The sequence below is a fragment of the Globicephala melas genome, chromosome 15, assembly GCF_963455315.2.
Source record: "Globicephala melas chromosome 15, mGloMel1.2, whole genome shotgun sequence".
In the NCBI taxonomy this organism is placed as follows: Eukaryota; Metazoa; Chordata; class Mammalia; order Artiodactyla; family Delphinidae; genus Globicephala; species Globicephala melas.
Window position 1 is genome coordinate 9,269,154 of NC_083328.1, and position 66,263 is coordinate 9,335,416.

At 54.9% G+C, this 66,263-nt stretch overlaps 6 protein-coding genes and 1 non-coding gene across 13 annotated transcripts; 4 read left to right on the forward strand and 3 right to left on the reverse strand.

The window, feature by feature from the left end:
- The first annotated feature begins 2,399 nt into the window (after nt 1–2,399).
- On the forward strand, nt 2,400–8,611 carry VPS37D (VPS37D subunit of ESCRT-I). Of its 2 annotated transcripts, XM_060284096.2 has the most exons (5): nt 2,400–2,589; nt 3,916–4,087; nt 4,561–4,643; nt 5,249–6,833; nt 8,309–8,611. In XM_060284096.2, the coding sequence occupies exons 1-4, from the start codon at nt 2,452–2,454 to the stop codon at nt 5,609–5,611; spliced, it is 756 nt and encodes a 251-aa protein (XP_060140079.1). In that variant the 5' UTR covers nt 2,400–2,451; the 3' UTR covers nt 5,612–6,833; nt 8,309–8,611. The 2 variants fall into 2 exon arrangements, with proteins under 2 accessions (XP_060140079.1, XP_030727873.1); XM_030872013.2 differs by lacking the exon at nt 8,309–8,611 and having other exon boundaries at nt 2,415–2,589; nt 5,249–8,271.
- On the reverse strand, nt 6,152–14,044 carry DNAJC30 (DnaJ heat shock protein family (Hsp40) member C30). Its single transcript, XM_060284097.1, has 2 exons — nt 12,855–14,044; nt 6,152–10,260 (listed from the first exon to the last, which is right to left on the reverse strand). The coding sequence occupies exon 1, from the start codon at nt 14,036–14,038 to the stop codon at nt 13,358–13,360; it is 681 nt and encodes a 226-aa protein (XP_060140080.1). The 5' UTR covers nt 14,039–14,044; the 3' UTR covers nt 6,152–10,260; nt 12,855–13,357.
- Nucleotides 14,045–14,175: 131 nt separating this feature from the next.
- BUD23 (BUD23 rRNA methyltransferase and ribosome maturation factor) lies at nt 14,176–25,493 on the forward strand. Of its 4 annotated transcripts, none has more exons than XR_009558875.1 (13): nt 14,176–14,295; nt 14,397–14,434; nt 15,778–15,873; nt 15,969–16,051; nt 16,147–16,243; nt 18,205–18,301; nt 19,534–19,584; nt 20,335–20,420; nt 20,653–20,698; nt 20,865–20,923; nt 21,027–23,792; nt 23,871–24,388; nt 24,972–25,061. XR_009558875.1 is itself a non-coding variant. In XM_030872010.2 (12 exons), the coding sequence occupies exons 1-12, from the start codon at nt 14,248–14,250 to the stop codon at nt 25,248–25,250; spliced, it is 846 nt and encodes a 281-aa protein (XP_030727870.1). In that variant the 5' UTR covers nt 14,176–14,247; the 3' UTR covers nt 25,251–25,493. The 4 variants fall into 4 exon arrangements, 1 of the variants encoding a protein (XP_030727870.1); XR_009558876.1 differs by having other exon boundaries at nt 21,027–22,938; nt 23,324–24,388; XR_009558874.1 differs by having other exon boundaries at nt 21,027–24,388.
- Nucleotides 24,430–24,561, forward strand: LOC115861394 (small Cajal body-specific RNA 20). The gene has a single exon (XR_004042778.1). It is a non-coding gene; the product is annotated as a small Cajal body-specific RNA 20 (non-coding RNA).
- Nucleotides 25,494–26,225: 732 nt separating the features above from the next.
- Nucleotides 26,226–43,163, reverse strand: STX1A (syntaxin 1A). The gene is made up of 10 exons (XM_060284094.1): nt 43,055–43,163; nt 35,228–35,305; nt 34,771–34,870; nt 31,874–31,948; nt 31,039–31,112; nt 30,833–30,941; nt 30,669–30,742; nt 29,717–29,854; nt 27,950–28,060; nt 26,226–27,662 (listed from the first exon to the last, which is right to left on the reverse strand). Exons 1-10 carry the CDS (start codon nt 43,082–43,084, stop codon nt 27,585–27,587), a joined length of 867 nt encoding a protein of 288 aa, XP_060140077.1. The 5' UTR covers nt 43,085–43,163; the 3' UTR covers nt 26,226–27,584.
- On the forward strand, nt 43,132–54,950 carry LOC138842329 (uncharacterized). Its single transcript, XM_070043597.1, has 6 exons — nt 43,132–43,326; nt 44,134–44,221; nt 53,761–53,822; nt 54,104–54,198; nt 54,424–54,544; nt 54,629–54,950. Exons 1-6 carry the CDS (start codon nt 43,132–43,134, stop codon nt 54,773–54,775), a joined length of 708 nt encoding a protein of 235 aa, XP_069899698.1. The 3' UTR covers nt 54,776–54,950.
- ABHD11 (abhydrolase domain containing 11) lies at nt 54,800–57,263 on the reverse strand. Of its 3 annotated transcripts, none has more exons than XM_070043619.1 (6): nt 57,075–57,262; nt 56,786–56,921; nt 55,932–56,105; nt 55,593–55,763; nt 55,308–55,489; nt 54,800–55,001 (listed from the first exon to the last, which is right to left on the reverse strand). In XM_070043619.1, the coding sequence occupies exons 1-6, from the start codon at nt 57,188–57,190 to the stop codon at nt 54,953–54,955; spliced, it is 828 nt and encodes a 275-aa protein (XP_069899720.1). In that variant the 5' UTR covers nt 57,191–57,262; the 3' UTR covers nt 54,800–54,952. The 3 variants fall into 3 exon arrangements, with proteins under 3 accessions (XP_069899720.1, XP_030727862.1, XP_060140685.1); XM_030872002.3 differs by having other exon boundaries at nt 54,800–55,085; nt 57,075–57,261; XM_060284702.2 differs by lacking the exon at nt 55,932–56,105 and having other exon boundaries at nt 54,800–55,085; nt 57,075–57,263.
- Between the last annotated feature and the right edge of the window lie 9,000 nt (nt 57,264–66,263).

Below are 66,263 nucleotides of genomic sequence, written 5' to 3' on the forward strand. Positions count from 1 at the left end.
GGACTGCCATAACAAAATACCACACACTGGGTGGCTGAAACAAAAGATACCTATTTCTCATAATTCTGGAGGCTGGAAAGCCCAAGATCAAGGTGCCAGCAGATTTGGCTTCTCGTGAGAGCTCTCTTCCTGGTTTGCAGACAGTGGCCTTCTAGCTGTGACCTCACACTGGTGGAGAGAAAAAGAACTTTGGTCTCTTTTCCTCTTCTTATAAGGGCACTAATCCCATCATCAGGCCCCATCCTCATGACCTCATCTAAACCTAATTACCTCTCAAAGGCCCCACGTCCAAATATCATTACATTGGGGTTAGGGCTTCGACATACCAGTTTTGGGGGGAACTACTCAATTCATAACAGGGTACTTTCAAAATATTGGGTGGGGGTGGTGAAAGGGAGGTATCAGTCTAAAGGCAGAAATTAAAGGTGAAAGAGACAGACAAAGAAAGAGACATAACTACCACAGTGGGGGAGGCATCCTGGAGGGGCAGGTGAAGGTGAGACCCATAGCAAGGGTACCTGGGCTGGCTTTGGAATGAGGGGAGGTTCCTCCTCCTGGAGGAAGGAGAGAAGAAAGGGCACTGGGGCAGGTGCAGAGAAGATCCAAAGAGGTGGAGCAGGAAGTGGCAGAAGCTCTCCCATGTGATGGGCAGTGGAGTCACCTACTGAGGGGGCAGGAGTGGGTGTAGGAGGTCTGAGGAGTGTGGGGAAGTTTCACAGGGGCCGTTGTTGTGGGATTCCACAGGGGGCCCACTGGGCTGAACAAAGGGGGATTGGTGATGAAGAGGGGACAAGCCAAGGCAGGAGCTCCCATCAGATCTCACCAGGGCCTCTTAGAGTGAAGACTGCCTCTTGCCCGGCCAAAGGAGGGCCGGACAGGGGGAGTGTCTAGGAGACCCCTGGAAGCTTAGTGGAAACAGTGGGTCTGGAGGACGCAGACCAGAACCAGGGAGATCATAGCCAGGAAACTGTGAAGTGTGGAAGAGCTCTTGATAATACCCAGGACCGTGGTGGAGGGACATCAGGGACTGTGGGGCACACAATGCTGCCTGGGGAGGTAGAGCGGGCTTCCTGGAGGTGGTGATGTTCCAGCTGAATCTTGAAAAGGAAAACCAAATTTCACTTGCCATAAAAATGTGGAAGAAGTGTTGCCTTCACAGTCTATCAGCAAGTCTGTCCTGCCCCACTCCATCAGTTTTGTCTCTTTCTCAGACATCTCCACCACGCCCCCTGTGCTCTGGCTGGATTGGGAGAGTCCTTGTTGGGCACTTTCAGCTTCTATGCCTTGGCTTATGGACTTCTCTTTGGTTTCACTATTTTCGCCTTCAACTTCAGAACTCCTATTCATCCCTCAAAACCCAGCTCAAATGTCACCTCTGCTGGTGAGCCTTTCTGTGCCCTGGTGCCATCTTGGTCCTTTCTTAGTAGTGTGGTGAAGTGGAAAAAGCTCACTCACTACTGTTTGATTTTAGACAGGTGACAATCTCTGAGTGTCTGTTTCCTGACAATGGCACTGGCCAAGCCTAGTTGTGAAGATAAGGTACATGACATCCTCAGGCATCACATGGGACTCACAAAGGAAGACATCGAGCCATGACACCCACCATTCTGTCTTGTACTAAAGTAAGCTGAGTGAGAATGTGACTCTGCCTTAATCCATGAGCTCTTAGAGAGTAGAGACAATGCCCTGACAGGGCCCAGCCCAGTGCCCAGCATGGAGGTATCGTGTGCTCCGTGGACACTGCACATACAGGAAGAACTGAGATTGTCTGTCATTTACTTGTAATGTGACTTTGGGGAGGTGACATCATCTCTGAGAATCTGTTCCTTCATCTTTAAAATAACAATAACTCGTATTAGGTATTCATCTAACTACAGGTAAGGGACTCAACAATTCACTACCTCTAATCCTCACATTGTGTTATCATCATCCTATTTTATGGAAAGGAAAACTGAGGCTGGGGGAAGTGAATGACTTGTCCAAGTTAGCAGCGGGCAGGAGCTCCTGGCACCCGGCCAAATTCAGAAAATTGTGCGAATTCACGGGGTAAATGTGAAATAGCCTTGCAAACTGTAAAGGCCTGGGGTGGGAGAGTCCGTGCCTGGGGGTGTGGTGAATGATGGCCGGGAGGAGAGGAAAGGAGAGGCGCCTTAGATATCCGGACGCCGTGAGGAGGATGGGTTGCCAGGCGATCTGCGGATGCGGGAGGCGCGGCAAGGCGCGGCTCGGCCGGGGTGGGAAGAGGAGCGGCCTGCCCCCTCCCCATCCCACCCCCAGCCTCCACGCCGCGGCCCCTTTAAGAGCGGGCGGGGCGCCCTCTGGCGGCGGAGCGGCGCGCGCTGCCGGAGCCAGAGCCCCAGCCGGATCCCGGAGCCGGAGCGGAGCGGAGCCGGGGCGGAGCGGGCCGAGCGGGCCGAGCCAGCAGCCGAGCTGGGGGCGCGGGCGGGCGGCATGTACCGGGCCCGGGCGGCGCGGGCGGGGCCGGAGCCCGGCAGCCCGGGGCGCTTTGGGATCCTCAGCACCGGGCAGCTCCGGGACCTGCTTCAGGATGAGCCCAAGCTGGACCGGATCGTGCGGCTCAGCAGGAAGGTAGCGCGGGGGGCGCGGGCGGGGGGCTCGGGGGACGGGCCGCGGCCTGCCGGACCTGCCGACCGACCGAAGGGCCGCACCGGCCGGGCCGAGGGGCCTCCGGAGCCTGGCACGTACGAGTGGGCCCGGTGGAGCCGCCCCCGGGGGAGGGGGCTTCCTGAGCTGGCCTGGGGCGGGTGGGGCGCCGGAGACCCAGGGAGGCGCCCGTGCACCCCCGGGATGGCCGCGAGGCGTGTCCTACAGCGGCTGCTCCAGGGAGGTGTGTTCCGGGGGGCGGGGGGCGGCTGTTTGTGGGGGCCCTGGCTCGCACACCCACGTCTGTAGGGCCAGAAAGGGGAGGCGCCTTCCATGGGGAGAACTAGGGGCCTGTGTGACACCTGGGGGGGCCGTTGGGAGGGCTTCCGTGGTCTGGGAGTGTAAGAGGGGGCTTTGTGTCTTCCGGTGGGGAGGGGTACTGAAAGCTGAGGCGTGTATTCCATAGGCCACCATAAGAGAAAGTTGTATATTTCACAGGAGATAGGCCCGGGCTGGTTGTCTGCGGGGGGGCAGAAAGGGAAAGTGTACATTGGAGGGAGGCAGGCAGGAGGGGCGTGTGCATCCTATAGGGGACAGATGGAGGGTAGTGCGTTCTCCAGGGGCAGGGAGTGGAGGCTCGGCCCGCCTAGTAACAGAAGGAAATAGCGTTCTCCAGGGCCAGGAAAGAAAGGGGTCTGCTTTCTGCAAGAGAAGGAAAGCTGGGAGCAGGTGCTAGGGGATCAGGGAGGAAAAGGGGGTGTGTATTCCTTGGGGTGTGGGGATTCCACTGGAGGGCAGAGGAGGGGGTGCGAGGGAAGAGAGGGGGGTTTGAGGGGGTGCTGTGCAGGGACAGGGTGAAGACATCACTGGAGAGTAAGAGCAGGGGGTGGGAGTGTTTTCGGCACAAACACCTGAGGAGGAAACAGACAAAGGCCTGGAATGAGAGGGAAGCTGCCCATGCATGGAAAATGGGACAGAGGAGGGAGGGGGACTCCTCGGGGACCTGAGCAGACATATTAATTGAAAATTAAAAATTAACTAACATTTGTAGAGGCCTTCGTAGTTTTCCTCACTTAAGTCTCACAACAACCCTATAAGGTAGATGTTTTTAGCTCACTTTGTGGAAGAGGAAACTGAGGCAAAGTGGGGTCTGGGCTCTTATCGTTCCTCCACCTGTTGGCTCGCCATCCTGAGATTGGGGCAGGAAAGCCAAGCTTTCGGCTTGGCCCGTGGGCACTGTCGCCCACAGTGGCAGTAGGTGGCCATGGGCAGACTCCCTGAATGGGCCTCTGGGCTCTTCCCTGCCGGCAGTTCCAGGGCCTGCAGCTGGAGCGCGAGGCATGCCTGGCCTCCAACTACGCTCTAGCCAAGGAGAACCTGGCACTGCGGCCCCGCCTGGAGATGGGCCGCGCTGCCCTGGCCATCAAGTACCAGGAGCTTCGGGAGGTGGCCGAGAGCTGTGCAGACAAGCTGCAGCGACTGGGTGAGGGACGGCCGGGAGAACTGCCTGGGGTGGGGGGCAGCTGGCCATCTGGCTGGGTGGCCTTGGGAAGTGCCAGGCTCTGAAGGTCGGGACTTGGGCAGACCTATTCCCCAGGCAAGTTTGAGGGGTGCTACTGCTGGAAAATTACCGAGTTGGGAAAGTGAGCAGTCGATGGGTAGAGCTGGGTTCGAGAGGCCAAAATGGGGCCCCAAACCCAAGGGCCTGGGGTGCTTTAGGAGACAAAGCCCCTGCTCCCTCTTTCGCACTAGGACTGGGGGGAGGAGCATAGATGGATCCGGCAGGCGCGTTGTGCAGATGAGGAAACTGAGGCTCCAGAGAGGGGAGGGGAAGTGTAGAATCACACACAGGGTCAGTGAGAGTCAGGTCTGGGCCCTGGGGCTCTGCTCTGTCTGCCCTGAGTGACAGGCCCTAAGGGCAGGGGCTAGTTCACTATGTCCCTCTGTGGCCCTCAGAGGAGAGCATGCACCGCTGGAGCCCCCACTGCGCGCTGGGCTGGCTGCAGGCTGAGCTGGAGGAAGCTGAGCAGGAGGCTGAGGTGAGAGAAGGGGCAGCTGGGCCTGGGGACCGGGAGGGGGGCCCCATCCTATCATCATCCCCCTCCCCTCAATTCTTACATTGCAGGCTTGAGAGCCCCCCTTCCAGGAAGCCTGCCCTGAGTGCCTGGCTCCCAGGAGTGCCCGCTGCATTGCTGTCCGCACTGGACACAAGGCCCACCGTCCCCACCTGTAACTTTTCCCCCAACTTCCTGTGAACATCTCAGGGCAGCTTAGGCTGGGTCTACAGAGGAGCTGGGACAGATGTCTCAGAGCTGGGTTGGGAGCACAGTGCTCAGTGAGTTGAAGAGGTGGAGGAGGAGGGCCCTGGCCCTGATGAGAGACACCTGTCTACTTCAAGTGTGTCTCCATCTCTGATCCCGCCTCATCCCTGGCCCAGCAGGTCTGGTGATAGTAAGGAAATCAAGGCTTGAGAGTAGAGGACGTTCATCCTCAGCACTGTGGCAGGCCCAGGCTGGAACTCAGGTGCCCCATGCCCGAGCTGTGGGTGGTCGCCATCGGGAAGGGTTCAGGGTGGGAGGAGAGAGGACCAGCCCTCAGTCTTTGGTCATGTTCTTCCCAAACTGTCCTTTCCCTCCTGTCCCAGGAGCACATGGAGCAGCTGCTGCTGGGGGAGCAGAGCCTGGAGGCTTTCCTGCCCGCTTTCCAACGAGGCCGTGCCCTGGCCCACCTGAGGCGGACCCAGGCGGAGAAGCTGCAGGAGCTGCTGCGGCGCCGGGAGCGATCTGGCCAGCCAGCCCCCACTGCTGCTGCGGATCCCCCCAAATCCTTCCCCGCTGCCGCTGTCCTGCCCACTGGGGCCGCCCGGGGGCCACCAGCAGTGCCCCGGAGCCTGCCCCCCTTGGACTCCCGCCCAGTGCCCCCGCTGAAGGGCTCCCCCGGGTGCCCTCTAGGCCCAGCCCCTCTGCTGAGCCCTCGGCCCTCGCAGCCAGAGCCCCCCCACCGGTAGGATCCAGGGTATGGCTCCCCACTGGGGGGCCCAGACAAACTTGATGCGTGGCTCCTCCTCCTCCCCCACCGCCGGGGTGGGGGAGGGGCAGGCCCCTCCCCCTGGCCCTAGGCAGGCCCTGGCCCTGGAGGCTGAACTGGGGAGGAGGGTCACCTGGAAGATGCCCAGAGAGAGGGCCGGGAGTGGGGTGGGCAGGGTATTATGCCTCTGCCGCTGAGGAAACTCTGCCTTTTTCTCCCCGGCTGGGGCCTCCCGGGTGATGGGCCAGCCCCAGTGAAAGAACTTTACTCATGGGGGCCTGGGAAGATGCCCACTTCCTTCAAGGGCCCTGCCTAGGGGGCCTATCGCCCCCTGCCACTCCACTAGGCTTGCACAATGCCAAGGCTGACAGGAGTGTTTTCCATCATGTCCTGAGCCTACCTTTCCCCCAGTTCTGGGGTCCACCACCTAGGAGCCAGGTGGTCAGGCCCCGCTCATGCTCCAGACCCTGGGGCAAGGTAGGCCAGGGGCTTCTGACCTGCACCAGGTAAGAGTGGGCCCTCCCCCGGAAAGACCATTCTGTATTTTTCTGTCCCCGTCTCCTTAGAATGGAAACTTTTTGAGGGCAGGTCCTTGTCTTTGTATGTTCTGTCCCCAGCCCCGCCTCCCAGGGGCCGTCAATAAATGTGATGATGAGGATGACGATGCTGCCTGACTTCTCTCTGCTCCCTCATCCAGCCACTCTGCTGTTGCAGCCTCCACATCTCAGCTCCTGTGCTTCCTACTCTTGAGATGCCCTCCTTTCCTCTCTGCCCATCCAAAGCCTGGCTGTCCAGGTCCAGCACTGCTTCTGCCTCTTCCATGAAGCCTTTTCTGATTACCAACCCATGGGAGTCTTCCCTAACTCTTAAACTTCCCAGCACTTCTGGCCAGAAGCACACTCTGCTCCATCACTGTTCTCCAACTGCCTCACCTGTATGCACCTTCTTTTCCTGGATGGCCTGTAAGCCCAGTCAGGATGGTACCTGCTCCTTCTCTGGCCTGCCAAATGACCACCCCACTGAGTGATGGAGAGGGTTCCACAGGGCTGGAGCTAGCTGTCTTCAGCTTGGGTAAACATTAGGTGACCAGCTTGGCCGATGACTGTGGACAAGAAGATGAGAGAGTGGGAATACGTCTTGGATCAGCTTAGGTCAAGTCTAATGAGATGAAGTTTGGCAGGAAGTCACAGAAGGTCCTGCAGGTAAGAGGGGACAGTCAGAGTGCTGTAGAAGCTAACGTGATCTTGGTCCATGTTAGTGGGGCTATAACCATCTAGAATGAGGCAAGTGCTGGTTTGGCTTTACTTTTTACTGAAGTTTTAAACTCTAAGAGAACCCCAAAACAGCACCTTTGGAGTATAATGAGAAAGAGGATTGGGGCTAAGTCCCCTACGGAACAGTTGAGGGATCTGTTTTACACACAAGTATGCGATGGCTAGCCTCTGAGTCTCTAAAGGACTGCTTCACATAGAGCAAGACGTTAGAGTCAAGACCAACGGGTGGGAACCACTGGGAGCCAGATTTTGGCTCAGTATGAGGCTCTTGATCCACAGGTGCTGCGGCTGGTAGGCTGGTCCCCATCCCTAAAGATGAGTGAGCAGCACCTGAGTGACTGCTTGATGAGCTCTTAAGAAATACAGGCAATAGTTAGAGGGACTGGCCCATCCGAGCTTTTGGAAGCCCAAGTCCAGTCGGATTCACCCCCAGCAGGGGCAAAGCACTGACAGTGCCCACTTGAGAAGCTTCATCCCACAGTGGCCGTGGTTCTCCTGCTCTCACTGCTAGCACTTGACGTGCTGGAGACAAGGGACGCTGGGGAGGACACCAGGTGCCTGCCTGAGATGACAGAAGACTGAACAGCCCCAGAAGACCTCCCACATTCTCCACACAGCCTGGGGCAAGCTGGGCCCCTCTCGGCCTGGCCTCCCACTCTGGTCCATGCTTCTAGGGAGTTTTTCGTTTGTAACCAAAAGGAAGAAGGGCTAATGGTGGTCATGCCTAAGCCTCCCTCCACTATTGTGAATTGGGGAGCAGCCTCTACAAGGCAGAGGCTAATGTCCACAGTCTGGTTCAGCCTCCCCTCCCCAGGGCAGATAAGAAGAAGAGGAAGGAATGACCCAGGCAAGGGAGGGACTGGGAAGGGAGAAAAGTTTTACCATGAGAACCAGATGGGGTCTTTCAGAAGGCCTTCCACACCCCTCACCTTCCTCAAGAGCTCAGACTCAGTTTTAGAGCGCACAGGGAGTGAGGCCCTCTGTATTCAGCTCCAGCATGAAAAACACCAAAGACCTGAGGCAGGTGGGTATAGATACCACCAGAGTGGAATGGGCCTAGTTCTGGGCCATGGGAAAGACTTAGAGTTGGATGGTTAATAAACTCGATTAACCCCTCTGCTTGAAGGTACATGGAATATTCTGGAAAGTTCCAGGCAGTCTGGGCTCTCCTGCCAGATCACTTCTGGAACTTTCTATTTCCAGGTCTGGGGTCGCAGGGAATGCTCCTGGCTGTAATCCTCTGTGAGAGAGAATAAACTTGAGGTAGACCCTCAAGGGGCCCATGAGAAAGGTCCTACCTATTGTAGGCCACCAGTGCTTTTACAAACCAAAACCAAAACCAAAAAATTGCCCAAAGGGCTTCTCTCGTGGCTCAGTGGTTAAGAATCCACCTGCCAATGCAGGGGAGCCCTGGTCCAGGAAGATCCCACATGTGGTGGAGCAACGAAGCCCGTGCACCACAACTGCTGAGCCTGTGCTCTAGAGCCCGCGAACCACGACTCTGAAGCCCCCGTGCCTAAAACCTGTGTTCTGCAACAAGAGAAGCCACTGCACTGACAAGCCTGCGCACTGCAATGAAGAGTAGCCCCCACTCGCCGCAACTAGAGAAAGCCCACACACAGCAACGAAGACCCAACACAGCCAAAAATAAAAAAAAAAATTGCTCAAATAACAAAACTCTCACTCCTTTTTGATAAAAACAAGGTGTTCCTCCCCCTCAAGAAAGTCTATGTGTACCTCCTTGTTTGGAAATCACTAGCTTCTGCATATTTTCCTAAGCCTCCCACCTTGTTTTCCAAATTTGAAACATAATAACATTAAATGTACTTTTGTGTGTGCCTGCTAATCAAGGCTTACTGAGCTCAACCTTTACCACTGAATCATGTGGTCACTGCAAAGCCATGGCTAAGAACTTGCCCCTGACCTCCCAGGCTAGAGAGAATCTGACGGTTTCCAAGAGACCAAGTTGGACTAGCTGAGGGTTTATCCCAATTTATACAAGGATTTTACACAAAAGATTGAGTGCAGGAATTGGTGCTATTGTACCAAGGGACCTCTGGCTTTGTTTGGGACCTTGCCACTGCTGTAGAACTCTCAAAAGATTCTTCTTGTCCCACAATGAAAATAAGACTTACACTCTGCCTCCCTGCATAAAGTGTGAGCTCTTTTAATAACATAGGAGGTAACCTAGGGATCTGCAAATTCAAATGCCTGTAGGGGCCAGAAGGTTACAGTGCAAAGCAGCTCTGTTTCCACAAAGTACACCCTTCCCCATTTTCCTGGAAATGCATGATCCCCCCCACCTTTTTTGTTTTTCCTCTTAATAGACATGGGATACAGAGAGAGATTTCTCTAAGAGTAAAATGGTGCAAGTGTGTGCATCACGGCCTCTGACACATCCCCTCTGCTGGTGAGAGTGCAGGGGACCAGGTAGCAAGGTCCCATCTGAAACGCAGACCTTACAGCTTCTCCCAGACTGTCACGAAAGTATGGGAGGAAGCTCAATGGTGGCACATTTTCTCACTTTTTTGAGAGGAGTCAGAAATCTAGATTTTTATGCAAAGTCTTCCAAGTTTTGAATATTGCCTAAAGTTAAGACACTGTGCTAGCCGCAGCCAAATGCTGTGTGCAGGTCAGCTGTGGCCTGTGAACCACGAATCTCGGTCAGTTCTTCGTCCTCTGGAAACAGGCCTTCTTTTGTCTAGCAGCAGTCCCCTCCCAGGACCGAGGATGTGAACACTGACAGGGCAGAGGCAGGATGGGAGGGCCAACCCACCTCAAGACTAGCGACGGAGCCCCAGGTTTGTATAGCCTTAAGAGACAGTGGCGAGATGGCTAGATCCATAGTGACGCTATGACCTTACAACAGATGGTGAAGGTGAGCTCTCTGCTTCTGGGGGATGAGAGCACCTAGCAATCCCCAGCATATGCAAGTTCATGAGGTCCAGACTCAGGTCTTGCTACCACCCTAAAACACTAACAGAGGGACCCCAGCTGCTTTGCACAAACCCGATGGCCCCCAGGGCTCCAAGCCTGGCCTGAGAGCCAAGCCGCTGAGGGCAGGCAAGGCACGCCTTCTACAGTCCTGCTCAGAGGCAGGAGACAGTGTGTGACCTCATCACAGGGCTGAGGAACTGAGAGGGCAAAGGCCAGGAGAGCGCACTGAATTCCAGGGAGTGAAGTAACACCGCTACTTACCAGCTGTCCCTTCTCTCAGCCTCCCTTCATGGGATCTGGTGACATTCCTGGAAGCCCAAAGGCCCGAGACAAGACCCCTACTCCGCCATTTTCCATAAGCAGGTGTGGTGGCCACTCACTTGGGCTCCACCCTTGGTGTCTCAGCTTCAGGCTGTGGCTATAAGGGATGGAGATATATATACATGGTCAGTAATGACCACCGGACAACTCACTGGCCTAAGGTAGGCTATTCTTATTCATCTTGGCTCATGCTGGGACCATTACAGAGGGCAAGGCGCACTCAGCGAATGAGATGCCAGAACCGCAGAAGGAAGCAAGAAATCTTACTCCTTCAGTACTGGGATGTGTAAAGGATCTTTTCACCCTGCAATAAATAAAGGACAATGGAGGGGAAAACAGTTAGGCTCAGGAGGAATAAAATGAAGTCCTGATCAAGCCCAAAGACACTACCACAATTGCCTAGACATGTACACCTTGACTCCTATGCTCTTGTCCGCGTCGCCCCATTAGGATCTGTGTGTGCCGCTCACTCAGCCTGGCACTCTTCTTCACGCCTTACCCAATGAGCACAGCATGGAGCATGCTGGGCCCCTCTTGTCCAAAGTCTCTCTTCCTAGGTCCAAACTTATAGTTTTGTTTCAGTTTGTGACCAAAGGGAGAAAAGGGACTGAAGCTGACCATGTCTCAGCCTTCCTCCTCTATCAGGAACTGGGGAGCAGCCCCTAGAAGGCAGGGGCTAATGTCCATGGCCTGGTTTAGCCTCTCCTCCCCAGGGCAGCTAAGAAGCTGAGAAAGGACAACTGCAGGGGGACCAGAAAGGGAGAAATGATGTAACAGGAACCAGGTGGGGAGGGCCCTTCAAAAAGCCTCCCACACATCTCCCCTCCCATGAAGAGCCCAGATTGAGTTTCAGGGATGGTAGGGAGTGGGGCCTCTCAGAGTTTAGCTCTGGCCTAAAAAAAACAGAGGCAGGCAGAATGGCACTATAGAATAGAGTGGGCCTAGTTCTAGGCCTAAGGAGAGGCTTAGAGTTGGATGATTAATAAATTTTATTGACTACCCTGGTTGGAGTTGCATGGAAAGTTCCAGAAGTTTCACAGAGTCTGGACCCCACTACTCCAAACCTTCTGGGTCTACCTCCATGTTCTGGGGCCCAAGGGGATGTTCTTCACTGTGATTTTCACTGAGAGAAAACGAACTTGAGAGATCTATGTCAAAGAGCCCATGAGAAAGATCCCAGATTATCACAGACCACTAGTGCTTTCACAAACAAGACCCAAAAGAACCCCAACTCCATTTGATCGAAACTTTGATAGAATCTTGTCCCAAGGACACTGTTATGCCCCAACTCCTTGGCTGAAAATCACCAGCCTCTGTACTTTTTACTAAGCTTCACTTCCTGTAGTTTGTGTTTTGAAAAGACTTTCCCTCTTGTTTTCCAGATATGAAACATAGTAACATTAAATGTTCTTTTTTAAAGTACATATGCCCTTTCCCCCAAACCAAGGCTTCATGAGCCCAGCATGTCTGAACCAGAGTAGGCTTAAATCTTTACTACTGAATCATATGGTCACTGCAAAGCCACGACTAAGAGTTTGCCCCCAACCTCCAAGGCTAGAGAAAACAGAATGGTTCCCAAGAGACCAAGTTGCACTAGCTATGGGTTTCTCCCAATTTATCCAAGGACTGCCACAAAAGATTGAGTGCAGGCACTGGTGTTAATATAGCAAAGCACCTCTGGCTTTGTTTAGAACCTACTTAGGCCCTTACCTTTGCAGAAGATCTCCTGCAAAGGTTTTCCTACCCCACAGCTTTACGCTCCACAGTACATACCTGAGTACCTACCATCTCACAGCTAAGCCACACCCCACGTGCAGTGATGCACGGTTAAGAGAACTGGATTACCACAGCTCTAGCCAAGTGACAACCCACTGCACCAATTAGGAAAAGAGGAAACAAAGAACAACCAAAAAACCCTCAGCCAGCTCTGAATAAGGAAGTGCGCTTCCATCCTGTGCCTCCTGTCACTCAACAGTCCGGTCTACTCAAACTCCCCCAATTCCCACAGCTTCAAGTAGCCATGTTTCAAGGACTTGGCTTGTAGGACCTGCGATAAGCACTGCCAGCGAAACAGGAGGCTGGGCCACACTCAGGTGACTCAAAACTCCCAGTTCGTTGCTCTATTTTGGGGAAGGGAGGAGCTGCACAGTTAGCAATGGGGCTGGCTGGTCAAGGGATGACCAGGCGCCAGGCACAGTGTCCCAAGGACAAACCTGACTCTACTGGCACTATATATATATATATATATATATATGTATGTATGCATGTATATATATATATATATTTTTTTCTTTTTCCCCCCTGCTGCTGCACCATGTGGGATCTTAGTTCTTCGACCAGGGATTGAACCTGTGCCCCCTGCAGTGGAAGCACGGAGTCTTAGCCACTGGACCGCCAGGGAAGACCCTGGCATCATACTTTAATCACTGAGCCTATTAGAACATGGATAATCAAGTGTGACAGACCGAAAGAGAGCAAACGATTTGCTCCTCTGCCATCACGCCCACAGAGTAACCTCTCCGAGGTCATACATTAGATAAGCATGGGAACAGGAAGGCTCATTCCTTACTCTCATGACCTTGCTTTCTTTCCCACTCACACTCACCACCAACAGAAGGCGGAGTGGGGTCTGACCACCAAAGAATGGCCAGGTTCCCACAGATCACATCCTTACCCTACACTGGGTCTCACCTGTGGCTTGGGGAACTCACAGAAAGACAAGTTTCTTATCACCCCAGAATTTTTCTTTTGGCAGTCACAATTGGTCACATTGCACGTTTCAAGGTTACAGAGGAGCCCCACGCTACACACGTGGGGCAGGAGCAGACGAGTCTTGCTCGGAGCTTTACAGGAAAGCCACAGCAAGTGTTCCAGAAATTGACAACATCTGGAAGCAGGCACCCCAGGGCCTCCAGGAAACCCCTCACTCTCGGGCTTTCGGGACTCCTCATTGGGAGCCTTTTTCTTGGGCATCAAAAAGCCTCCTTTTCTGGACCAGAGGGGTAGGGATATGCAGGTCAATGGCTAAGCTGGCCGGGTGGGGAAGGGAAAGGGGAGAGCAGTTCCTTCGGACCCCAGGAGAGGTAGACAACAGCAGACAATGGAGGCAACGGGTTCAAGAAGACAGGAAAGGCCGTTTTCTTGGGGGTTGGGGGGGCGGTGGCGCGGCTGCTCCCCTTCCCTCCGCTCTCCGATTAAAAACGAAAACCCATGATGATGAAAACAGTGAGCAGAACCACGAATAAAGCCGTGTCTCGGGTCTCGTCCCAGCGTAAGCCTTTCTTGGCCCGGTCCTCCCGCTGCTTGCGAAGGGCCTCCCGCCGGGCCCTCAGGCGCCGCTCGCGCTCCAGCTGCTCGCCGTAGTGCGCCTGGTAGAAGGCGTCAAAGTCGAACATGGTGCGGTTGGCTCCCGACGAGGCCTGACCGCGGCCCTGGGTCCGAGAAGCAGGCGGCTGGGTGCGGGGCGAGTCGGGGTCGGTGGCGGGCGTCTTGGAGGGCCGGACCCCGGGGCCGCGCAGGTCCTCGTCGCTGAGCAGGCCGCGGTCATACTTGCGACGCAGGGTGGTACTGCCCAGCACCACGTAGGCCTGGGAGATGCGCGTGAACCGCTCGGCAGCCTCGGCGCTCCCGGCGTTGCGGTCCGGGTGGTAAAGGAAGCTCTGCCGGTAGTAAGCCGCCTTGATCTGCGCCTGCGTGGCCGTGGAGGGGACGCCGAGCAGCTCATAGAGCGCCGTGCGCGAGTACGGGCCGTCGCTCCGGGAATAAGTTCTCGCTTTTAGGCCCAGGCCCAATCCCAAGTTTTGTGGAACCCCCCTGGCCTGCCACAACCTCCACAGAAATAGCCGTGACCATCTCACATCGCGCTGGGCGGCCATCTTGAATGAGTCAGGCGGGCGGTGCAAGATGAACTGGCCAATGGGAGGCGTGCGTTTTTCGCATCCAGTCGGCCCTTGTAGCCAATCGAGTAAAAGAGAAGGCGGGGAGATGGGTGGAGCATGCGTATTACGAGGCGGGCGCCAGGCCGAGGACATAAAAGCCGGACACCCGAAAGAAATCGCGCGAGTGTTGTTGCAGAGGCGCGGGGATGGCGGCACGTGGGCAGAGACCCGAGCACAGCGGGCCTCCGGAGCTGGTGAGGCCTGTCTTCCGCGGACACCCCTCTCCTCTTCTGGGGCCTCCGCGTCTTGATTTCTTCCTCGACTCCCCACCCTTTTTCTTTTCTCGTCCCTGCAGTTTTACGACAAGAATGAAGCCCGGAAATACGTGCGCAAGTAAGTGGAGCTTGGATGTTGCGAGGCGTCAGGGGTCGGGAACCGGCAAGTTGCTCTGGTTGCGGAGGTTGCTTGGAAAGCACGCAGAATTTGGGGGTGGGGGAAGGAAGAGACCTGAGTTGATCCCACTTTTGACACTGGAAGGGTCAATTTTAAACTTTCGAATGGGTCTCAGTAACCTTAGCATCAGAATGGGAGGGATCACGCCTACTTTCTCTCGTACGACAGCTTATTTTAAGCATGTGATAAAACAGGACGCAGTGGAGATGTGTAAGGGATCAGTGCTGTTGGGGGGAAGGAAATAATATTCATGGAATGCTTACTGTACGCCGCAGTTTACATTATCTCAGTAAATCCTTAGGGCAGCTGTTGGTAGAGTATCTGAATTTCGTAGAGGAGAGTTTTTTGTACAATTATGAAGTTAGTTAACAGATGACGGCTAGAGCAAGGACTTCCAAACCTTTTTTTCCGATACAGTATTCTGTAAGAAAGTTCTGCAGATACCTCTTTTCTCTTTTTTGTTCAAATTGGACTATCAGAGTCAGCAAAAACCCTTTGGTCAGTTGTCATTATGTAGCAAATAGAAACTTTTTTCCAGTTGCAGAGCCCTGTGTTAGGCATTTTGAAAACTGGTACATGTGACTCTCCCTGGATCTTGGGAAAGCCAGATACACTCTAGACCTCTTCTGTTCAATATGGTAACCAGTAGTCATCAGCCATCTATTGAAACGTATTTAATATGATACACTTCATGTGAAGAAAAGGTAGAATGCTTTATTGTTTTTTATGTTATGTATTGAAATGATGTTTTGAGTATACTGGATTAAATAAAGTGTAATATTGAATATGTTGGGTTAACTATTACTACAGTTAACTTTACATATTTAATTTCTTTTTAAACGTAGCTTCTAGAATGTCCCAAGTGGCTTGCGTTATGTTTCTCATGGACAGCACTGCTATAATTCTTATTGTGTCTTCTTCACCCTTCTATATGGGAGTAGCTACAGTGGATAATTCTTCTAGAAGACATGTATTTAAGTAATACAATGTCAGAGCCTGGTAGAGTTGAAAATACCCAATGGTTGGTCATTAGATAAATGATTTGTTAACTTCACATTAGCTCTGCAGCTACTGCAGTTTTAATTTGTGTCAGAACAAAATAACACGTTGTATTACATGGACTTCTGGGGTCACTTTTAAATAGTTTTAGTCCAGTTTGTTGACCGGGAAAGGGTACCTCAGGATGATTGTTCCTTTTTCTCTTTCTTTGGCTTTTCTTGGTCTGGGTGAGGTTTTAGCCCAGAGCTCCTTTACCACTTGCTTGTGTTTCTGCCTTTTTATAGCTCACGGATGATTGATGTCCAAACCAAGATGGCTGGGCGAGCGTTGGAGCTCCTCTGTCTGCCTGAGGGTCAACCTTGTTATCTGTTGGATATTGGGTGAGATCCTGGGGCTCACTTCAGATAGTCCAGGTGGGTGGTGGGATGTCTTTGCTACTCACAGTGTTGAGTCCCCATTTGATTGTGTCTTCCAGCTGTGGTTCTGGGCTGAGTGGAGATTACCTCTCAGATGAGGGGCACTACTGGGTGGGCATTGACATCAGCCCTGCCATGCTGGGTAAGTATGTCCTGTTTGGCACTGGAGTGGACTCCCCTGCATGAGTATGGAACAGTGATGCAGATTGATTCCTCACCTGCTCTTCTCCAATGTAGATGTGGCCCTGGACCGAGACACGGAGGGAGACCTGCTTCTGGGGGACATGGGTCAGGGCATCCCCTTCAAACCGGGCTCCTTTGATGGTTGTATCAGGTGAGAGTCTTCAGGTCCTGCTTTTAGTCCTGCAGGCCAGTGCTTCCCAAACCTGGCTGTGCAGCAGAATCACACAGAATACTTAAAAATACACATCCCCCAGGATTTTCAGATGTATAAGGTCAGAGCAACGCCCCCAAATATGTATTTTTTTGTATTTCAAAACTACTCCTGTGATTATCTTGCACTGCCAGGTTCAGGCACCACGGTATAAGTTTCTCTGCTTTGTGTGGGGGGGGGGTGTGTGGGGGAGTGGTCTTCTGAGCCTCTAGGAGCCATTTTGTGGGTCCCAGCAGCCATCTTGTTGACTTCTTTTCAAAGGACTTTGTAGTGGAGAGTGACCCCAATTGCTCCAGTCTCTTTGGTGGCTTAGGAGTCGTTTCTGTGGCGTCAGGTCCAAGTTTTGAATGTGTACGTAGTGCTTTGATAACAGATCTTAGAACACTGAAATTACAGTTAGAAACGTGAAGTTGTTCTTTGTCTTCTGTGGTAAGTTCTGTTTAGTATTTGGTTTAGTGTTTTGTTGGTGGGGTGGAGGTAGGGGCTAGGGTAGGAAGTCATAGTTTAATCATTACCTGGGGGAAGACCTCCTGTGATAATAGATTGAGCTGTAGCGATACACAGTAGGAATCTGGGTGAGGAGTACAAATCTGGATTTGAAGGGTTTTTTTAGGGTATGGGATTAGCTTACATGTGGGAACAAAACAGGAGGGGAGAAAAAACATTTCAAAGATAGCAATTACTTTTTAGTAATGATCAGGTGAGATGTTCTAAGCTGCAGAAAACCAAAGGCCAGCAATTTGGTCTTGTATGTTTCAGGAGTAAATAGTCATTTTTAGTTTGTTTTTAAGAGGAGGGGTGGTATGGCAGGCTTTTTCTTTTCAACATTTGTTACCTGCAAGAAATTGTCCAAGGTGCTATGCTGTTTGTGGAAATAAAGGTCCCTGTTTTTAAGACTCCATGGTTTTTTAGGTGCTATAAGATGTGGACCAAGTTACTAAACGTGAGCCCCAGTGTGGGGTGTGTACTAGGGAATCATGGGACCCACCAGAGTTATGAAGAGAAGTAAGAGCACAGGAAAGCAGGAGGGGCCGGGGCTGGGCCCTGAGGTTGGGAGGAATTTGGATAGTCAAGGAGAGGGTTTCAGAGTGAAGGAACAGTGTGAGCAAAAGCACATAAGTGGGTGGGGAAAGGAGTCTAATAGGTGTAGGGAGGAATGAGAAATTCTACGGAAGATGAGATTGTGTGGGGTCGGTTCCTAGAGGCTTTTAACTCCATCCTGAGAAGTTTGGGTTTTACTCAGTAGTTGATGGGGAGCTGGGGAGTGACGAGATCGGGTCTGTGTTGTAGGAGGATTATTTAAAAGAAGAGAGAAGACGCGAGAGGAGAGATAAGTTAGGTTGTCGAAGCGATGGAGGCGGTAATGAGTGCTGACCAAGGAGAGTAGTGGAGGAACGTAAAAGCTGGGAGAGGCGGTCGGACACACCAGCAGGGTTTGGGGTTCTGTAGATGTATGTGCACAGCAGTGAGGAGCGGAATGTCGGAAAGGAGGACATACTAGCTGCTTGAGGCTTTAAATCTGGGGATGGTGGAGACAGTTAGCAGGTACAGTTGAAAGAAGTGATTTAGGAGGAGAGCGAATGGCTTTGTGTAAGTCCAAAGCATATTTCCCTTGATTGGAGGAAGGGAATGAAGGGGTAGGTGGCAGGGAGAGCCTTGACCTGCTGAGTAATGCTAAACTTGAGATGTGTGCAGAAGCAAGGTTGAGGAAATGTTTCCTTGGACTGGCCACGAGAAGTTCACATTCACCTTCTGTAGACCCTATTTGGTCCAGCGTTGTAGAATAGTGACCTGGAGTGGACCTGCACGTGCCAACAAAGAGTCGTGGGCAGGAGGGTTTCGCCTGGAGATTGAACCTTGCGTATCGCTCCCTTTCCTGACTAGGTCCCTTCCTCTTTCAGCATTTCTGCGGTGCAGTGGCTGTGTAGTGCTAACAAGAAGTCCGACATTCCTGCCAAGCGCCTGTACTGCTTCTTTTCTGCTCTTTACTCTGTTCTGGTGAGTATAAGATCTCCTTCCCACCTGGGCTGGCTGCCTGTCCCTCCCTTGCCCTGCAGATAGCATGATGAAGTGGAGGTGCCCCGTGGGAATGCCATTTAGATGGGACCACACAGGATGGCAGGACCTCATTGTTGGCTACTTTGGTCCAAGTCTTCAGCCCCCAAAAAAGGAAAGCTTAGGGGGCTGACGCTCTAGTGAAATGCGAAGACACTGATGTCAGAATCTGAGACTGATCACAACTCCTGTGTCCAGTCTGCTGAATACCAGTCAGAAGTTGGCTTGGGGGCCTGGACGCCACAGAGGGAGGACAGGGACAGCATTTCGAGGCCACACAGAGGACACCTTCTAGAGTGCTCACATCCTTCAACTCCCACCTTGCCTTCCACCTACTGCCAGTGCTCAGATGGGGAGCAGGGTGGTTATTTACCACTGAGAGCGCCTTTATTAGCTTTTTCTTGTCTTTTATTTATTTGTTTGTTTGTTTATTTATTTATTTGGGCCACACCGCTCGGCTTCAGGCCCCTGCAATGAAAGCGCTCGGTCCTAAGCACTGGACTGCTGGGGAATTCCCTTTCTTGTCTTTAGAAGTGATGGTGTTGATTTCCACTGTTTACTAGGATTAGATGATAGTCTGCGATTCTAAGTCCTAAAAGTGAGTTCTTTCACTTTTTTTTTTTTTGGATCCGGGTGTTTCTTGGTCCCCTCAGTCCCCTCACCTCACCCCTGGCTTTCTTAGAGTGGGTGGTTCTGGCAGATAGCTGCGTCTTGTGCGTTACATGGTTTCTCTTCCTCTCAGGTCCTGGGGTTAACCCTGAAGTTCTGAGGGCCTTTGTGTTTGGTTTTCTCTCTGCTGAAATGCTCTTCCCTCAGACATTTAAATAGCCCAGCCGTCTACTACATTCCGGTCTCTGCTCCAGCGTCCCTCAGAGAGAGGCCTATCTTGAGCCAGAAGTAAACTTGATAGTTGCTGTCATGCACCATCCCTTGTCCTAAGTTATTTTTCTTTTTGGCACTTAATCACTACTGTAAATTAGCTACCTCACCCACTAAAATGTGAGCTGCAGAAGTTCGGAGGCTGTCTCTTTTGTCCCTGGCTGTTTCCCAGCCTTGAAAACAGTATACCTTGCACATAATGGGAACTCAATAAATATCTCGTGAATAAGGAAAGGAGGAATGTCTGGGTCCTGACCCCATGGGATATTTGAAAGATAACCATGTTTCTGTTGCAGGTCCATGGAGCTCGGGCTGTCCTGCAGCTGTACCCTGAGAACTCAGAGCAGGTGAACCCCTTGGCTAGTGGAGGTGCAGGGAAGGGGGAGGGACCCAGAACAGGTAAACATCATCCTGCTCCTCACCCACCTGCCCTCCTGCTGTTGGGAGGTGATGGAACAAGCAACCTTAGGCTGCTTGGTGGGAAGGGAGGGGCTGAGCTCCTGGGAGTGGTCCCCGTGGCCCCTGCTGGCACATTTTGTGACCTAATGTCCTAAGGAAGAGGGAGGGGTACCTGGGGCGAGGGGCGGGGTAGGGGGGTCTGTCTTCTCTTGACAGATAAACCATCTGATATTACTGATTTCCATAACAGAAGAAATAACTGGGGGTGGGGGAGAGGACATCAACAGTTGTCTGTTCTGTGGAGTGTGACGCATGAGCAGTGAGGGGTAGGAGGTACCGACTCTGACAGACAAGTGGCGAGCTGTCCCTGACTAATAACATGAATGAGTCTGCCTCGCAGTTGGTGGCCATTCATCCCCTGAGATTTGAGTCGGGAGGTGGGTCCCTGGGCTAGAAAGTGAGAATCAGGGGGACTTGGTTGGTCTGTAATCCCCCGAGGGAGGTATCTGCCGTGGCTGGTTCTAGGCTGCACCTTCTCTGCGTGGCTTTCGGGGACTCAGAACTGGGAATAGTCTGATAAAGACCCTCACTTCTCCCAGACAAGGTCCATTCTGGGACCAGAGCGGGGCCAGGGGAGGGGGCGGGAAGCTGCTGCTCCCCCAGCCGCCCTGCCTGACTGCGCGCTCTTCTCTCCCCAGTTGGAGCTGATCACGACCCAGGCCACCAGGGCCGGCTTCACTGGTGGTGTGTTGGTGGACTATCCCAACAGCGCCAGAGCCAAGAAGTGAGTGCCGGGAGCCAGGGTGCTGCCCGTGCTGCAGGAGAGAGGGTGGCGGTGTGGCCCTCACAGGCCGCTGATGCGAGCACCAGGGCAGTGCTGAGTTGGGTCACTGGGGCCCCGGGCAGGCAAGAGGCCTGGCTGTGTCTGTATGTGTTTGTGGCAGGGAGGGGGAGGACTTGTCTTGCTCTCTGAGCCTTTCTGAGCCCAGCCCTCACTCTGCACTTTCTTGTTTCAGGTTCTACCTCTGTTTGTTTTCTGGACCTTCGACCTTTATACCAATGGTGAGGGACCTTGAGTTTGTAGGCCCATCTCTTCTGGCTTCCCTTCTTCTGGGGCCGGGCCGTCTACCTGTCAGAAGGGCTCAGGCCTGGGTGCCAGGCCTTCTGGGGCGGGGCAGGTGGGTTGAGAGATCTCCAGGGTGATCTGAGAGCACTTTGGTTCCTGCAGGCCCAGAACGAAGATAATGAGGAAGAGGAGGCCAGGGAGTCCACGTTCACGGTTGAGAGGTAAGGCTGTCGTTCAGCCCTGCCTAAGGCGCAGGCAGTTGCTGCCACCAGGTTCATTAGACACAGCAGCAAGACTCCTCCGTTTCTCTCTGCTTTCACCAAGCCTGTCAGGGTCCGGTGTGGCAGAGACACCAAGGCGGAAATAGGACCTGGGAACCCTTCAGACCTGTGCCTGCACCTGCCTCCGGCTGAGCTAGTGGAGCCCTTCCGGATGTCTGTGGGCAGCCTTCCTCTCTGCCTGCCCTCTTGCCATACCCAGCAGGCTGTCCCCTCCTCCCAAGGCTGCCTCCTTCACCTACATCCCGGACCCCATCCCCACTTGGCCCCTGTGGCTCTCGTTCCTCTCCCGCATCCTCATGTTTACCCTCCTGAGTCATCCCCATCAGCACACAAACATCCTGCGCGATTTCTCCTGTCTTCAAAAAGGGTCCTTCCTTAACCCCGTAACAGCTCCTGGCGGCCACCCTGTTCATCGGCTTCCCTTTATGACCGAACTCCTCACACTGTCTCCTCTGCCATTCTCACTCCTCTCCTCTGGCTCATGCTTGTCTCATCACAAATTGCTCTCTTTTTTTTCAGTACGCGGGCCTCTCACTGTTGTGGCCTCTCCCGTTGCGGAGCACAGGCTCCGGACGTGCAGGCTCAGTGGCCATGGCTCACGGGCCCAGCCACTCCGCGGCATGTGAGATCTTCCCGCACTGGGGCACGAACCCGTGTCCCCTGCATAGGCAGGCGGACTCTCAACCACTGCGCCACCAGGGAAGCCCCACAGTTTGCTCTCTTGATCAAGGCCACCGCCAGGCTGTCTTCGCCAAACCCATGGTCACTTCCCAGTCCTTTTTCCTTCTCCATGTTCATTGTAACTTGCCTGCTCATTAGGAGCTGATGCAGCCGATCGCTCCCCTAACGCTTTCCTCACTTGGCCTCCCACCCAATGTCCCGGTTTTCTGTTAACCTCACTGGCTGTTCCTTCTTGGTCCACTCTGGGGCCCACCCTGGACCCCTTTTCTCTCTGTGCTGCTGCCTTAGACACCAGCTACAGGTTCAGAACCTCCAGGTTTCTATGCTTGGTCTCAATCCCACCTCTGCTTTCCAAACCACCTCCCCTCCTAAATATCCATACCTGGACTTCCACGGGTCTCTGGAACAAAACAGAGCTCTTGGTCTCCATCCCCGAACTTCCTCCCTCCATTCTTTCCATTCTCAGCCCTTCCTGGTTTCCTTACATTTTACATCTAGTCACTCCATCCCTTTTCCCCACTCCTACCTGGTCTCTGTCTTTGCTGCCTAGATTACTGAAAGCTACCTCACTTGTCTCCTTACTTCTGACTTTGCCTCTTTGAATTCATTTGCTGTGCAGCAAGACGGAGACTTCCCTTTTTCTTTTACGTTTTTGAAATGTAAATCATATCTTGCCATTTCTCAGTTCAGTATCTTCAGTTGAGTTCTTGTTACCTTTATTTTCCCTACCACCTTTCACTGCTCTAAATCATAAGCATTCGTTTACTTGGTATTACTTCTGTCCCCAACTAGAATGAAAACTTGGTGGGGACTTGCACTGTATCCCTGAAACCGGAATAGTGTCTTGTTAGCAAAAGGTGTTCAATATTTGTTGAAGGAACAATTGATTATAAGGTAGTGAAGAATGAGGTGTTTCTTAGTTCTGATTAGTAGGGGTGAAAGGTTTTCAGACTCTTACGACGTTTAAGAGGAAAAATGAGCCGAGAATGGATGAGTTAGGAAGGCCCACCTGTGGTGAAAATCATGAGTGCGGTCCTCCTGTTCACCATGGATTGATGCCCTCTGACCCATTGGCCCTCCGCGGTCATCTCCCTTAGCTTCCTCACCCATTCCCCGTGGGGACTTGGGGGCTCTCCTAGCCGTTTCTGCTCTAGGGTGCCCATTGCTTGCTCTCAGGGAGTGGTCCCGTCTCCTGCTTCCCCTCCGTCTATCTTAGGCTCCCTCTTGTCCTCACGCCGGTGTCTACAGACGACGTGTCCTAACTGTAAACTTAGGTAAGTTGTGGGACCTGATCATCCATTTCTCGTGTTTAAAATTGGGGGGGATGTGCCACCCTCTTGGGCAGTGAGTTGAGTCGAGGGCATGTCTGTACAGGACTCAGCACAGTGCCTGGCGCGGACCTCATTTCCCTACAGGCTCTTCCTTTTGAAGTCCTCGGATTTGAGGAGGGTGGGAGGAGGCCTTTGTCTACTGTAAGGCTGATGGGGCTTCTCCCGGTGCTGTCACTTCTGTCTGATCACATTCAGGCCACTTACTGTAAATAAATAGGTAAATCAAGGAAAAGTATTTTAAACTTTTACCTGACTTATCTCTAATTTCTTCCCCCCGCCCCCCAACAACTTTGCTTGACCTATGTATTCCTTAATCCTCGTCACTCAGCCTCTACCGTACCACTCGTCAGCTGCTCTCTCCAAAGGCTCCGTCCCCTCTGGCATTTGCACTGTGGACTCCGCTCTCCTCTTGGCACCTGTGGTTGGGGTCGCTTACCGTCTTCACTGCTCCCTTTGTCTCCCCTGATGACTCTTTCCCATCGTCCCTCCCGCAGCTCACATCTTGCCCCCTGTTCACTGTGCTACCCCAGAGCTCGTCCTTCCTTAGAGACTCCTGGGGATTAGTCCTGCATCTGTTTAGTCCTGCATCTCCAGCAGCCTGCTTTGCACCTGGCACATCAGACTCCTGCCCCCTCACTGTAGGCCCTCTTAACTTTCTTTCGTGAACTGCTATCTGCACACCCCAGAGTCTAGGACATGTTGTGTTCCTCCTGTGGTAGAAAGCCTCGCTGCTTCCTGGAGGGAGAGCACGCTCCTTGCTGGTTGGTGTTCACACCTCCATGAACTGGACCAGCCAGGTGGGATTCTGAGTTGGTGGGTTTTTTTTTTGTTTTTTTTTTTTTGGTGTTTTTTTTTAATCTGACTTTTACTATTAGGTTAGAACAGATGAGAAGTAGGAGCCGGAAGGGTGTGTCATGCAGTCCGGCTTCCACTGGTCCTCAGGCGAGGAGGACACTTACGAGGACGACTCAATCTTCAGCTGACCCTCAGTCTCACTTGGACCCTTCCCCTCCTTACACTCAATGACTCCAGGCAACAGGGCTCTTCTGCTCCCTAACCTTCCTCTTCAGTCCTTTCCCTGTGCCTCATTTTCATGTATTGCTTCTTGTCTGGAATGCTGGCCCGCCTTCTGCATGAAGCAGCTTATCTCTGTGGCCCTCTCCTTTTCCCCATCACTGCCTTAGCAGCTCCTGGCCTCCCTGCTCTTGCTTTGCCTCATGCGGACGGTCGCTACCACAGCCCAGCCGTGGACTCTTCAGGGGCAGGGCTGGTTCACAGCCACTGTAGAACGTCCACGGGCCGTGCACGCAGGTACTCAGGGAATGGTTACTCAGAGGGCAAGCAGCCTCCGTGGTGTGTTCGACGCTGAAAACAGTTGGATTCCAACTGCCAGGTGGGGATGTGGTTTGAGGGCCCAGGCTCCCCTGTTCTCAGGGCCTCTCTCCCATAGAGCTGTGGGAGGTCCCTTTTCTCCTCAGCCAAGACTGGAGGCCAAGATCACCCCTTGAGGATCATTGTCAGGGCTGCCACGAGTGGGGCAGCCTTGTTTTCCTACCTCAGACACCTGTAGTTGCTGGGAGCCCCAACCTGGTCTGTACCAAGCGTGCTGGCCTCACAGCCAGACTAGGGCCTGCTTTCCTTGGATCGGCTCTTGTGAGCCCCAAAAGTAGCTTGGCCCCTGCCTGCCCCACAGCAGGTATGTACGTATGCCTAACCACGTGGTCAACCGCGTGGATGCCTGCGAGCGAGGGGGGGACCCCACGTCTCCTGCCTCCTCCTAAACAACCGCTCTGGCCCCAGCAGATGTCACCAGGAAGGGGGTGTCCAGAATGGGGGCTTCTGTTGTGGAAGGGGCATCTGAGGCCACCTGGCTCCGGGGAAGCTCACCACACTTACTTGCTGGGATTAACCTGGGTGCCAGCCAGGCCACTCTGTCCTGCTCACAGGACCTGCTCACAGTCGTGTCTCCTGCACAGGGTCCCGTACAGGATGGCGAGGCGGGGAGTGGTGAGGAAGAGCCGAGAGTGGGTGCTGGAGAAGAAGGAGCGCCGGCGGCGGCAGGGCAAGTGAGTGCAGGTGGGGGTGGGAGGTTCTGGCCACCCAGGGCCCGGGGGCTCACCTGCCTCAGGGGTCCCAGGGGGTCTTGTTGTTTTTCCTGAGATGGTTCTGTTCTTCCCGCCCCTGTTACTTCTTCACACAGGGAGGTCCGACCTGACACTCAGTACACCGGCCGCAAGCGCAAGCCCCGCTTCTGAGCAGGCGGCCGCGTCCAGCGGGACAGCTCGGGAACCACACAGTTGTGAGCTGAGCCATCCAGCCCAGGCACTTGCTTCTGGAGGGTTTTCTGCGTATTAAAATGCCTACTTTATCAGCTGACAAGAATAGTGCTCTAGGAAAGTTCTAAAAAGGTTTAAAGTTCTAAAAGTATTTTCTTCACTAAAAAAAGTTCTGAGAGCATCCTATTTTGTTCTAAAAGCAGTAAACCACTTTCTGTGGAACTCCGGCTCTGGCATTTTCCAGCTCTGTGATCCTAAACAGATTTCTGAAGTTCCTCTATTGGTGGGGGCTTGATTCCCAGGTTATCAGTTAGGGTTTAAAGAACTTAATGTATGAAAGCATTCTTTTAACCTGCAAGGAACAAGGTAGATTAATTTAGGGCTGCTTATATGTGACTTAGATGAAACTATATTATGTATAACAACACCAGGCAAAGTTGGGAAGCATGGGCGGGATGAAATGAAAGGTATCCGTGGTACCCATTGGCCTGAGGCCTCTGCCCAGTCTGGTTTCCCTTTGGTCTGAAGGCACTATCCAGCCCAGCGGCCTGGGCTGACTTTAACCCCGAGCCGCCGCATCAGCTGACCAGTCCAGCACTTGGTTGCCTCTGTGGCCTGTCTTCTCTCCAATCACTAGTGGTCAGAAGGACAGGTTTGGCCCCGGGTGGGGGGACTGTCTAGCAGGGTGATGAGAGGGGATCCAGTGGTGGCTTGTGACTCCGGGAAAAGTGGGAAGAGGGGGTCAATCTGGGCCCACAGTACAGAATAGGCGTCAGGTGTTAAGCAGGAGTGGAGAGATGTTCAGGCTGGGGTGGAGGGGCCAGAGGGTCTGGAAGGTGAAGACCAAGGGAGGCGGCTGGGATCCTTGGTCTCTGAGCCCCGTGGTGCCACGTAGGATCAGCCCCAGTCCTAAGGCCATGACACTAAGAAGTCTAGAGCAGAGGCATGGTACAGGTACAAATGTTTATTCTACATAAAAATTTCACAAAATGGGCAGCTGGTTGTACCAAGACCTTTGGTGAAGGGGTGGAGGAGGGGGAGGGGAGTCGCTGTTCAAGAAGGCAACACGGACAGCGGTCACAGTCACTGGGCAGGAGCAAAGCCGAGGGAAGGCGGGGCTCAGACCTGGCCCCGGCCCCTGCTGCATGCGCTCGCATGCATGCTCCTTGCCTGTCAACGGGCGACAGGGGTTTTGGGTGGGGGCACATCTCAGACTTGAGAAGTCCCGAGACAGTGGGGAGGAGGGAGGTGCCCCTCCCTGGCTGGCTGCTGAATACTGCATCCCAGACACCTGACACCCACGTGGCACGTCAGTGGGGGGCAGCAAGGGCAGGACGAGATTGCGGGCGCCTGAAGGGATGCTGACTTCCCGAGCACAAGAGAGCAGGGACCACTGTCCCAAACATGCAACACACAATGGCTTGAGGACCCGACTAGGGCCTGCCAGGGAGAGTGGCTGGCCCGGGCCGTGGGCTTTACCAGTGCAGAGGCCTGACCGGGGCCCGCGCTGCCTCCCTAGCTCCGAGGGTGGCTGGAGACCAGGCACCAGTCAGCCTCTTCCAGAATATTACCTGGGGTCAGGCGTAGCCCAAAGGGGTTGCTCCTGGGGCTATAGGAATGTGGGAAGGGAGGCTGAGGCAGCTGAAGACCTGTTGGACTCTGCCCCGAGGCAGGGGAGGAAGCCTGGTCTTGACACGGCCAGAAGCCAGAAGCCTTACCCGGCCACGGCACCCTGAGCCTCCCTGGCAGTGAATTGGCTGTTAGAGGCTTAGAGCTGGGCTGTCTCTCAGGGCCACCCTTCCCCGAACCTGAAAAGCAGCACCATGTGGCCAGCTGGTCCCCAGCCCTCAGGGGGCTTGGCTTATGGGGACAGCTGGAGAGGACACAGGATGGGGCAGATGGGCTGGTCAGTAGGAGGCAAGGTTGGGGTCCAGAGAGTCTCGATCCCAGGAGAGGGCAGACCCCAGGCTGGAGTGGAATTACTGAAGGCTGGGGGAGGGGAGCATAGCTGACTACCCCAGGCAGCCCTGTCTATAAGGGGAGCGGCCTGGGCTAGGGCCTGAGTCTGTCCCTTGCCGGCCCATCCCCACCGGGCTGGCTGTTGCCCAACCTGGCTCCCCTCTGCCTCCTCTGTACAGACGCACACTGTCACAAGGGTCATGCACACGATGGCTCAGGGCAGGGTGGGAACGGGGGCCCTGTGCAGAGAAAGCAGTATGGGGTGGGGAGGAGAGGGCCCGAGCCAGAAGGTGGCAGCAGCCAGGAGGCCTCCCGGGGTGGGCCATCCGGAGCGCAGTGGTGGTGGGGTGGTCTCTACCCGAAGATGCCTCCGAAGGTGGAGGCGATGACGATGCCCAGGACCACACAGCAGATGATGATCATGATCTTCTTCTGCACAGGGAGGCGAGGAGAGACCTCAGCGCGGAACTGGGGCCAGGAGGGAGGCTGTGGGGCAGCTGGGGAGGGGCTCTGGGGAGGGATGAGGGTTGGAGAGTCTGGGGGATTGAATGAGGGAGAAAGTGAGGGCCTGGAACATGTCTGGGTGGGGTTTTAACTGGGCACCAGAGGCTCTGGTCAGAGCTGAGGGAGGGTGCAGGCAGAGCGCGGAGGGGGTTGTGATGGTCCGGGGGCTCTGTGTGCGTGAGGACGTGGGCTCGGGCAGGGTTGGGGCTACTGACCCGGCGAGCCTTGCTCTGGTACTTGACGGCCTTCTTGGTGTCAGACACAGCCCTCTCCACGTAGTCCACCGAATGTTCCACGTTGTACTCAATCCTGTCAATCATCTCTCCCTGCAGGGCCAGGGGCACCCGAGCTCCAGAGGGCCCCCCTCAGGGTTACGAGGGGGCCCAGGGCAGGATTTCGGGAAAGCAGCCTGAGGTTAGAGAAAAGGAGAGTGTGAGGGGGATGGGGCAGAGCTTCTCACCGGTGCCCTTCGCCTCTGCCAGGCACCCCGGCACCCTGCGCAGCTCCCTGAAATGCAGCCTCAGCCAGGGGGGCGGGGACCATGCAGAGGACGCTCAGAAGGGGCCCTGACCCCGGGGCTGGGCAGAGGACAGCACAGGGCAGAGGAAGGCAGGGGCGGGAGTGGGTGGGCTGGAGTCTGGCCAGAGTGACGACAGTGAGCCCCCCACTCCATCCTCCCCAAGCACGATGGTTCCGTCCAGCCCGGACAGGCTTTGGTCTTCAACCTTTAAGATCCCCCTGCCCAGTCCCACAGGCCTCGTGGGCCCTGCAGTCTGGTCCCAGGAAGCCCCCGGAGGCCACTCGACCATGACAATGCCCAGGACTCCCAGCAGCAGCGTGTTGAGGGCTGGCCGCTCTCTCCAAGCCCACTGCTCCCACTGGTGTCCACAGCACCATGGTCTCCCGCCCCAGTGGAAGCAGCAGCCTCCTCAAGGCCTCCCTGCTTCCTAACTCGGGCCATGCCACTCCCACACTTAAGACCCTTCAGTCTAGAAGAGACTCCAGCAGCCCAGCACCGCCTGCCAAGACTCCACCTCTGTCATCTCCAGCTCTCCCCGTGCTCTAGCCGCCCAGATCTCCTTTCTGCTCCTCACATAATAAGTCAGGCTCTTGCTGGTCTCAGGACTGTGGTGCTGCTGGTCCCTCTGCCTGGGCCAACTGCTTCACTCTTCCCCTGGGAAGTCTTCGGAGCTCAAATGCCGCCTCCTCAGAGAGGCCTTCTCTGACCACCCCGTCCAAAGTGGCCACTGCGGTGACTGTGTCACTCCAAGTGTGGCCCTTGGACTAGTAGCGTCGGCATCACCCTTGAGCTTGTGAGACATGCAAATTTATGAACCCCCACCCCACCTACCGATGTCTGGGAACGGGGACCAGAATAGGGGAACGTATAACAAGCCCTCCTGGTGGCCCTGGAGCACTTTAAAGTTTGAGAACCGCTGCTCTGTCACGTCGCCTCCTAACGTCTGGCACAACTGGAGAATATGCCATTCATCGTTTACTTATGCTGCCCTTTTGCCCAACAGACATTAGCTCTCAGGGAGCAGGCCCTCAGCTGTCCTGGTCACGGCTATGCCTCCGGCTCCTAGAAAAGTGCCCATCCACAGTGCCCACATGACACACAGCTGGTGAACAAGACAGGACAAGGCTGGGTGAAGGTGGGTAGGGCCATGCAGGGCCTGGGGTCTTGGAAGGCCAAGCAGAGCCATGCAGAGAGGATCCTTCAGGTGGGCAGGACCCTGAGGGCAGTTTCAACAGCACGTGGTTAGTTACCTGAAGACTTGGTCCCTCCCGGGCAGGGCAGCATGGCGGGCAGAGAGGGTAGGGTTAGTGCCGCCCTGGGTGCTGCTGGGGGCTGGGGGGGGACGGTGGGGCCCCGGGCGCTCACCTGGCTCTCCACGAGCAGGGCCATGTCCGTGAACGTGTCGTGCAGCCCTGGGTGCTGCTGGGGGCTGGGGGGGGACGGTGGGGCCCCGGGCGCTCACCTGGCTCTCCACGAGCAGGGCCATGTCCGTGAACATGTCGTGCAGCTCCCGGATGCTGCTCTCCAGCTTGATGATCTCACTGTGGCGCGTCTCGATCTCGCTCAGGGCCTGCTTGGAGATGCTGGAGTCCATGATGATCTAGAGGGTGGGAGCAGTGGGCTGGGACCCAGGGACCGGCTAAAGGGAGCGGGGGTGGGGACTGGGACAGCAAGAGGCCGAGGGTGGAAGCAGGCCACCAGGATGGGCCGTGGCCTGAGCAACACGTTCTGACAGCAGAGCCTGAGGCTTCTTCCTCAGCCGCAGCTCTCCCCCCACTTTCTGCTCGGCGCTTACTAGCTGTTACCTAACTTCTCTGAGACCTGATTTCCTACCTGTAGATTTCCTACCTGTAACATGGGGCTAACCCTCCCCACCTGTGCCCGTGCATAGTAACAGCTGAGTGGTAGTTGCCCCGAGGGGCCCAGGCCTTGAACAGCCTTTCGGCCTCTCTCCCATCCCCTCTCCTCCTGTTCTTCCTCCCACACTGAATGTAGCCGACACCCCCTCCTAGAACCACATGCCCAAGCTGCCTCCCCTACCTGTGTGCCACCTCCTTCAGGAAGCCCCCCTGCCGGGTAGAACATGGAACTTCACGTGCATGTAGAGAGGCCAAGGGCACCGTGTCCTCCAAGAGGGGTAAAAGGTCCTGAGGCTGGTGGAAGGAGCCCCTAGCCGGTGGCAAATGAGCAGGGGTAGCTAAGGAGCGGACCCGACTGGGAGGAACCGGGAGACGGGTCTTAATTCCCCCTTTGCCCCTAACATTTGTGTGACCTCTGCCTGGTCCCTAAGCCTCTCTGGGACTCGGCCTTCTCTTCTCTAAAACCTGCCGCACAGGTGGCTGTGTCCAAAGACTGCCCAGATCCAGCGCTCTGCACGCACACCAGGGTCCCCAGGGGGAGGGGTCCACACTCACCCCGGAGGCAAAGATGGCGGGGTTCCCACTCTCCAGCATGTCCTCCAGCTCCTCGCTGGTCGTGGTCCGGCCGGCTGTGAGCAGGGGTCACGCTGAGCCCGGCCTTCCCCAGGGTGGTCAGCGGCAGCCCGGCCCCGCCCCTTGGCCCCACCCCCTCAGCTTACTGATCTCCAGCTGCCTCTGGATGCGGCCCTTGCAGCGCTCGCGGTAGTCAGTCTGCGTGGTGTTGTACTCTGACATCACCTCCACAAACTTCCGGGACAGTGTGGAGTGCTGGGGGCCCGAGATGGGGGTACAGGTGTTAGGCCCACCCCACCGGGCCCCAGAGCCTCAGGTGCCTGGCTGCCCACCCCAGAGGTCCCGCCCACACCTGTGTCTTTCGGATCCTCAGGTCAGCGGATGAGCGGCTCAGGCCTTCCTCCTGCTCGATGCTCTGCTCGATGCCTGGGGAACAGCCAGCTGCTGATAACCTGCCCCATTCACCGCTGCCTCGCCACCCACTCACCCAGGATCTGGCTCAGGACCCTCCCCTGGGGGGACGTGTCTTGTCTGTTGAGTGGGGTCACACAGGAAGCAGAGCAAGAGAGAGCTCCAGGCACTGATGGAGGCGGGGCCAACAAGGGCTCTTCCAGGCATGATGTGTGTGGGGGTGCGTGCATATACACAGACACACCTGTGAGGCCTCAGGCACACACCAAGCTGTGTATCTGTGTGTGTACACCTACTATGTGCTAGGCCTGGTGGCTCAGGCCCACCCTGTCTCTCTCCCGCTCAGGAAGGCTGTGCATGGAGCGAGGAGTGGGGCATGCCGTGGAGGGGGTCGGGGGGTGGGCAGGGCTAGGTGGCCACAACCAAAGGGCACGGGACCCCTAGGCCTGTGCTTTCCGGGGCATGCATGCCTGTGCTCACGTGAGCGTGTGGGGGCTCCTGTGTGGGACCACGCACTGCTGGCCACTCCTTTAACTCTCTAGCTGACAGTGTCCAGAGTGGAACACTCCCTGGACGGAGCCTCAGGCATGTGTCCCAAGGCCCAGCCCAGAGCCTGGCACAAACAGGCCTTGCCAGGTAGCTGCTAAGTAAACGGCGCGTGAGGAAAGAAAGACCCAAAGTACCCCTCAGAGCCAGTGAAATTCCATGGGCTGTGTGGGGGAAGCAGGCCTGGAGTGCCCCCCACATCCCAGACAAGGCCTGGAGCCCAGACTCACTCTTCAGTTTGGAGCGAACTTTGTTTGCTGTCTTCTTTATGTCAGACATGAGTTCCTCCAGCTCTTCCTTGGTTTCTGGGGAGGTAGAAGGGGTGGCGGGTAGACACCCTGGGCTCCCCCATGCCTGATCTTCAGGCTCAGGCCCGAGGGGGCTCTGGGCAGACCCTGGGTCTCCCCTTGTCCCCTGGCTAAGAGTCCGCCTGCCCCTCCAATCCCGGGCCGGGGCCACACCAGCTGCAGCCTCACCCCTTCTCGTGTGTCTTCCAAGGAGCCTCCCTTCTGCCTTCGCCGGCTCCCCCCAACCCCCTGCCGATAACAGATGGGGCTAAATTTAAGGCAGAAGTAATTGTGGAGCAGCTGGTGATGCTGAAGGTGGCACTGGGGAACGTTTACTTGATAACTTGCCTGAGTCGAAGGTGGAGGTGCGGGCTCACCTAGCGCTACCTGGTGGCTCTGGGGGTGGACATCCAGCTGATGGGCTGATGCGGGCCAGGGGCCAAGGAGGCAGAAGCCAGCCCCCATCAAGCACCCTGGGCGGGGCAGACCCTGTTCTCTTCACAAAGTCCCCCTCCCCAGGTGCTGAGCTCAGTGAAGGCCAACTGCTGAGTGCCTGGTAGGTGGATGGGGGCTGGAGGCACCCGGCCGGGTGGGGGCTGTGAGAAGAGCTTCAAAGAGGTGGGCCCCTGGGGTACAGTCAGCTCTAGAGGTAGTATGGAGCGGGGCTATGAGGGGGTGAAGCTGGGGGAGGGCTGTGGCGTAGTTTCTGGCCCTTGTTCCAACTGGAACCATCTCTGGAAAGCTGGCAGAGGCCATGGAGGTGCCCAGCTAGCCCTGCTCCCTGCGAGGGGTTGGCTGGCAAAGTGGGGCAAGATGGCTGCTTCCCTCTGGGGTGCTGGGTGGAGCCCAGCCTCAGGGCAGCCCCCCATGGCTCCACCCCCTGGAGAAACCAGGACTGAGCTCCTGGCTGGAGCCTTTCTCATCCACCCTGTGCTTGCTTCTGGGGTTGGGGCTTCTCCCATAGGGGACTCGGGAGGGGCATTTACAGTGGCTGATCAAGTGGGAGGGCCACTTCCCAAGTGGAATGTGAACGAGGTGGAGTGGGGGGCTTCCAGGAGCGGGGGAAGAGGCCTTGTTCGTAGGAACAAAGGCAAACTCGGTTACCAGCTGCTCTGACGTCACAGCCTCTTTTGCTCAGACCCAGAATAGCCCAGCCTGGATGGCAGCCCCCAGAGGAGGCAGAGCAAGCCTTGGCCCAGGAAAGCCCCCCACTCACTGCCAACTTTCTTTGTGATGCCCCCTCAGCTCTGCTCTGCCTCTGCCCTAGAACCCTTAATGGGGAGCCCCCTCCCCTTGGGGAGTGCCTGTTAGCCCATGTCAGTGACCGTCAGCCGGGTCCTGACTGCCCAGCTCATGGGTGGCAATTCTAAACTGGTCACTAGTGCTGTCTGATGAAGGTGGCACAAGGCAGCCAAGGCTGGGGGAGTTGGGCAGTTCTGTCCCCTGCCTGCCCCACCTTCCAGCAGGTGAGAGGCCAACTCCCAGCTCTTTATAGTCTCGCCCCACAGTCAGCCCCCTCCTGCACCTCACCAGGAGTGACCCACCAGGGACACGCGCTGACCCGGATACACACGGGCCCACAGACAAACCACATCACATACTGCCGTCCCAGACAAACCTCTAGGAAAAGGGGCAAAGCACGACGACACAGCAGCTGCACTGGATGTACGCCCTGCTCTGGGGTGTCCCTCTTTCCTTCCCACTTCTTCCTGGGCTAGTCTCCCCGGCTCCCAGCTGACTCACTCTGCCTTCAAAGGGCCTGGCACTGGCCTCAAGTTCAAGCACACTTTGGGGCCGTGGAGAGATTTATTCTGGGTGCTTGAGGATGCCTGTGGGCCTGGGGCTGAGAGGCCATGGATAGGGAGGCAGTGCTGGAGTTGAGAACAAAATCAAGCTTTGGGTGCCTGGGTGGTGGGCTATGGGCCGTAGGTCCTTTCCCATGAACACCTGGGCAGCAGCCGGACCCTCCCCCGTGCTTTGTCCTGGGGCCCCATAGGCTGGCGCCTTCCAAAGGAGCTGGAGAAGGGAGAGAGGAGGTGAGCAAGCCGCAAGAACAGGCAGGCAGTGCACACACCCAATCTGATGAGTCCAGGTGGCTGACCTGGGCCCCAGCCCGTCACTGCCTCCCCAGGGCTGAGGGTGAGCCCCCTCTATGGGAGGGGGTCACGGGCCTGCATGCCGTCAGCCTGGCCCATGTTAGTGTAGTAGTAATCAACACCTCCACGGGAATCGTGACAGCCAGGTCAGTGGGACCCGTCTGGAGACAGTGAAACGCAGACACACACAGCCTCCCTGTGCAGAGGGAGAGAGGTCACTTCCTGGAGCCCTGAGAATGCCCGGCTCCGGGGTACCAATGGCCAAGTGCCAGGGCTGCCAGCTTTTTCCGGAAACTCTGCCTGCTTGGCCGGCTTGCCCTCCCACAGCGCTGATGCCTGAGAGCTGCCATCTGCTCCCCTGGGGAGGCGAGGGAAAGGGAGAGGCTGGGCTGAGAGGCCCTCTATTGATCAGAGGCCGCTGCCTCCCTCCTTGCTCCCTCCCAGAATCCCAGGGCTACAGCCGGCTGGCCAGCCGCGCCGCCTTAGAAAACAGCCAGCTCACCTGGGGAGGGCGGGTCCGGCGCCTGACCCCGCCCTTCTCACCAGGCATCCGGTAGGTGGTACTGGGCACTGACCCCACCCCCACCCCGGGCCTGGGACAGCTGTTTCCTGAGGCTTCCCATGGAGCCCTCCCCAGCCTGGCCAGGCGCAGGCAGCCCTCAGCCGACCAGCAATGAAGGGCGTCCCTCCCCGCAGCAGTGCCCTCCTGGAGGCCTGTGGGGCTCCTCACACCTACACACTCACTCTCATCAGGGTTGGGGGAGGCCAGGATGGCGCTGTGCTTCCGCTTCACCTCCTCCACGTTCTCTGAGATCTTGTCAATGAAGCCACGGATCTCCTCCACCTGTGGACCAAGGCCAGGTAGTCTGGGGGCAAAATCCAGCGAGGGGGCTTCTTGGGCCCAGGGCTTGCCCAGAGTAGGGCTGGAGGTCAGGGCTCAGGGCCAGACTGGGCCAGGCTTCAGGGGGTAGGTGAGGGGGGGTGGGGCTGCTCCAAGGATCCTTCTAGACTGGGGTAGGAGTAGGGAGGAATGGGCCATCCCAAACTTTGCTCCCCTCTGAGCCTCAGTGGGCTCATTAACTGGCGCCTGTGGGCTGCTGAGACAGGCGCAGGTGTGTAAGAGCCCTGGCTGCCTCAGAGTTGAGACGTGGCCACCCTGGGTCTGCCAGTGTTTGGGGAGAGGCAGGTGTGCTGCTCCCACCTGTTCGAAGAACTCATCCATGAAGCGGTCTCGGTCCACGGTGACAGTGACATCGTCATCATCATCGCTGTCCTTGGCCTGCACAGGGGTGTGCACACATGAGCAGACCTGTGCTAGGACCACTGGGCCCCACTGGACCTGGGACACCCAAACTGCCCAGCATCTACATACAGCAGGCCCGCAGGCTGCAGCTCCAGGGCCCTTGGCAGGGACAAGGCCTGGCTGCGCCCTCAGCTCCCAGCCGCAGTGAGGAGGATCCCTGGGGACCCAGCATGATCATGGAGAGAGGCCTTGCCTATCAAGTTGGTGACAGGGCCAAGTATCCACCTCCGTGCCAGGCACTCCTTCCCCTGCTCAGCTGCCTCCCCTCCCCTACAGGACTGGGGTCCTCCGAGCACACCCCTCACCCTAGGGTGCTGCTGGGGAGGCCCTGCCACAGGCTAGGCAAGAAAACCTCAGGGCTTAGTCCCCCGGCCACTGGCCCCAGCTCACACCATGCCTGAGACAGGTTGCCTGGCGTTCCCAAGCTGGCCCTGAGTTCCAAGCTCCCCCTCAGGGGAGGGCCATGCAGAGGGAGGCCTGGGCACCACGAACACGTCCCTGCCAAAAGGTGGGATGGCTCCGATATGGGCCATCCCCACAGCACCCAGGCCGGCTTGAGAGCTCCTGCCTGTGAGGGGCCTCTGATCCGCCAGGCTTGCTCCCTCAGACCTCGGGGAACTCTCCCTCCTTGTTAGTCTTGACATTGATCCTCTTTCCTTCCAGGTCCAGAGTTGGGTCCGGCAGGCACAAGAGGCCAGTCACATTGCCACTTGGCCCGGGGCCTGCCTCAGCTGCAGGTGCAGGCCTCACCCCGCGGCCCCAGGGGCAGCCGTACGAAAGCCAGCCCATCAGGATGTGGGGGTGATTACACCTCTGACTTCCCAGCATGCTGGCCACTCTCATTACTGTCCCCCACACCTGGAATCAGCCATGGTCAGCCCACTCTGCTGGCAAGGCCAAGGTCCCTCTCCACAGCAAGGCCCAGATGCTCAGGGCAGGATGGTCACCTGGGTTCTCGGGCTGGGTCATGCCTCCTCATTTCTCAGCGCCCCACAGGAGGAGGCACTAGCCCTCACCCTGATGCTCTCTTGCGAGGATGGAGGCAGGCAGAGGCTGAGGGGCCGGGGAGGCTGAGGGACCGGGGAGGCTGGGCCCCCGCCGGCTGGGGAAGGGGCTGAGTTCTGGGCCCAGCACAGACACTGACTGGCTGAGGGACTTCCCCTCCGGGTCTGTTTGCTCCTCTATGTAATGGGGACAGTGATGCCATGCTGGGGGACGCGGGCTGAGAATGGATGGGGAAGCCCAGCATGTTCTGTAAAGGGCTGTGGCCCTGGGGCTCTCGGGGTCCCACTACCCCACCAAAGTGGGACCAACCAAGAGAGGGGGTTGGTTGGGAGCTTTATGGAGGCGGCCCCCCTCCTCAAGAGATCACACCTCCTCCCCCAGCAGCTAAAATAAATCCTCGCTCCCACAAGTGCCTGTGGCTGCCGCCAGGTGGCCCCCATCCCCCACCAAGCCCACCCTTAGCCACAGAGAATCTAGGAGCCATTTCCATACTTTGAGGCCCAGGAACCAAGCCAAGCAGGAGGAGCACTCCCTAGGGACACCGAGGCAGGGTGCAGCCTGGAGAACCCCAGGGCCCCCTCCCCGGCAGCCTGCCAGCTTGGGAAGTGGCCCCAGGAGTTCCTGCCATTCAGCAGCCTGGCTTCTCTGTCCTTCTGGTGCCCAGAGAAGGATAGGGATGGATGGGAAGAGGCAGAAGGAGAATTTTCCAGCTCCCTTCCCTTCCGGAGTGATGACCCGCTAGAGCCAAAGACAAGGGCGCCGGAGTCACTGGAGATGAGAGTCACTGCCAGGGACCCCGGGGCTGATGCCTCCCTTTGGGCCTCAGCTTGCCCATCTGTGAAATGGACTTATCTTTTCCAGGCATCCAGCCAGTTCTGACCTGCTACCCGCACAGCCTCCCTGCACAGAGGCTGGACTTGAGTAGCTTCTCCAACAGACGGGTGGTGGCGGGAGAGATGCCACACCCTCCTCCATGCTCTCTATCAATTGGAGGGTTTAGGGCCTGACCTCACAGCCTGGGTCAAACAGCTGTGGCTCTGAGGGGATGCTCCAAGGGCACCCTTCCTTACCAAGTGCTACTTCTTCTTCCTCCTCAGGACCTTTTCACTCTCACGCCCCTCTTCATCTCACTGCCCCAGCCGGAAATCTGATCTCACCACACTGCGCCTATAACCTATAACCATCTCCCTGCCCCTATAATCTACCCACTGTCCTCCCTGCTGTCCCCATGTGGCTCCCTCTGCCGGCAGTGCCAATTCCATGGAGCTGACATTCCCCTCGTGTGTGCTTTGCCACCCCCTTCGGAAGCCTTCCCCAGCTCCCTGGGGTGGGTATCTTGCTCCTCTGGTTCCCCACACCCTATTCACATCCCTACTGGAGCCACAGGCACACACTCTCAAGCCCTAAGGGACCTGAAAAGGCACCTTGGCCGCAGCATCTAGCCGCAGCTTTCACACCTCCGGGGATGGAGAGCACACCAGCTCTCTCGGGCACTTCTGCCTATCTGGAGCAGCCCCAATTGTTAGAAAGTCCTTCCCTTTCCTGTGGTTTGGCCCCAGGCCGTAAAGAACCTGTTGGTGCCCTCTCCCTGGGCTGGCCCTGCCAGAGATCTGAAGGTAGCATCCACATCGTTCCTGGGTTTTTCTTCTCAAGTTGACCATTCCCTCCCCTTCAGATCCTTTCCAGAGGCCTTAAGTTGCAGCCCCTGCCCCAGACTTGTTCCACTCAGCCTCTGTCTTCTCCCGCAGTAGAAGATATAAACTGAACCTGCTGCTGATTGTGGCCTGAGCAGTGCCAAAGAGCTGACCCATCACCTCCCTCTTTCTACATAGTCTACCTCTGTTAATGCAGCCAGGGAATCACAGAAGTGATGTTATAGTTCTTCCTGCCAAGGAAAGCCCCCAAGCCCTTCCCCACCCTGTTTACTTGGTTGGATTTTGGGCTCAAGGGAAGGATCTTCATTTGTTCTGATCCTTGCTTCAGTTTGTGAGAATCTGACGGTTTATGCCTTTGTTGCCCCCTGCAACTTCAACCACATCTAGGCCAAAGCCCTGAATGGTTAGGGCCCCAGCTCCCTTGGGGATCCGCCAACCCTCTCTAAGTGGCAGTCACAGCTCCGGAAAGAGGGCTGGACTAGAGCTGGGGACTTGAGAGGCTGCAGCGTGGAGGCGGCAGCTGGAGTCGTGAGGCAGTTATAAACTCAAGGGTACAAACATCTTCTGGACAAACCCACCCAGACATCATATGGGCACCCTGTCTGCCACCTGGCCCAAACTAAGTTCCACCTCTTTCTCCTGAGCCCCCTTCTCTGAACCCCCCTGCTCAGAACCCCCGTTCTCAAGAGTCCCCCAAATCAGAAACTGGGGGGAGCATCCGCACTCTTCCTCCTCCTCTCACATCCAACCTACATCCAATTTGTCATGGTGTTTGTTTTTTGGTTCTAGTGTTCACGGGTTCTCAACCCTGGCTCAGGATCTGAGTCCCTCGGTGGGGGATTAAAAAAACAAAACAAAACAGCTTCCAGACCAAATGAGAATCTATGGGGATGGGGCTGGTGAGGTTAAGTTTTTTTTTTAAGCCCCCCCAGGATGGAGAACCACTGGTCTGGTCTCACTCCTCTCTGGCCGGCTGGCCATCTCGGCTCTAGCATCATCACCTCCGGCCTGAGCAATCAGAAAAGAAAATCGGTGCGGGAGTGAGAAAGCACTGCCCCACCACAGGGACCTGCTGCAACAGGGGAGAGAATATCCCACTAGAACCACCACGCGTGCAGCCCTGGTGGTCTCTCCAAGCAGAGGCTCCAGGATTCCAGGATACCCTCCTGGAAGTAAGAGTGTGAATCCTCCAAGGGGTGTGGAGGCCAGGCAGCCTCCGGGGCGTCCTGAGGGATGGTGGCAGGCTGGCAGGCAGGCTTGATTCATTCCTGCTGGAGCAGGAGTTGCTGTTGTCTGTCTCGAGGGCTATTTTTTTTTCCCCTTGTTCTTTTTAATGACTAATCAAAGCCGGTATTACTAAAGCAGAGAGGCCCAGAGCTGAGTCAGGGGTGTGCGAGAGGCCGAGCTGGGTCTCCAGAAAGAGAGGGCTCTCCTTTCTGACCCCTTCCTCCTTTCCCCATCCTGCAAACCTCCCCCTCCCCCAGATCCCTGCCCTCAGCCGGGTCTACCCCTTAGCAGGGCCCCAGAGCAGCTCAGGGAGGCAGCTTCGGGCTGTGGGGAGGGGCTGAGCTCTGCCTCCCTCCAGGTGCTGTGTGACCTTGGATAAACTCCTGGCCCTTTCTGACCTCAGTTTTCCATTTGTAAAATAGCAGGTTGGACTAGATAGTTCCTGGAGGCCATCTGTACCTCAGATGAACACGTACCCAAATCCACTGGGTTTTTTTTTTTGTGGGGAAACTCCAAGGAGGTGATGAGAGGGAACGAAGGAAGGAGAGGGCCCCTAGCCTGGGTCTATTCTTACACTCCCATTTCTTCTGCTCTGCAGGGCAAAGCCGGTTGGCTCCACTGTACAGACAAATGAGCATGGAGAGGTTAAGGCACCAACCTGCCTGCTGTTGCCCCGGGAACCCCCAGTCTCTTCCCAGCAGTGAGAGAGAAAAAGGGAACCGGTCAGCAGAGTGCTGCCCCGGTGAGCTGGGCCCTGCTCTAGACCAGATGTCAGGCCCACCCACCATTCTCTGGGTTGGGCATCCTAGCCCCTCTGCCTTTACTCACACTGGTCCCTTCTTTTGGACCACACTCTCTCCTCCCATTCAAATCCAACTCCTCCTTCTGGGCCATCCCAAGTCCTCTCCTTCCAGGAAGGTTCTTCCTGGGTCTGGCTACCCCATTCTCCCTCCTCTTTACTGTCGCAGGCCCCCCTGTGTCTCACATGGCCCAGAATGTAGATAAACACCATTCTGGGCCCAGGGAGGGGTGGGTCGGCTCCAAGGAGTTCTCGGAAAGAAAACCAGGGAGGCCTCTGAACTGGGGGAAGGAGGCAGCTGCAGGCCAGGCGGGGCTGCCTGGGGACACCTTGTCCCCAAAGTCTCCCCAGTATACTCTGGTGACCCAGGTCTTCACCCGTCCTAGGCCTCCAGGCTGCCCTTCTGCTCTCTGAGGGCTGTGGAGAGCATTCAGGTCCCCACACCGGCCCACGAGGACCCCTTCATTCTCCCTCTGCATGAGAGGATCAGCTCCTCGAGAGATGAGGGCTGGAGAAGGCTGGAGGGCTGGGCCTGGCTTGCAGCGCTGAGGAAACGTGCTAGCTCCTTCCCCAAGTGTGACTTTTATAAATAAGCTCCCTTCGCCTTCCTTCCAAATGTGGTGGGGAAGGAGGAGGAGGGGGGGGGAGGAGGGAGGGAGGCTGGCTGTGGTGCAAGTGGCTGTCCCAAGCGCCACCCTCTGTCCAGCCCAGCTAGCACTGGAGTCTCAGTTCCTGGGGGTTCTGGCTCCTGGGGTTCAAGGTCTCCCCCAAATATGGAGTCAGAGTCAGGAGACCTGTGACCACCCCTCTTGCCCTGAGAAACTGGGTTCTAGGTTTTCCTACCTCTGCTTCATAGATAGGAATCTATGCAGCCCAGAGGGAGACCTGGGGGAATGGCAGTGCCCCATACTAATGGTTCCACCCCACCCAGTGTGGGCTCCTGCCAGCGGACCCTCAAGGCTGCTAGAAACCCCCAAGGGGCAGAGCCACCCAGCCATGAGTACAGCAGCCTTCATGGGCGCTGAATGCCTGGACTGGGGGCCTGTCTGGAGAGGAAGACTCAGTTTACTTTCAGAGAAGCCAGGCCTCACCACCTAAAGACCACTCTGGCTAGTGTGTGTGCGTGTATGTGTGCTGGCTGGGGGGAAGGGGGGAATCACAGACACACCAGAGCAAAGAGCTGGCTTCAAGCTTCCTACAGCCCAAGATCTCTTAGGCCTTAGGTCTCAGCCAGGTCTGAATGTGACCATTTTTAGGACTAGGTGAAGCGCCTTTCTACCATCCCACTTCATCTTCCAGGCCAGCCACATCTCTTTTGTGCCTCAGTTTTCCCTTCAGCAGAGGGAATGAAGCTGATGTGTCAGAGGATGTCAGATGGAAAGGACTGTGCTCTCCCTGATCACCTGGTTCCCACATACACCCTCCCCTGACCCACCAGGCACCCAAACACCAGCAAATGCACCACACAGCCATTCATCACCGAGATAACCACACTCCTTCTGACTCAACCAAGCACAGGAAACTTGAGGGCAACCACAAGGGCTGGCGGGGGAAGAGTTTAGATACCATACACGACATGAGGGACCATCTTCTTCCTTTGAAACCTCGTGGGGTTTACTCCTGGGTCTGGGCACTCAGCCAGGAATAACACAGGTCTGACGGGAGAGTGGGGGCTGGCAGCCAGAGCAAGGGGGACACGGAGGCAGGAGAGCACAGGTTCCAGCCCCATGCTGCCCAGGAGACAAGACTGGTACAACGGGTGGGAGACCCAGGCACAAATGCAGGGAACCTATGGGCAGAGAGGACAAGCCATGGGATCAAAAGTCCAAAGGACCCTTGGAACTTTCCATATAAGGGGACCCAGGTCTCTGGCTCTAAGGTGGGTAGCACGGGAAGTGTTCTGGGGAGACACTGAGCTAGCCCCGCCCCCGCCACAGAGATCAGCAGGTGGGGGCCTGCCAGTACGGGGGTGGGGGGGGTCAGCCGGGGCATCAGAGGAGCCTCAACTGGGTCTAGAGCCCTGATGCCCCTCTCCCCACAGGCAGGCTTCCCTTCCTTCTCTGTCCCCCCCAGCCCCCCCACCCCAAGATTGCCATCTTTAAAGGGAGAGGTGCGAACACCCTGGTTAATAGCAGAGGCCAGGGGAGGGGGGCCGTGACGAGGAGGAGCAGGCGGCAGGGGTCTCTGTCAGGGCTGGGAGAGGGCGGGCTCCGACTCAGAACCTTTGCGCATCCTTCTACTTCCCCCACCGGAACGCCGCCCCAGAAGCCACACCCCAGGGGCCCCCGAAACACAGGTGGAAAAATAGGTTCAGGTAGGAATCCGACCAGGGAACCCCGGAAGGGTCTGGAAACGCCGGCCCGGGCTGCCCGGAAGCCAGGAATGTGGACCGGGAGCGGGTCTGACCCCTCCCGGACCAGGGCGGGCAGCAGATGCCGATCGCCACCGGGTGGGGAGCCACAGGTGACGGGAGCTACAGGTGATGGAAGGTGATGGGGGCGGCGGTCGCCCCGCGAGACAGCGCCCAACGGAGGAGCCCGGCCACACCCGACCGCCCCGTTTCCGCAGCGCGCCCTGCAGCGGGGCTCTGGACAGCAGACCGCCCGCGGCCCCTTCCCACCGGTCCCGCCATCTGTCTAAACCAGAGGAAGGGCAGAAGGGTCAGTGATGAGGCACCGTGGGGAGAGAGAGTCGGAACCTGCTCCGCGGGGCGAGCGAGAGGTCAGGCTTCGGTCCCGCCACCGATATTCCAGAATACCCCTTCGACCCCCGAAAAGAAGGGGGCGCCGAAAAGTTTATCCAGGACTCCGGGCTCCAGTCGTCAGTCCGCGAACCATCGGAGCCGAGCTCACGCGAGCCCGTGACCCCAGTGGGTCCAAGGGGCGGGACCCGGATGGGGGTCCCCGGCTCGGCACTGCTCCCTCCTACCCTGGCCAGGGACGCAGGGACTACCGCCCCAGAGGTCGCCAGAGGTGGTCGGGGAGCTGCCCGGCCGCTGGGCACGGGCGGCGAGGGGCGCCGCGCAGGGGCTGGACTCACCGTGCGGAGCTCCTGTGTTCGGTCCTTCATGCTCCCGGGAGTGGCAGCGGCACCGGCTGCAGCCCTGTGAGCCCCGCATGCGCGGCGGCCGCCCCGCGGCTGCGCAGCGCCAGCCCGGCCCCGCCCCGGCCCCCGGGACCCCGGCCCAGCCCCCAGCCCCTAGCCCGGCCCCGCCCCTCTCACGCCCCGCCCTGGCGGGTCCCAACCTAGAGCCCAATTCTGGGACTCTGGCTCCCCGCTCCCACTGCCCACCGTCTCCCACACCCAATCAGGTCCTCCGAAGGGTCACAGCCCAGGGACCTCATCCCCCTGCGTTCTCGACGCCCGCCTGATCCCTGCCTGGGGTCGGTTCCCAGAGTCTCTGCTCCCTCCCGTCCCAACTCCGTCCTCCCTCCTCCCATCCCTCGACTCAGCCGCTCAGCATCCCTCCTTCTGGACCCTGGCTCTTCACCCCCAGGGCCCCTCATATCCCCCGGGGATTTGCTAGAGGTTAGACCCCACCTCCCTCCTTAATTTTATTGCCTTGGGACCTCCAGCATCCCCCTCCAAAAGCCTCCTCGAGCCAAAACCCTCTAGACTTCCTGCCTTTGAGCCCCTACCCTTCCTGCCTTCTCCCAGCGTCTCATCCAGACTCAGGCTCTGGCCCCTTCTTTCCCCAGGATTCCTCAGTTCACAGTCTGATGCTGAGTGACCACCACTTTTCCTTTAGTTTCCACTCCCAGCAAGATGCAGGCACCCCTCTATTTTGGGGGAAGGTGATCTAAGTTATAGGCCCATCTCTTTCCCCTTTCCCTGTATTCCCAGTCCTGCATCCCAGCCCCGGGCCTGAGATCCTACTTCCTAGCTAGAAGCTGGGAGTAGCTAAGCAGGGGCCGAGCTCCTCTGGACTAATGGGAAGGTCTTCTCAATACTGTGGAGGGGTGGTGGCTGGGGGCTAGTCAGTAGCAGATGCTTCTTTTCTGGTCCCTGCCAGCATCTTGTTGAGCAGCAGCCACACACACACACCCCCAGCTGCCCCCTCTGTGCCCTGGCCCAGATGCTCTGACCTCAAGCCAAGCACTCCCCCTTCCCTTCCCCAGGGCTGCCAAGGTGTTGCTCTGGAGCTGGGCCAGCCCCCTGCTGACCAGTATGTCCAGGCGCAGCAGTTCTCCGAGACGGTGGGCACAGGTTAGCTGGCTGGCAGACAGGCTGGAGACACTGTTCCAGCCATCCCTCCTTCCCAGGAAAGTCTGGTCCAAGACTAGCTCAGACGTAGCCTAGCACGAGAGGCAGCCACATCCCTTCCACTTGTCCAGACCTCAACCTTGAGTGTCCCACAGAGCAAGTGTTGGTGGTGCCCCATTTGACAGATGCGAGACCAGAACTCACCTGCTAGAGGGACTTGCCCAGGGTTACAGGGAACAGGTGGCAGGGAAGCTGCTGATTCCTGGTTCAGAGTACTTTCCTCTGTGCAGGGTGACTCAGTGGGGTGAGTCATGGGTGCAGCCCCAGAGCCCAGTGTCTGGCCCTGTGGGGAGAGGGCAGGAAGGGGAGACACAGCTGCTGCCCTTAGAGAATCCTGGTGTCATGCCAAGCATCACTTATTGAGATGAATATTAAATGGTAGCGTGAAAAATGAATAGAGAATGAATGTGTGCCCTTCAACTTAAACTGCCTTTCTGATACAGGTCTTACTCTCATTCATTCATTCATTCATCAAACATTACCTGGGAATGCACGTTCTGGGGATACTGTTCTGCACTTAAGGTGCTCCTAGAGTGGTGGGAGAGACAGACATGGTTTCAATATGTGAAGGATTCAGGGTGGCTTCCCAGAGCCGGTGACATTCAAGCTGGATATTGAAGGAGTGGCATTGCAGCAGGCAGTGGTGCAGGCATTCTAGACAGAAGGAGTGTGCCCAGACGCTGGGGTGAGGGTGGAGAGCAACTGGAGAACCTCAGGAGCCTGCTGCAGTGCTCAGGTATGGGGATGAGCGTGGGTGGGAGATGAGTCCAGTGAGGGAGACCTTGAACGTTAAACTTCATTGTGAAGACAAGGGGGGAGGCAATCAAGGGTCCGACTTTCATTCCCTTAATCAAAAAGCATCTACTATGTGCTGACTATTCTAGACGTTAGGGACATGGCAGAAAACCAAATTCCTTGCCCTCCATGGGTTCTAGTAGAGGAGAGAGATGACAAACAAGAAAATAACATACATGACGGTGATAATATATTATGAAGAAGATAAAGCAGGACAGAAGGAGTAGGGTGCCAGGTTTGAGGCAGGATTCCAGCTTTAAATCAGGTGGTCAAGGAGGGCCTTGCTGAGAAGGTGCCACTTGAGTACATATTTAAAGGAGGTGAGGGGGTAGGGCTGCCCTGGTGGCGCAGTGGTTGAGAGTCCGCCTGCCGGTGCAGGGGACGTGGGTTTGTGCCCCGGTCCGGGAGGATTCTGCATGCCGCGGAGCGGCTGGGCCCGTGAGCCATGGCCGCTGAGCCTGCGCGTCTGGAGCCTGTGCTCCGCAACGGGAGAGACCACAGCAGTGACAGGCCCGCGTACCGCAAAAAATAATAATAATAATAATAAAGGAGGTGAGGGGGGCTTCCCTGGTGGTGCAGTGGTTAAGAATCCACCTGCCAATGCAGGGGACATGGGTTCGAGCCCTGGTCCAGGAAGATCCCACATGCCACGGAGCAACTAAGCCCGTGCACCACAACTACTGAGCCTGCGCTCTAGAGCCCGCATGCCACAACTACTGAAGCCCGCGCGCCTGGAGCCTGTGCTCCGCAACAAGAGAAGCCACCGCAATGAGAAGCCCGCGCATGGCAGTGAAGAGTAACCGCCACTCGCCGCAACTAGAGAAAGCCCGCGCACAGCAATGAAGACACAACGCAGCCCAAAATAAAATAAATTAAAAAAACCTTTTTTTTCTAAATAAATAAATAAAGGAGGTGAGGGAGTGAGGCATGTAGGTCTCTGGGGGAGGAGCATTCTGGGCAGAGGAAACATCAAGTGCAATGACCAGGAGCAGGGAGTGTGCCTAGCATATCGGAGAGACAGCAAGGAGGTGAGGATGCCTGGAGTGTGGTGGGTGAAGAAGAGCTCCAAGGAGGTGAAGTCAGAGGACTCGAGGGAGGGGCGTTGGAATTGACTGTGTGTCCCTTGGCTTTGATTCTGAGGGTGATGGGAGCCCCCAGAGGGTTTTGAAGAGAGAAGGTACCTGATCCATCTTGGGCTTCAGCAGGATTGCTCTGATTGCTGAGTGGAGAACAGACGGAAGGGGACACGGGAGGAAGCAGGGACGTATTTAGGAAGTTGTTGTGATCACACAGGCAGCTGGGCCAAAGGTGATACAATGGTGTTGATGAGAAGTGGTCACATCCTGGATACATTTTATTTTTATTTATTTTATTTTATTTTATTTTTTGGCTGTGCCACGTGGCTTGCAGGATCTTAGTTCCCCAACCAGGGATTGAACCTGGGCCACAGCAGTAAAAGCGCCGAGCCCTAACTACTGGACCACCAGGGAGCTCCCCTGGATACATCTTAAAGGTAGAGCCAACTGAGAGAAAGAGAGGCATCAAGGATGCCTGGAGTCAAGTTTTTTGCCCTGAATACATGGAAAGATGGTGTTGCCATTTGCAAAGATGGAGGAAAAACTAGAGAAGGAGCAGGTGGCAGGTGGGTGGCAGGTGGTAATAGGATTCGGGGTTTGGACACTTAAGTTTGAGTGGCCCATTAGACATCCCACCAGGGAGGGCAAGTAGGCCACTGCCCATAGGAATCTGGAATTTGTGGGAGAGGTCCAGGCTGGAAGAGGCCACCATAGATGGTCTTAAAGCAAGGGAAGAGGCTCATCTATAGCAGCATGGAGGCCAGCTGGAAGGCTGCTGCGTTGTCCAGGAGAGAGACTGGGACAGTGTGAACAAGAGCAGGACCCATCGGCTGGAGAGAAGGGTCAAAGGCATTCAAGAGATTTATTTAAGGGAATTCTCTGGTAGTCCAGTAGCTATAGTTAGGACTCCGTGCTTCCACTGCAGGGGGCACGGGTTCGATCCCTGGTCAGGGAACTCAGATCCCGCAAGCCATGTGGCCAAGAAAAAAGAGAGAGAGAGAGAGAGAGAGAGAGATTTAATACGACTACACTTTATTTCAATTATGAAAAGAATATGTTTGTTGTAAAACATTAAAACAGTGACAGAGGCTTCCCTGGTGGCAGTGGTTAAGAATCCGCCTGCCAATGCAGGGGATGCGGGTTCGAGCCCTGGTCCGGGAAGATCCCACATGCCGTGGAGCAACTAAGCCTGTGTACCACAACTACTGAGACTGTGCTCTAGAGCCCGCGAGCCACAACTACTGAGCCCACATGCCACAACTACTGAAGCCCGCGCGCCTAGAGCCCGTGCTCCGCAACAAGAGAAGCCACTGCAATGAGAGGCCTGCGCACCGCAACAAAGAGTAGCCCCCGCTCGTTGCAACTAAAAGGAAAGCCCATGCGCAGCAACGAAGACCCAACGCAGCCAAAAAAAAAGCAACAAACAAATAAATAAATTTAAAACAAAACAAAACAAAACAAAACAAAAAAAAAACAAACAAAACAAAACAGTGACAGATATTATGAACTAGAAGCCACAGGCCCTGTGACTGACCACATGCCGATAAGCACAGAACTGGCACCTGGGAGAGGGGTTTGACCAGGATGTGTACTATTTAAGGTTTCTGCCCTGACATCAAGAGGAGACAGGCAGACAGTCAATGAGGAGTTAGTGTGGCACACAGGCTGGAGACTTGGAAGGCAGGAGGAGCCTGGCGTGGGGTGGAAATGGAAGTTGTGGGCCACAGTCTAGGGAAGTATGTGCATATGTGTGTGTCTGTGGGTGTGTGTCTGTGTCTATGGAAGAAGGTGAAGGGCTGAAGATGAAACTGACAGGTGAAGGATGGCCAGAGACAGAGGACCTAGAACCATGGCAGGAGCTAAAGGAGAAGCTGCTGCACAAGGCGCCAATGAGTACCCGAGCAGCCACCTCCCTGGGATCAGGGACCACTTTGCAGACGTGGGGCATTTGACTTGGGGCTTAAAGGATGAGTAGGAGGTGACCAGGTGGAGAATGGGGGAAGGGCATTCTGGGGCAAAGCTGTGAACAAGGACATGGACAGTGAGAGAGCAGGGCTTCGTCCCTGTGGGAACCAGGCAGTCCCCACAACACACATCACTCCCATTCTTTAATGTGGTTAATTGATGGAGATTCAGTCCAGAGCAATGTTCTGTAGAGCCCTCTCCCCACTCTCGTTAAAGGGGCATCACTGTGCCCCAACACTGGCATTCTGCACCCCTCTACTTGTTCAGGTTTCCTTTTTTCCTTGAGGAGCGGGGAAATGCTGGTACCACAATATAGCTTTCCAGGTCCTTTGTGGTCTGGCCCTGCCTCTCTTCTTGGAGGCCACCTTCCCTCCCACCCTGTGAGCAGCCTTAACGCCTGACCTGCACATGCCTGGGGCCCTCTCCTCCCTCTTTTCTCCTCCTCCCCATGCAGCTGGCCAATGACTTCTAGTCCTTCCCCGCTAGACATCACCTCCTCCAAGAATTTGTCTCTGACCACCCAAGAATGAGCTTTGGACTCCTTCTGCGTGGTCCCACAAAGGCCTGTATTTATCCCGACTATAGCACTATCGTCCTGTGTGCATATAGTGTGTGTTAAGTGTCTGTCCCCTCATTAGATGGGGACACATAAAGGGAAGGAACGGGGTCATGTTCTTGTCGATTCCCCAGGGCTGGCACAGAAAGTGTGTTTGCAGACTGAGCTGTAAACACTTGGATGCTTGAATGAGGCGTGTTCCTATAAAGGAGCACTGAAGGAAAGGCTGGGCGTCTGGGAGCATCCTCGCCCCAGCACAGTTTGGGGTTTCCATCCCAACAGCGGGGAGGGTGGGAGTGGGGATCCCTAATATTGGGAACTGCTGCCACCTGCTGGGCAAGGCCGGTGTTGCCTTGCCCACGCCCTCACGGCTGAGCACCTGTGTGCCCAGGTCGGGATGATGACAGTCACTACCTGTCCTCCAGAAACTCCCGGGCTGGTGTGAGAGACACCCTGACAGTGACAAGACAATGATGTGGAAGTATATGGGCTTTCGGGGTCTGGAGGCGGAAGGGGAGGTAGCTTGTGTAGAATTCAGGAATTCTGTCCCCGGGGCAGAGTTGTGAGGGGCTCAGAGCAGGAAGGGCCAGCCAACCCAGCCTCCGAGGCTGGGGAGAGTGCGTGTCCGTGTGTGTGTGTGTGTGTGTGCGTGCGTGCGTGCGTGTGTGTTGTTGATGTTCTCCTGTTGTGGCTTTTCTGCTGCTTTCTGGCAGATTTACTCCCTCTTTCTCCTCCCCTGGGAAGTCTGGCCCTGGCCCATTATTGTACAAAGTGCTGGCCATTGTGTAAGGGTCACTCTTACTGTGACCCTATCAGGAAGGCCCTCCTTTAGTTCCATTTCACAGATGAGGACGATGAGGCTCAGAGAGGTAAACACAAACCAGGTACTGAAGGTTGGGTGACATGGTTTGTAAGCCACCTAGCCCTGCAAATCCAAGCTGTTTTGACCACAAAGTCCAGCCCTGCCCAGCAGGCAGCTCTCCTTCCCCCTTCCAGACTCCCTAACCCCAGCCCACCATCTTCTAGCTCAGTCTTGAGGCCTGGGCTCAGCCATCCTGGGGGTGCAGCAGAGGAGGGAGATACGGGCAGTAGGCAGCTGGGGAATGAGTCTCACTGCTCAGTGTGTGATATTTAAGGTATTTGTGATGGAATTGACTATATGCCTGAATACATTGCCCTCCTTTTCCCAATGAGAAGATTTTTAAGAAAGAAATTTGGCTCAATAGTCTAATTAAAACATTTAGGGGTGCAAATGAAATAAGCGGCTCCCTAGTAATATTTAGTGAAAACATTTAAAATGGAAATACTTTAAATCACATATATTTACAAATAACTTTATTTCAAAACAATTCTTTTCCACGCTCACGGTTTGTGAAAGTTCATTCAAACCCTTCACTTGTATTTCTGCTTCTCATTGTCATGTCATGTGTCATCCCTAGCACCTCCTTTGAGTTCCCTAATACAGTTTTCTCGAATGTGTCATCTTCATTGTGCTTGGAAATACAGAACTCTTTTTTTTTTTTTGGCTGCACTGCATGGCATGTGCAACTTCCCCGACCAGGGATTGAACCCGTGCCCCCTGAGGTGGAAGTGTGGAATCTTAATCACTGAACCATCAGGGGAACCCAGAGCTTTTTGAATCCATGAATGATGCTGTTGCTGGAAAAATTATTCCAAGTCATGAGAACGGTTATCTTTCATCTCAGTGGTAGGTTAATATTTGTGATCTCCCTAGGATAGTACAGAATTATATAAAATAGCAATCTCCTAGTCTTTTATCATTCTCTTGCCCTGCTTTCTTTTTCTTCACAGCACTTCTTACCATCTGGTATACTCATTTATTTATTGTTTATTGTCTATCTCCCTTCCCTAGAATGTGAGCTCCGGTGGTCAGGGAACTTTGTCTATCTTCTTGTTTTATGTCTGTCACTTGGAAACATGCCTGAAGCATAGTAGGTGCTCAATAAATATCTGTAGAATGAACGAATATAAAAGTCTTAGAAATGTTTGACAGCCCAGTGGCAGCCAGGACCATGCATGCAGATGGCACTGGTGTGGGATGGGAAGGCAGCCCTGCCAGACCCACCCCCATGTAAGGAGGGCATCTAAGTCAGGGGCAGCCTGTTGTCTCAGAGGATTAGCTACCTACAGGGAGACTGAACAAATTATAAAATATATTGAAGACAATTGGGGAAAAGGCAGTAAAAATCTGGAAAGGGGGAAAGCTAGGATGAACCCTGTGCCATTGGAATTTAAGGTCTGAATGGAAACTATTTTTCAATATATGGAAATTGTATTAGTTTGGGTTTTCGGAGAACCAGAACCAATAGGATAAATATAGAGAAAGAGACTTATTATGAGGGATTGACTCACGCAATTATGGAGGCTGAGAAGTCTCACAATCTGCTGTCTGCAAGCTGGAGACTTGGAAAGCAGGGTGGTGGAGTTCCGGACTCAGACAGAAGGCCTGAGAACCAGGGAGCTATAATGGTGCAAGTACCAGTTCAAGGGCAGGAGAAGACCAAGTCTAGCTCAACAGTCTGAAAGAGAGAATTCAACCTCGCTCTGCCTTTTTGTTCTATTCAGGCCTTCAATGAATTGGATGATACCCGCCCACATCAGGGAGGGCCACCTGCTTTACCCAGGCCACCAAGTCAAATGCTAACCTCTTCTGGAAACACCCTCACAGACACACCCAGAGGTAATATTTAACCAGGTATCTGGGCATCCAGCAGCTCAGTAAGGTTGACATATAAAATTAACCATCACACAGATAAAGGAATAAACATAGGTAAAAATGTGTATGTTTACGTGTGTATATAAACATGTGTCTACTGAGCGGGCCTGGCAGTAGAGGTTACCCTAATTGCATTGAGCACAACTAACACCCAGATCTCGGTTTCTAAATATTATTCTCCAGCAAAAAGGAACAGGTATTCTTGTTGAAATGGCTAATTCTAGGGCTGGGGCAGGGAAAAACAAGATGAACCTGGAATATCTTATTGAGCCAGAAAAGAATGGACGTGTCCAAAGAATGATGCGACACATCAAAATGACAAGAGGTCAGCAAGGGGCACCCGTTGACCAATCCTGGGACAATTTAAGCATCAAAATAAATGATAGGAATGGATTATAACCTATGGAATAAAATAGGAAATCACAAGTTCATCTGATAAATAAGTAAATGAATAAATAAATGAGGGTGAAGAAAAAGTTTTTTATAATAGAAGGCCAACTAATAAATGTAGAAGAAATGATAAAATTGGAAAATCACCATTTGCAAACCATTGTATTAATAATTAATTCAGGCAAGAAACATCAATGGATGCTGAAACCTATGGGTGAAAGTGGGATGAAGAAAAGGGTGTTTCATAGTCTTAAAGTACCTCCCTTCCCCAATACCTACTAATTATGATCAAGTGATCAACATTACCAGCACCAGGCGTCATGGTTCCAAATGATACTGAATACAAGAACACAGCATCAGGAGTTCCCTGGCGGTCCAGTGATTAGGACTCAGCGCTTTCACTGCCATGGCCTGGGTTCAATCCCTGGTCAGGGAACTAAGATCCCGCAAGCTGTGCAGCATGGCGGAAAAAAAAAAAAAAAAAAAAAAAAAAAAAAGCACAGCATCGTTTTTGTGATATTTCTGCCCAAAATATATAACAGTGGTCTAATTGTGAGAAAGAAATGGACAAACCCAAATTGAAGGACAGTCTACAAAATAAGTTCCCTGTAATTTTCAAACATGTCAAGGTCAAAATTCAAAGAAAGGCTGCAAATTGTTCTAAATTGAGGGAGACCAGAGAGATGTGACAACTGGGTGCGATGTTTGATACCATATTAGTTTTTTTAACCCTAAAAGGATATATATATATATATATATATATATATATATATTGACATTGAAGAGCAGTTTGAAATTGCTTCAAAGTAAAAAGTTAAGATAAAAGAAATGCCTGACATGAGTGTTAGACCTTTCTGGCTCATTCCTGCTGGCCTGCGGGATTCATTATCGGACAAGCTCCTGTGGAACCCCCGTGACTGGATGTGAGGGGTCTTTGTGCTCCCACTGTCCCTGGACCCCTGACACCCTCTTCTGACTATATCTGTGCTTCATCCTTGCTAGCCCCAGAGATCCGAGAGCAGAGGTCCTGTCTGGATCATGACATACAGCAGCCTCCAGAAACACAATGAATGAATCTCCTCCACAAAAGGGGTTTTTGGGGGTACAGCTCAATTCCACCTCTTCACCTGGGTTCAACCAAAGAAACTGGAGTCTGGCTGTTAGAGGTGCACCTGGTTGAGTGGGACCCAGACAAACCAGGAGTCATGTCTGCAGGGAGCTTCCTGGGGGGTCTTGGAGGAAGTATGTACTATTTAGAGTGGGGTTGAGGGTCTAATCCCCAAGATGGAACCTTGCTGCAAAGGCCTCTCAATGGGGAGGCCCTCTTACACGTTTGAGGTTACTTGTGCTCTCAATGGTCACATCGAGGGGGGGTGTGGGATACTGAGATTCTGAGACTTCCCCTGCCCGCCCCCCCTCAGAGCACAGCACCTCCACCCACACTCCAGGATCAGAATGTTGGGAATACTGGAGGAATAATGAACACTATTGTGGGAATACTGGAGGATATTGCTAGGGGGGATGGACGGTTCAATGTGTTAGGAGGCATTTGCCAGGAACGGTTAAACTTTTGCCCTTCTGTTTTCTGCTGAGCTAAGGTTATGGTTGTATGTGTGGGGATGCCACTCAAGCTTCCAAGATGCCAACTCCTCAGCATGGGGGACTGGGGCACCTGTCTCTCAGCGTTGACGTCATCCGGCTCTCACTCCTTTCTTATCTCCTGATGTGAGTAGTGCGCCCCCTTGAGGTGAGGGGCACGCATGCCTGGACAAGGAATGGGTGAGGAAACTCTGGGTCTGGCTGGAGGGTTCCAGGATCCGGGAGTGGAGGCAGGGGCATGGTCAGCCTACCCGGGGCGGAGCCTCACAGGGAGTGCCTTGACAGGAAGGGAGGGCAAAGGGCCACGTCCTCCGCCTGCCCCACCCTGCTGACAAGAGTCCCAGTCACCAGGCCACCCTCTCAGTCTGGGGCCCTCGAGGGGTAAGTGTCCTTCTGAAGCCACCTTGTCTCTTTCCTGGGGATCAGGTGAGAATTCCTTTCCTCTTGTGGGGTGGAGGGGGGCGGTCCAAACACCCTGCCCCCTCTGCTTTCCTTTAGGTGGGAAGGGGCCACAACTACTAACCCCTCAGCATGATGCAGTCCCCTGCCCACGAGACCGGGGCACTGGGGGGCAGGTACAGAACGTCTCAGACCCTTCCCCTCCTGACATCAGCCTCAGGGCCAAGGCCAGGGCGGAAAAGCCAAGTGGGGCACCTCATCCAGGCAAGCCGCAAACCACTACTGCCTCCTCTGTCACCCTACCACAGAGCCCAGAATCCCAAGTGGCTGGAGCGCTGGGGGACACCCAGACAGAGCCCTCGCTGGACCAGGTCCTCCGGGAGCGGGATGAAGCCATTGCCAAGTGAGAGGAAGCTGCTTGTGGGGGATGGGAGGGTGGTGGCTGGCTCACCCTCAGGCTCTGTCCTGCCAGGAGGGGAAGGGGGGACATCAGGCATTCCTGGAAGAAAAGCCACACAAATACCCACTCTGTCACAAGGCGGGGGCTGTGGCCATACTTGTCCACCCCCAGGGCCCAGAACCAGATCTGCAGGCTCTGACGCCCAGGCTGCTCTCTCTGCCCCCTCAGGAAACGGGCAGTGGAGGCTGAGCTGGACATATTCAAAGCCAAGTTGCGAGCTGTGGAGGCCCAGCTGCTGGAAGTTCTGGAGGAGAAGCTGAGACTGAAGCAGGAGGTGGAGGCCTGGGAGGTAGGGTGGACCTGCCGGCCGGGCCCAGGGGGCTGGGCCAGACGGGCACAAGCCTGGCCCCTGAACCTGCTCTCCTGCCCCCAGGATGACATGCAGTGGATGGTGAGGCAGCAGGTCGAGAGTCAGCTGCAGAGAGAGTCCAGGGGCGCTCTGGGAGCCCCCATGGACCCTGGAACTGCCAGGACCCCCTGGGTCAGATTCCCCCTGCGTTGGTGGGGACGTTGGCGGTGAGAGAGCTCAGCCCAAGACCTTGGGAAGAGTAACTTTATTCATTAAAGTTTAAGGTCTGACACACCCCCGACATATCCTTGTGCCCTCTCAGTGCCCACCTGAGTCCTTCTGTGCAGAAACAAGGAGCAGCCCGCAGGGCCTTGAAGCCTGGGGTTTTGTGTCCCCTTCTGGCCTTTCTTAGGCCAGGAAGTCTCGGACTGCAGCCATGAAGTCCTGCGGGCAGTCGCTGTGGACCCAGTGGCTAGCGTTAGGCACGGTCTGCATCTGGGCCCGAGGGAAGAGCCGTCTAATCTCAGGGTGGTGGCTGGGACTGTCCGCCGGAGAGAAGGCCACCGAGAGGGGGTGAAAGTAGGAAGATGGAGAGAGAAGGAGAGAAGTGGAGGCCAAGCGGGGAGGGATGGGGAGCCACGTGAGTCCACCTGCCTAGTGGTGTTTCTGGGTTTTCAGGCACCCCCTGCCCACACCCCAGCCCTCCCCAGGCTGGGGGCTGGATAAGTCAGGTATGCCCCTCCCACCACCCAGCCTGGCTTACAGCACGAATTGAGAGTTTCCACCCAGGAGGAAGAGGGATGGCCCAGAGTAGGTTTCTCGTCGTGGTGGGAAGTTCAAGATCTTGTCCAAGTGCTGGGCCAAGGCATCCAAGTTCACCCTCCACATAAAGCGCCCGTCCACCTCCACCAGGTTGGTGAGCAGGAACTGCCGCATACTTATGCTCTGTGGGGGTCCAGCAGTTGCGGGTGGGAGGGACTCCTTGTGAGGCCCAGGGCTGCCACTCTTCCTTTGCCCACAACACCATACAGGGGCTTGGGTGTATTACCTGGATAACACAGCTGAGCTTCTCATCCACCAGTTTTCGGGCACCAGAGAGGGACGCCTCATTGGGGATGTCTATGGCCCTCATGGCTGCCACGTAGTTTGGAAAGTTCAAGCTGGACGGGCTCTCCACTGGGCTGATGTCCACGGCAATCAAGCGCTCCACCAGCTCTGGCTGTGGGAGAGAATCAGACTGGGGACCTTAGGGCAGGCATAGCAGGTCTCAGGCCTAGTTCCTGGATCCTGAACTTGGCCATCCAAGGCTCACTGGAGTTCCAGGTTGCCTGCTGGGCACGCAGGGTCTACAGTGGATGGGAAGAAGCGCTGGATAGAGACGGCTCACCCTCTGAAGTGCGAGCAGCATGGCTGTCCTGCCTCCCATGCTGTGGCCAATGAGGACGCAGGGCACTAGGCCCAGCTGGGGCAGGAGGTCCTGCAGATCCTGGCTCATGGCCTCGTAGCTCATGTCTGGGCTGTGGGGGCTGTCACCATGGTTCCGAGCATCCACTGTCAGCACCTGGGGAGTGGGCGAGGCGGGCAGCTCTGGCATCCACATTCAGGGCATAGCCAAAAGCCTGGCAGATCTGCAGGCTGAGGGAGGTGGAGAGCCTGGGGTGGTGGGGAGATCCAGAAGGGGAAGAAGGGCCCGAAAGGTGAGAAGGCCCAGTTCTCAGACCTTGGAGGCCCAGATGACGAACCTGGAGCCACTGTGCCAGAAGGTCCAAGGAGTGTGACCACGTCTCTGGAGGTATGGCCTAGCTGGGTGGCAACTCCAGAGAAAGCAGACACCAAGAATTGGCAACAGCTGGAGCACAGCAGGACGGGCTGCTGGACGAGGTGGAAAGCCCCCTGTCATCCCTGGTGAACAAGCAGGGTCTGGCCCCCTTAGGGGGTAGGGTATTGGTGCTTAGGCATCTGACAGCAGAGCCTAGGTTAGGGTGCAACACTTAGACCTGTAACACGAATGAAGGACTGGATGGGTGAAAGCACGAGGGAATGAATGGGGTTCATCTAGGGCCTGGGTCTGCCCTGGGGCCTCCAGCCTTAGAAGGTCAATCTCTTCTTTAATTTCTGCCGAGAAGGACCTGCCACTCCCCGCGCTGAGGACAGAGAAGCTGGCCACACCGCGGCCTCCTCTAGGGCCCCGCCCACCAAGGCCCCACCTCCCTCGGGTCCCCGCCTCTCCCGGAAGCTCACCCTCCGGCCGGTCTGCTGGGCCAGGGCCTTGGCGATGGAGTTGAAGTTGGTTTTGCAGCCGAAGAGCCCATGCAGAAAGACGAGGGGCGGGCGGGTTGCCTCCCCGTCCAGAAGTCTGTAGGAAAGCGGCACCGGCCTGGCGGGAGGAGCAAGGGTAGGGGAAGGGTCTGAGCCGGCTGGCGAAGCGGCCTGGGAGAGGGCGGGCCCAAGCGGAGGAAGTGGAGCCATCTGGGTTGGACTGGAGGGGGAGGGGCGAAGGACGAACTTGCACCTGACACCCTTGACTGACCTCGGCTCGGTGCCGCCTTGGCTGCTGCTGGGTGCGACAGGCACTCTGGAGAAGCTGGGACTGGAGGGGCCGAGGCCCCTATGGGGGAGCCTCCAGGCGCTGGCCCAGCGGAGCATCTCCGGATCTCCTTCCCGGCGCGCACCTCGTGTTGTCCCCCGGCTCCGCCTCGCTCGGAGCCCCGCCCAATTCCGACTGGAGCTCCGCCTTCTCCCCGCCCCCTATCGCGGAGCGCCCCTCCTTCGCTCACGTTTCCTTACGTAATCCCGGAAAACTGTCCCCCCCAGGCTCCGCCCCTTGCGTCACTACGAAACCCTGTGGGCACCACGCCCACAGGCGAGAGCACCGTACCTGGCCACGCCCTGGGCGGAGCTAACCAATACCCTGGCCCCGCCCTGCTAAGCTCCGCCCGGCCCCTCCCCGCGCAGAATTCTTGCGGGGAGTCGGAGCCTGAGTTTTGGGAATCACGTTCCCGCAGCTCGTGACGTGCTGGGTTTGGGGCTTGAACCCTCGCCGCGGGGCAGATCCTTGCCAAGCCGAGGAGGCGCTGCCTGGGCCCGCTGTGGACCCCGCACCTGGCCTGCTCCAGATGCTGTATTTTCTGTGCCGCTGGCGGTCGCAGGCGAGGGGCGCCATGAGTGGCTCCCGTCGTCGAGGCGTCAGCTTGGAGGCGCCGTGCTCTATAGCTGGGGGCCCAGGCAGGGTGGACGGAGCACCTCTTACTAATCCTGAAGTCTACTCTAGAAAGAGCTAGGAGAGACTCTAGAGGTCATTTCCAGCCCGCCCTTCGACCCCCGCTCCTGCCCTTTACTGATGAGGAAACTGAGGCAAATAACTTACAAGCGGTATAACGTAACCTCTGGTCTGCGAGTCAAGGTGGGAGGCCAGGTGTTTGTACTAAAGGGGGCATTTGCTGCACTGAGCTGAAATGGTTCAGATCTGCTCACCTCCGCCCCCCATTTACCAGCAGAGAAATAAATAAGACCTTTATTTCCCACCCCCCTCAGCACATCGTGCAGGGAAGTCGCCTCCTTTTGGAGCACTTACTGGCTGCCATCTTCTCTGACCAGTCTGGGGTAGTGGTGGCAGTGGCGACATTGTCTCAGGTCTCAGCTGGCTTCCACAGCAGTCCAGCCTTCAGCAGCTGCAAGAGTAGCTGCTCTTTCTACAGCATTCTTCTGCTCAGAAACGGTCAGGGGGAATTTCCTGGTGATCCAGTGGTTAGGACTCCGTCCTCTCACTGCTGAGGGCTCGAGTTCAATCCCTGGTCGGGGAACTAAGATCCCACAAGCTGCGCAGTGCCAGGCACCCCCAAGGACTATACTGCACACCTCCCTTCAGGTCCTTTCCCACACCACTTCCCACTGGGATGCTGTGTCCACTTTCCAGATAGCCAGTTGCCCAAGTCCTCCATGTCTTTTAAGGTCCAGGATAACTGCCACCTCTTCCTCAAGCCTTCCCAGCGTTTCCCAGTTGAAACTAATCTCTTCCACCTCATGTTCTCAAAACATCTGTCAGAGTCTGGACTCCTATGTGTCCACCAGGCTGGGGGCTCCTGAAGGACCTGGGTCATGTTTTGTTCATCTGGCGCAAAGTGCAATAGTAATTTTACTGAATGATTATGCAGAGATTCAAGCACTAGCTGAGGCTTAGGTGTAGGCTCAGCTGGTAGCTGGGTCAGTGCCCCCTCCAGGACATGGCACCTGGGCTAGCCAGGGATCCACTGGCTTCTCCCCCACCTCCTTAGGACAAGCCTGATGGAGTCAGTACAGTAGGATGCATCCTAACTCCATGGCCTCATAAATGCCTTGCCTAATGAAGTGGCCCCCATCTTGAGCCAGCCTGGTGATGGGCAGGTGTTTTGTTCTAATCTGAGGAGGACTTTGAGATCGCTGTGGACTCTAAACACATCAGGTGGTGTGATCATTTGTTGCCAGCATAGTCAATAGGGGCATGATGAGAACATCTGAGCTCTGGAGGGGGGTTGGTCCAAGGCCTGGGAGGGGTCCTTGAAGGAGATCAGGTAGGAAGTTTTTCTAGAACTGGTGGATAAAGGGGAAGAGGGTTGATGTCATGGTGGTGATTCAGAAGAGTAGCATTTCAAAGGTGGTTTCAGGTGGTCCCCCATCCCCACCCCAGCCTACTGTCTAACTGGGTAACCTGAGCCCGGCCCACAACCCTTGACCATCTGCCCCCAGTCAGAGTCCTGGGTCTAGGCGCAGAAGCAGTCTTGAGACGTTTCTGAGTCCTGGGCCCCAGCTGTGTCACGTGGCCGGTCAGGACCTGGCTGGCTGGCGAGCAGAAAAACCAGTTGGCTTGAGGTTTTCACTTAACACTCCAGAATAAGCAGTGGGACCAGGAGAGGGGTTGTTGTTACCTTGGAAGGACTCTGGTGATGGGGTGTTGAGCAGGGGTAAACCTTAGGGCCGTCCACCCCTCCCATCTTGTCAGGAACAGGCCAGTGGCCTCGCTGGTTGTTGGTGAGGGTCTCCTTCTTGGGGGGTGTCAAGCCCCTAATATGCTGAGGTTGATGTAGGGGGAGAAACGGGGCACAGAATGAAGACGCTCGACCTCGGTGATCGACTCTCCACTTCCGCATCTCTGTTCCCAGCCGTCCAAACTGGGAAGGTGTTAGCATCCTTATTTCACTGCTGAGAAAATGGAGATTTGGGAGGTGAAGTCACCCAGCTCCAATCATGCAGCCCCCGTGTGGCGCAACCCGAAGTCCTTGCCCGGCTGTGTGACTCCTAGTGCAGTGCTCCGAGTATTTCGTCACCGCCCTTCTGGCTGAGGACTGACAGCCAAGGGGGTGTGGCCTGCGGCCGCAGGAACACTGCACCCTGGTGGCGGCGGCGTTGAATGGGTTAAGACAGGGAGGTGGCGGGTGTCCCTTAACCGCACCTGGCTCAGTATCGGTCACGTGGCCAGGGTTTCACCTGCCCCGCTGAGCAGGGACAATCAGGCTGCTTGTTTCTGCGATTGGTCACCATGGTGACAGGAGGGCGCCTGGGGAGGTCATCAGGGCAAATTCCTGCCCGCCGCCAGGTGGGGCAGGGGTGTCGGTCAGGCGGGTGTCACCGGGGCTCCTGGAAGACCCCTCGAGGTTTCCCTTGGGGCTGTCCCCGTGGCCCCCCTCAAGTGACTCCCATCCAGCATCCTCCCATAGCACCCCACCCCCAACCCAACTTCTCTCTTACCAGATTTTGAACCTGAGTTTATTAAACTGCCAAGACTTTCGTATGCATTATCTTGTTTAATCAGCACAGCAGCCTGTTCTGCGTGGGAGCGGTGGTAATCCCCTGTGCCTCCCCCGACTCAGGGAACACTTTGAGAACATTTGCTCCTGCCTTCTTTCACTCAGCAATCAACAGATATTCTTGGGGCCTCATGCCTTTCTAGACACAGGCACCTTTGTAGACACAGCCAGTGAACAAAACAACAGACTAACAGCCACACAACAGTGGGTGGTGTGGAGTATTTACTTTCTTCGGAGCGGGTTGGGGAGGCTCATGGGGACCCCGTGTAGAAGACAGAGACTGCGCGTGATCATCCTCTAGCCCCGGTGTCCAGAACGCCTCTGGGGACCATTTCTGCCACCTCCAGGCCTTACCTGTACCTCCTCCCCTCCAAGCTCCCCACCAGACCCACAGAACCTCCAACTCCTGCTTTCACCTACTTGCTCCTCTGCCCCAGAACCCCCGACAGGCCCTGCTAACTATTTTTTTTTTTTTCGCAGTACGCGGGCCTCTCACCGTTGTGGCCTCTCCCGTTGCAGAACACAGGCTCCGGATGCGCAGGCTCAGCGGCCGTGGCTCACGGGCCTAGCCACTCTGCGGCATGTGGGATCTTCCCGGACCGGGGCACGAACCCGTGTCCCCTGCGTCGGCAGGCAGACTCTCAATCACTGCGCCACCAGGGAAGCCCGACTCTGTGTATTTCGAAACCCAGCAACCTTCACTCCCCTTGAGAAACAGCAGCCTGCAGGTTGCACACCAGCCCCCTCTGCCTGCATTTTGGAGCCTTCATTTACTGAGCCCTATGTGCCAGGCACAGGGGATGCAGGGGTGAGCCCAGATCAATTCACAGACCTGACAGTCTGCTGGGGAAGATACGAATGGATGTGTGATCACACACCCAGTAAATATGCAAAGGAAAGTGAGAGCATAAAACCGAGGAATCCGACTGGCCCTGCAGAAGTGATGCTTGAATGGAGATCTGAAGGATGAGTAGGAATCGGCCAGGTGAGGGGGTTACAGTGGAGGAGGGTGTTCCAGAAGTTGGCACACCATGTTCAATGACAAAGCCATCCCATTTCTCAAGGCAGAATCAGGAGTCATTTCTGATGCCTCCTTCCTTACCTCCTCCACCCCCATCCAATCTCTCACCTAGTTCTGTTGATCTTTATCTCCCAAACAGCTCTGATATCCATCCACTTCTGTCCATCTCCACAGCCCCATCTCGCCCCTCCATCACCACCTTCTCACTGGACCTGTCCATTTTGGCCCTTCTAGTATTTTCCCTACATAGTAGGCAGCTTGATCTTTTCCAAACATCTAATATATTTCTGTGTTATTCTAGTTTGTTCCTTTTTACATTTTCCTATTTTTCTGTGCTCTGGGTTCTGTGTTCAATGCTCCTGGCGATGCATGTGGCAGACCAAAGAGTAGAAAAGCTGGTTTTTGTGTTTCAAAAGCTGAAGCCCAGAGGGGAAGAGGAAGCCTCAGTAGAGATAAGTGTTTGGGCCAAGAATGGGAGGGGTCTGCCACTTACTTCTTGGCAGGGTCCCCAGAAAGGAATGGCTCATGGGCTTACTAGGCAGGCAGGATCATAGGCAGCTTGCAAAATTGTTCCCAGCTCTGAGCCCAAAGCAGACACAGTACAAACCACAGGACCAAAGGGACCATGGAGACAAGATGGTGGTGCCTCAGCAGTGATCACTGTTGCCTGAGGGCTGGATACTGTCCAACTTCACCCTTCCCCCAGCCTCCTCCCTCATCTCCCCCCTCCAACACACCCCCAGCAAATTTGGCCCTGCTGAAGGTCCTGGAATTGTGGCCCAGCCACTGCCTCAGCAGAATGGAGCATCAAGGAAATAATGTTATTGCATGGCTCAGTTTATGAACTGAGGTAATTGCCACAATGCCATATACACGGACTTTCTTTATAAATCAACAATCCAATGATTCATTTGGCAAATATTTACTGGGCACCCGCGGAGGCTAAATATGAATTTTAGAGTCAGGGATATGGCAGTTACGTGGCCCTCTTCCTCAAGGACAACAAAAAGCCAAAACCAAACCCCCCCCCCCCAGCATTTCTACTTTCAAGCGGGCAGGGTGCTGTGTTCAATAATTGGGGTGGGAGATATTAAGTAGGGTGGTAAGGAAAGGTCTCAGGTAAGGTGAAATTTGGAGGATAAGAAGGAGGCAGTCATATAAGCACCAGGGGGAAAAGTGTTTTAGGCAGAGGGAATAGTATGTACAAAGGCCCTGAAGTACACAAGACCTTCCCTTGTTAGAAGAACAGAGAGGTAGGCAGAGGAAGCTGGAGCAGAGAAAACAAAGGGGAAAAAGGCCTATAAGAGATGGGCTGGGGTGGGTCCATGTAGGGGCCTGGTAAGGGATCTGGTCTTTATTAAAGAGAAATGAGAGCCAGTAAGGGTTTAAGCAGGGAGAGAGATGATTTCCATTTTACAAAGACTATTTGGCTATGCAGGAAAAGGCTGGAGAGACAGATTAGAGGGGAAGTGGAGGAGAGGAAGGAAAATCAGCTAGGAAGCTATTGTATTATCTAGTTGAGACAAGATGGTAACTTTTGACTGTGAGGTGGCCGTGGAGATAGAGAGAGGTAGATAGACTTGAGATATATTTTGAGTTAGAATTAATAGGATTGGATGAACAATTATTTTTAGTTTTAGTTTTAGTTTTTGGCTGCAGGGCGTGGCTTGTGGGATCTTATTTCACCGACCAGGGATCGAACCTGCACCCTCAGCAGTGAAAGCACAGAGTCCTAACCGCTGGACCACCAGGGAATTCCCTGGATGAAGAATTAGATGGATATCCCCCTCTATAGGGTACAAGTGGTAAGGGAGAATCTAGAGTTCCACTTGAGGCATGTTAAGTTTGAGATGCCCATGAGATAGCATAATAGTTAACATTTATTGAGTTTAACATGCCAAGCACTGTTCTAAATGCTTTATATCCATTAACTCATTTACTCCTCATAATGACTGTGAGAGGGTACATGTATTATTTAATCCCTCCTTTAATAGCTGAGAGAATTGAGCAACAGAGAGGTTAATTAATTGCCCACGATCACACTGCTTGGAAGCTGCAGGGCCAGAATCCAATCCCAAGTGGTTGGGCTCCAAGGGCCATGCTGTTAACTAGTGTCTTCTACTGTCTTCGTGGCATTCAAGGAGGCAGGTGGATGCATGAGTGGGGAGCTCGGAGGAGAGGTCTGGGAGCTGGGGGATGTTAAAGCCGTGGAAATGGGAGAGACACTCACAGGGGATAAAAGTGCATTGGAGGAAGAGAAGAGGGCCTAAGACAGAGGACCTTTGGAGGATGGCCGGAAGGGAGATGGAGGAAGTGCACAGAAGGAGGAGGAAGGCCAGGCGAGGGTGGTGTCACAAAGAGCAGGACAAGTGAGGGTTCTGAGGAGGAGAGAGAGCAGCCACCTCTGTCAACAGCTGCTGAGAGCGTGACTGTTGGCCATGGCAACCTGGATGCCCCAGGGACCTTGCCAGGAGCAGCCTGGAGTGGTGAATGGGTGGGGGTAGGAGCAGACAGGAGGGGCTGATTGGCATGTGGGCAGAGAGGAAGCAAAATCAGGGGTGAGATAGCTCTTGAGGTGAACAGAGAAATGGGGTGGCATCTCTTTGGAGATGTGAAGTCAAGGAACTTTCTTTTTTTAAGATGGGAGATAAACATGTTTATATGTTGATGTGAAGGATATAGTAGAGAGTGGGTGGTATTTGCTAATGCAAGAGAAATAAGGTATTTCTGAGGGAGATTTTTTTTTCTATCTACCTTTTTTAGTTTTTATTTTTAAAAATTAAAAAAATTAATTTATTTTTATTATTTAATTTAGTTTATTGGATCTACCTTTCTTTATAATTTAAATTTTTAATTTTATTTTCTTTTATTTTTTGGCTGTGCTGTGCAGCTTGCAGGATTTTACTTTCCTGACCAGGGATTGAACCCAGGCCCATGACAGTGAAAGCGCAGAGTTCTAACCACTGGACTGCCAGGGAATTCCCTGGATCTACCTGTAAAAAAAAATACTTTTTATTATGAAAAATTTTAAACATATATGAAGGGAGATAGAATCACCATCACCCATCACCCAGCTTCAACAATTATCAACTCAAGGCCAATCTTGTTCCATCTGTACCCCATGTATCTCCTCTCCCATCTCTGCATTATTTTGAAATAAACCTCAGACATCATACTATTTCATCTGTAAATATTTCAGTATGTTTCTCTAAAAGCTAAGGACCTATTTGTTTTTTAAACATAAACCACCATATCATTTACATACTTTTTTTCTTTCTTCCCCTCCGCACCATTGGCCTGTGGAACTTCCCTGACCAGGGATCGAACCTGCAGCCCCTGCAGTGGAAGCACAGAGTCTTAACCACTGGACCACTTAATATTCCTTAATATTATCAATTATACACTCAATGCTCACTTTTCTAATTGTCTCACAAATGCCATAAATTTTAACAGGTTGCATCAGGAAACAATTAAGATCCACAGCTGTGATTGGTTGATATGTCTTGTGTTTCTTCTTTTTTGATCCATATGTCCCTACATCTCATTTTTTTCCTTGAGTTTTTTTGTTGTTGTTGAAGGCCCCGTTTGTCCTATAGAGTTCTCCACATCTGGATTTGCTGACTGTATTCTGGGTATATGTGTTCCTCTCTCCTTTGCATGTGCTGTAAATTGATCTTCTGATCTAGAAGATTGATCAGATTCAGATTTCACTTATTTATTTGCTATTTTTGTTTTTCTGCAAGGGTACTTCACAAGAGATGTTGTACTTGATTCTTCTTTTACGGCAGCCAAGTTGTACTGGTTAGGACCCTTTTGGCTGGAAACCCCAAATCACACTGGCTTAACCAATAAGAAAAGCCGCATCTCCCACAACCAAGAGATCTAGAGGAAATTCAGGGCCCCGAAGAGGAGACGGTTACTGGATAGAAAATGTTTCCAGGGCTCCAGGTTCCTCCTCTCCAGATCGACGTCCTCATCATTGGTCACAGTCCTCGGGCTCATTCTCTTTGGAGGTTCAAGTTGGCATAGAATTCCAGATATCACCACCTGACAGGACAACGTCCAGGGGAAGATGGGGTGCTTTCTTTCCTAGGCAAGCGGAAGCCTAGTCCTGCGGCCTGGCAACAGACCTTCCCTCCTGTCTCACTGGCTGCAAAAGTGTCACATGCCCACTCTGAGCCAATCACCATGGAGGGAAAGAAACCCACCACCATGATTGGCTTAGTCTAATCAGGAGTTATCACTGGAGCTGGGGGTGGGGATCTGCTCTAGTTATCTATAGATGCACAAAATGAATATCCCGTATCTTTGCACACTGAGTATTTCTGAACAATGTTACCTAGAAGTGGAGTTACTGGATCTCAGACTATTTTTTTATACTTATAAGGGACCTTATTTTTTGTAGAAGTGGTCAAATGGCCCTCCAAAAAATTGGTTATTGTATCAATATATACTTCACCGACAAGGGAAAAGGAAAACAAGAGGCAGAGGAGTGCAGTCCTTAACAACTTGGGCTCTAGAAGACCAGATGCCTGAGTTCAAAGCCCAGCGTCTCTGTGTAATGTCTGTGTGAACTTTGGGCAACTAGTATAACTTCTTTGTGCCTCAGTTCTCCTATCTATAAAATGGGGATAATGATGATAATACCACTATTCAGTCAACACTTACACTTAGAAATTGTTAGCTATTATTTTCTCTCATATGGGATATCATCAAAGTGCTGGTTAGTGTCGCAGATCCTTTCTCCGCTCTTGACTGCGCCTCTGGGAGGCTCACCTTTGCAGGCTGTATTAGCTTTGTCTTCTGGCTTCTGAGGGCGAGAAGAGAGAGATGCTGGCCTATTTGTTTCTCCTGCTGCTCCCAGGTTTGCTGTGGTTCCAGCAGAGGGTGTGTCCTTCTATAGCTGTGGCTACTG

Bases quoted from the DNA above. Each gene is read 5' to 3' on its own strand.
- VPS37D (XM_060284096.2), top strand. From the start codon at position 2,452: ATGTACCGGGCCCGGGCGGCGCGGGCGGGGCCGGAGCCCGGCAGCCCG. The intron at 2,590-3,915 runs GTAGCGCGGGGG...CCCTGCCGGCAG, and splicing joins TCGTGCGGCTCAGCAGGAAG to TTCCAGGGCCTGCAGCTGGA. The intron at 4,088-4,560 runs GTGAGGGACGGC...TGTGGCCCTCAG, and splicing joins AGACAAGCTGCAGCGACTGG to AGGAGAGCATGCACCGCTGG.
- STX1A (XM_060284094.1), bottom strand. From the start codon at position 43,084: ATGAAGGACCGAACACAGGAGCTCCGCACG. The intron at 35,306-43,054 runs GTGAGTCCAGCC...ACCCCTGTGCAG, and splicing joins GAACACAGGAGCTCCGCACG to GCCAAGGACAGCGATGATGA. The intron at 34,871-35,227 runs GTGGGAGCAGCA...CTTGGTCCACAG, and splicing joins TGGATGAGTTCTTCGAACAG to GTGGAGGAGATCCGTGGCTT.
- BUD23 (XM_030872010.2), top strand. From the start codon at position 14,248: ATGGCGGCACGTGGGCAGAGACCCGAGCACAGCGGGCCTCCGGAGCTG. The intron at 19,585-20,334 runs GTGAACCCCTTG...TTCTCTCCCCAG, and splicing joins ACCCTGAGAACTCAGAGCAG to TTGGAGCTGATCACGACCCA. The intron at 20,699-20,864 runs GTGAGGGACCTT...TGGTTCCTGCAG, and splicing joins CTTCGACCTTTATACCAATG to GCCCAGAACGAAGATAATGA.
- ABHD11 (XM_030872002.3), bottom strand. From the start codon at position 57,190: ATGCTCCGCTGGGCCAGCGCCTGGAGGCTCCCCCATAGGGGCCTCGGC. The intron at 56,106-56,785 runs GTGAGCTTCCGG...CCCACTCCCCAG, and splicing joins CCCAGCAGACCGGCCGGAGG to GTGCTGACAGTGGATGCTCG. The intron at 55,764-55,931 runs GTGAGCCGTCTC...TCTCTCCCACAG, and splicing joins TGCTGCTCGCACTTCAGAGG to CCAGAGCTGGTGGAGCGCTT.
- DNAJC30 (XM_060284097.1), bottom strand. From the start codon at position 14,038: ATGGCCGCCCAGCGCGATGTGAGATGGTCACGGCTATTTCTGTGGAGG.
- LOC138842329 (XM_070043597.1), top strand. From the start codon at position 43,132: ATGCGCGGCGGCCGCCCCGCGGCTGCGCAGCGCCAGCCCGGCCCCGCC. The intron at 43,327-44,133 runs GTCCTCCGAAGG...TCCCTTCCCCAG, and splicing joins CGTCTCCCACACCCAATCAG to GGCTGCCAAGGTGTTGCTCT. The intron at 53,823-54,103 runs GTGAGAATTCCT...ACCCTACCACAG, and splicing joins GTCTCTTTCCTGGGGATCAG to AGCCCAGAATCCCAAGTGGC.